At 38.9% G+C, this 72,089-nt stretch overlaps 4 protein-coding genes and 1 pseudogene across 4 annotated transcripts; 4 read left to right on the forward strand and 1 right to left on the reverse strand.

The window, feature by feature from the left end:
- The first annotated feature begins 543 nt into the window (after positions 1-543).
- Positions 544-4,697, forward strand: LOC122047224 (arginyl-tRNA--protein transferase 2-like). Its single transcript, XM_042608371.1, has 4 exons — positions 544-890; positions 1,321-1,356; positions 3,245-3,394; positions 3,542-4,697. Exons 2-4 carry the CDS (start codon positions 1,325-1,327, stop codon positions 3,804-3,806), a joined length of 447 nt encoding a protein of 148 aa, XP_042464305.1. The 5' UTR covers positions 544-890; positions 1,321-1,324; the 3' UTR covers positions 3,807-4,697.
- LOC122039629 lies at positions 4,088-4,678 on the forward strand (annotated as a pseudogene).
- A 1,814-nt stretch (positions 4,698-6,511) lies between the features above and the next one.
- Positions 6,512-34,544, forward strand: LOC122047232. The gene is made up of 3 exons (XM_042608382.1): positions 6,512-7,152; positions 8,125-8,213; positions 34,413-34,544. Exons 1-3 carry the CDS (start codon positions 6,910-6,912, stop codon positions 34,417-34,419), a joined length of 339 nt encoding a protein of 112 aa, XP_042464316.1. The 5' UTR covers positions 6,512-6,909; the 3' UTR covers positions 34,420-34,544.
- Positions 34,545-39,656: 5,112 nt separating this feature from the next.
- On the forward strand, positions 39,657-40,908 carry LOC122041396. Its single transcript, XM_042601418.1, has 3 exons — positions 39,657-39,667; positions 39,938-40,136; positions 40,180-40,908. Exons 1-3 carry the CDS (start codon positions 39,657-39,659, stop codon positions 40,906-40,908), a joined length of 939 nt encoding a protein of 312 aa, XP_042457352.1.
- Positions 40,909-63,638: 22,730 nt separating this feature from the next.
- Positions 63,639-65,252, reverse strand: LOC122042174 (GDSL esterase/lipase At1g28600-like). Its single transcript, XM_042602555.1, has 5 exons — positions 65,003-65,252; positions 64,719-64,898; positions 64,397-64,542; positions 63,966-64,239; positions 63,639-63,832 (listed from the first exon to the last, which is right to left on the reverse strand). The coding sequence occupies exons 1-5, from the start codon at positions 65,250-65,252 to the stop codon at positions 63,639-63,641; spliced, it is 1,044 nt and encodes a 347-aa protein (XP_042458489.1).
- Positions 65,253-72,089: the final 6,837 nt, after the last annotated feature.

Genomic DNA, 72,089 nt, shown 5'->3' on the forward strand with positions numbered 1-72,089 from the left:
CCAATAATAGTTCATCTGGTTTTCATACTCAGATTCTAGACATGATTAATATTATATAATTTCTCTAAAAGAAATATGATAAACTGATTTGTTAGTTAATTTAATCTGTTGATTTAATTTTGAAATATTCTAAATTGATCATTTTAAATTATGCGTTGTAAGAAAATATACCTTGTAGAAGTGTATTCTGATAAAGATCAATTAAGAAGGATAATTGTTTAAAGCAAAATGCTCGATCGATTGGTGTTTCATTGCCACTTCAAAATTCTACAACTCCGTTTCCATCACAAACTCACTGATAATGTGTATTGCGATTAATATGCATTTCGAATACCCATGACACACTCCACTCCAAATCTTTACGCTGGAAAGTAGAGATATACAGAAGAAAAAAACACATTTGAATAAGAAAACTAGTACACTGAAATGATATTTAAAAAATGATTTAACAAAAAAAAATTAAAAGAAGTTAATTCGGGTCGGTTATTGGACCAGTCGGATCGTCCGGTTCGCTGACGATCGAACTGGTACCGTCGTTGGCTTAATTACCGAAGCCCGTCGTCCTCCGAGGGCAACTGGGAAAGCCTCTCGACTCAGTCACCTTCGTCTGCCTGCCTGGCTGCCTCAACCAAATCCCACTCTCCTGCCGCAATCACATTTTCCACCCTCGCCCAATTCTCCATTCTCCTCTGCTGATAAAACTCTTGCCCCCGATCGGCGAGGAGGAGGAATGGGTGACGGAGCGAGCAGCAGCTGAGGCATTCGAGGAGGTGGAAAGGAGATATCGAAAGAAAGAGGAGCGACAGGCGAGACGGTGCTGATCGATGATGGCTGGAGACGGAACTCCTGCGGATACTGCAGATCCACATTCGCTTCTAGCGTCTCCCACGGTATGAACCGGAACCCTCCTTTATCATCCCCTCGCGATATTCATGATCTTGAGCGGGTGCCTGTGTTGACTAGGAAACTAAAGATCGCAATTTCGGTTACTTGCGTTCCTCTATGAAACTCTTCTCGTTGCAGTTGCGCGGTTGGAATACTAAGTGCCACGCCTCTATGTGAAAAAACACTTTGATAAGTTGTGTGTTTGTAGATTGCGCTCTCTCAGTAGAAATAAATTGCGTCAAAGGAGCTGGAGCTGTATATCATGCTAATTTCGACTTCAGTATTTGTTATTTGTTCCCGCATCAACTTTTTAACTGTCATTTTGTCGTAGGCTTGAGGGTTCAAAAGCTGCTTTCGCTTTTCCTTGAACAATATGCTTATTTATGCTCTAGCTTTTAAATGACATTGCATTTAATTTCTAGTGTACCTGTGCAGGTTTATGGGCAAAGAGTTTGACGGCGGACTACCAAGGTTAGAACTTTTATCGATTCTATACTGCGATACTAGGAAATGTAAGCATGTGAATGATAAATCAAAAAGTTAGTACAATATGTGAATTCAGCCTGAACTAGTAATGATATTTCCTTTGCTTATTAAATTCAAGTCAACAAGTGCTCTAGTTAGAAAATTATTTAATGTAATATAGTGTTCAAATAGCCTTTTATATTAATGTAAAGTTCGATCAATCACAATTAAGAACATTCAGTGCATCAAAATCACAATAATCAAGCAGTGTGACTCCCCACTATCTGTGGTCAAATACATTGATCTTATCCCCTCCATTGTACTCCATACGAAGCCTACAACATGTAGTTCCAAAATTCACTAAACATGAAGATTTGCAAATACAAGAATAAACAACAATATTAACATATTTGTGTAGAATGAAAGGTCGTCGCTCTTCATCATCAGTTGGCTATGAATAACCTAAACAAATGCCATAGATTTCTCATCCAATTTACTTGAGGTATATTTGATGTTCAGGATAAAAACATTTACAACCAAAGACCTTAAACTAACAAAATTTAGATATTCTTCTATTTTACTGCTAAGGTGTCTTGTTGAAAACAAACGTAAATAATATCCTATTTAAATATAACAAACTATATTTATGGCTTGTACGTGAAAATGCTAGGAAGATACTCTCACAGAATAGCCATCTCTTGAACATGGATAAGTATGTTTAATTCCTAATTAAATTTTCACATTCTATAAACAATTCTTTTTGAGATTCAGTTCATGTCACTTAACTTTTAAAACCACTCATGTAGAATGAATGGATGATTTTTTTTTTTTTTTTTAACGAATCTTTTGAAAGCATTAAAGGTTTCAGTTTCTTGGTTAGAAAAATAAGTAATAAGTAAATCTAGAAAAATCATCAACAATTGCAAAACTTTTGAATTTTTCTTCTAAACTGGACATATTAAATTAACCAATATGAATTCTAGAGGTCTTGTGGTAGATACTTTATTGATATACCGAAACAATGATTGTACTTCAGTAACCTTTGGCAAACATGACAATCATGCTTTGAATAGTTAATCTTGGGGAGACCTTCCACAATGGTTTTCATTGAAGGCTTTAAAATAAGATCCTTGTTAACATGCTCCAATCTCTATGCCATAGAACTTTAAACTAACTAGACACTGCATGCAAAATCAACAAGTATATTTTACTCCTCTGGAATTAATTATAATTAAATTAGTTGAAGTATTATATTTGATGAAACATTTAGATGATTCAATTCATATGTATAGAATGCATAAGTTTAGTTCCACAAGAAGTATTTAGTCACTAGTTATTATCTTGGAGTCATGAAATATGCATATGAGTGCAATTGTTCGTCATCATTTGAATATAGTTTTATGCCTTCAATTGCACCAAGCCTATGACACACACACACACACACACACATATACATATACAGGTGTTTGACTTGGATAATGATTCAGGAAAACATATCTTCTATGTGAATTTGTTACATTTTGATATTTAAGCTTCCTTTTATACATTTTTGTAAACAAAAGTTATAGTATCATGAGTTCTACAACTGTGTTTGTTATTGTCGAACATCTCTTATAATTACATCAAGAAATTAAAACATCTTAGTACCCTGAAAAATACTAGATTTACTTGTGATCGAGAAAGTAACTTGGTTTGCTTTTATTTATCTTATCAAATTGTAACACTTTTCAGTGAATAAAATTGAATAAATGGAAAAATCTTATTCGTCACTGAATTCTATTTATAATTGTTTCTTTAGTCATCATGTAAATATCTCCATCCAATATTTTATCTTTTTTACACAATTTTGTGGTATTCTGAAATCTACATCTTTCTATTGTTAATATGACTTCAGAGCTCTTGACCATGGTTGGAGGAGATCCGGCTGTTTTCTTTACAAACCTGAGATGGATAGGACGTGTTGCCCATCTTATACTATTCGTCTGAAAGCCAATACCTTCTATCCCTCCAAAGACCAAGATCGTGTATGCAAAAGAATGCAAAGGTATTTCTGCTTGCCTAAGCAGATGATTCTTTTTGGGTTTTTTATATGATATAATTTACTATTTTAGAGGTCTTTGTCCTCTTGGCTAGTATTTAAACACAAATCCATATTAATTTGATTTTAAGAATAAACAATTGCAATATGCAGGTTCTTAGATGGTGCCACATCAATGGATAAATCTGATAATTCAAAACAGAAGGCTAATCCTTGTAAGGGTTCACTCAAGCTGGTCAGCAAAGAATCTACACCAGTATTCACATCAATACCAACAAATGAATCTTCATCTAGTATGTGTGAAAAGCTGTCCAGTGAATCTGCCATTCTTCATTCTTTGTCGGACATTATTGATAAATCCATGAACATACTTTTTGGGGAGTATATCTCTTCCTGTTGCTCAGCTTCTGAAAGCTAATGTGAAGAAGGTTACAGCCCAAGCCAAAAAGAAGCTGATGGATATATCGGAAGATTTGACATACACTAGCAATATTCCATTTAAATAGCTGCCACCATTAGACGTTCTCAAGCTTCAGTTGAAATAAATAAATTCCAGGAGAATTACCAGATATCAACCCGAAGGCTATTGCTGAAAAGATTTCGGGATTAGTTTTGCAGCAAGAGGCCCCTTCTGATCTTTTAACAAAAGCTTGCAACGGCCACCTAAATTTCTATTCAATCACCAAACAGAGTTTGTAATATAGTAATCTGAAACAAAAGGCGCAAGAACCTAGACGCAATCAAGGTAACGCAAAAAGGCTAGCTACCTCTGACAATTGCATAATTGTGCCCCCCAAAATAAGAAAGCTTGAAATCCATTTGAAAATATCTAGTTTTGATCAGGAAGAATATGCCCTATACAGAAAATATCAGATTAAAGTACATGGTGATAACCAGAAAAAGTTACAGTAAGTTCATACAAAAGCTGTCTGGTGGACACTCCTATCATATTTACTCCACCAGTTAGTGGTGACAATACAATTGCATCTTCTGGATTTGGGTCTTTCCATCAACAATATTTGATTGACGGGGAGCTTGTTGCAGTTGGTGTATGGGCATTCTTCCCCGTTGTTTGTCAAGCAAGTATTTATTTTGGGATCCTGATTTTACCTTTTCATCCCTCGGAAAATATTCAGCTTGGCAGAAATAAATTGGGTTAAGGTGACTCGAAACCAGTGCCCTAGCTTCTAGTATTATTATCTTGGATATTACGTTCACTCCTGCAGAAAAATGTGATACAAAGTAGCGTATCGTCCATCTGAACTACTCTGTCCTCTTCACTGCCAGTAAGCTTCTCTTCAAATTTTAGATCACGTTATTAAAAAAACACGCGTAAAGAATTTTGGATATAGGGTTAACTTGACTTGTATCAAGTGCATATGTATTGCAGGTTAGAATTAAAGCTCTCTATATATGCAAATGTATTTCATGATCCATATCTTGTATATGTGCATGTGTATGTGCTCTTACTGTGGGAATTATCTTGTAGTTACTCATGTGGCAAAAAACGATTCGTTCGTCCCAGCGCCCCGCTAATCTGTCTCTAGGCCAACATAGAGGAGGTAAATCACGGGTGACTATTAGCCATTAGTGCAGGTGACAAGGCCGGGGGGGAGGGGGACATGCTCGGACATGCCGAGTTTTAACTCCAAGACCTCATGTGGCAATACCCCATACCTTAACCACCACCCCGAGGGGACATCTTGTAGTTACTCATGCACATATATCATATGCATCATGTTTACTTAATAAATGTGATCCGGTCCAAAAATGAGAGGATGGAAAGCTAGGGATATGACTGCTACGCTGACTGACTGTAGACCGTGTCCTACTCTACAAAACAAACAACGTCAATGCCGAGCCAGGGAAGGGGTCTCCGGCGTTGGCTCTCCGACGCTCAAGTCAGTCACCAGAAGTGTAGAAGAAAGCAATGCAACAGTAACGCAAGTGCAAACAGTAATCACTCGTACCTCCGCCGGTGCTTGGACCCCCTTTATATAGAGCCCTAGTGGGCGACGTGCATGCTCCTCGAGGTATGGACACGTTCTCCAATGTATCCTATGAAAGGACCTGTCAGGAAAGTGGCTCTAACACCATACCTCAATAGGGCATGCATTTCCCTAGCAAGACAGTAGAAGCTTTCGCCATACGATTTACCTGTTAACCATGCCTCGTGTCAGCTGCACTATCTCCCAAAAGGATATCGAGAGATATAACAATGGTCTCGCTTCTTGGCCGAGCGGGGTAGCTGTTCGGTCGAGACTCCTCCGCTCGGTCGGTCTCAGAGAGATAATAATGTTCCCGCTGCTTGGCTGAGCGGGATAGCCGCTTGGTCGAGACTCCTCTACTCTGTCGGCCTCAGTTGCTCTTCCTTGCGGTGACTGGGCATAGTAGCTTGTCCATCCCGCTCGGTCAAGCTCTTCAATCTCCTCAGCGTCTTGCCTCTCCGCACTGAACGTCTGACTATTTTATCGTATTATCCCGGGCTGGATGGTTGGCCCGCTTGGCCACTGATTGACCTGACCGACCGTTGTGAGTTCTTGGTGATCGAACACTGATTGCCCCGACCGCCCGTTGTAGTCGACTTCCGCTCGGCCGCCGTGGGCGAGCTTTTTGATACTCTGGTGTTGACTACCTTGACTTTGATCTCCACTCCGGCATTTGACCTGTGCCGGACGGGCTCCCCTTTATCGCTGCATCAAAATGCATTATTTATTGATAGGTTAGATGCTATACATTTCATATGTTACTATCTATTCTTCCATGGGTTGTGCAACACATTTATATATTCTTTTTCTAATGCGGTGAGCTTACAAATTGGAAGTGTAGGCAATATTTGCTAATTGATATGCAAAAGCTTTATACTAACGAAGAACTCGTCTCAACTTTTTTTGTTCTATCCCAACCTGTGGGTACCCTAGTTAAATCTGTTGTAAGTGGCTATTAGGTCCATGCTTGGGGATTTAGTCAAACTTGAAGGCAATATATGTAAATAGCTGTATGAACCAAGTTTTGTTATTAAGTAAGTACCTGTAGGAAATTAAGTTAGTTGATTAGGTACATAAACCCTACAAAATAGAGACAGGTTATGCAAATCATAAAAATGTAACTGATTTTGATATAAGGAAATGTTGTGGGTATGGAACTTCTACAGTTTGATGAGAGTTGTGTATGCCTTATTGCTGTTGGCAACATTAAGATCCTCATCAATTTCAAGAAATTAGTTCGATAATCTTATTTATTTATTTTAGTCATTTCAAATTGTGTCTATTGCCAAATTACAAACATATAGTTAACATAAACATATAGTTAACATAAAGTTCTTCCCATTATCTAAGGTTGGACACAAATTTTCTCACTTCGTATTTTGTCACATCAGATGCTGTCATTATCTAAGGTTTTGACAGAATGCCACGATATTATAAAACATAACTACTGTTATTTAGATGGGTTCCATTTGAAATTGCAAGACCGCTACTTGAAAGAAATTCTTATGTTGTCCTATGACATTATAATTTGCAATGGTATCCAAGCACACTAGTCCCGTTGAAAGATTTGACACTGATACGCCTGGTTGTGCCCCTAGTGAAGATTCATCTGATGAAGACATTGATGAAGTTAACTTCTGCTATGAAGATACAGATATGGGTGTAGAGGATGAGCCAAGTTTCCTAGCTGGTAGTGCACCAGTAGCTGATGACTCTCAAGACTACGATGTTGGTAACATTGTGCTCGATGTAAAGGGTTTGTGTGTGCAGTTCAAGGTATGTCCAATTTCTTTTGAGCTTTTCTTAAATCTAGCTATTATATGAACGAACCTGTTAAGTTATCTGCAATTTTGGCTTTAGCCCCTCCCATAATTCTGCCTTTGATATCAATTCTGAATTCATATTTCCGTAGCATAAATGAGTAACACATGTTGGTTCTAGTAGACTGAAGAATTACCATTCTTAAATCCCTATGACAGCGTTGACAAAACTTATATGCAAATTTGGCTGGGCCCCTCTTGGAATTCTACCTTTGATATGAAATCTGAATTCTAATAACTTCCATAACATAAGTATCTGTAATTTTTTTTGAGCGACTCTCCTAATTCTACCTTTGATATCAACTTCCATAACAAAAGTGATCTACACGTGTTGGTTCTAGTAGACTGAAGGATTAGCATTCTGAAATCCTTACATGACTGTTGACATTTTTTCATTAGTTTGATACTTTTCCTGTCGTTTAATATTCTCTCTGAATTAATCATCTTACAAATAAGGGTGAGAATCTCTGGTGACTTGCTTTTCAATGTGAAATGAAACATGTAAATAACATAGTTGTGATACATATCGATGCATAAATATAAGGATGGTCTGATGTAGTATTCCCTGTCAAACACTTCCAATACTGTTCCATTCGCTTGACCTGATTTATTATCTTGTTTTTGAGCATAGAACCTTGAGAAAGTTCTCGGCCGTGTTGACAAGAGGGACATTCCAAGACTTGAAAATCTACTGATAAGTAAAAGTTGTCGGAACAGAGCTTGCTGGCCGCATGGCATATTGCCTCAGTTAAATTTATTTTTTGTAACCAATGTCAGACATCGTTGTTACAAGTATTTGATCGAGAAATCTGAAATCACGAATCATATTTATTTGATGCTAGGACTCGTGAATTTTGTCATTTCATGATATGCTTGACATTGCCTTTGGATGTTTAATCTCACTCTTAATATGATGTTCATAACACAGCGACCGACTGCTTCAGGTGGTCTCCGTCAGCTTTCACTTGAAGCCCTTGAGCCTGAACAAATATGTTGCATCGCCAAATTATTCGTCAGGTAACATTTAGCATGCTTCCCATTTATTTTGTCATATAATATTGCTAAGCTAAAAGCATCTATGTCGTAAATAATACATGATCTTGCAATGACTACTCTTCTCATTGTTTTTTCAATCTTATTTCCCTTTAAGTTACTTTGGTCCCATCGTGTTCTTATTGAACAAGGGTAAGTATATTTCTGTTTATAATCCATGTTCTAAGAGCATCTCCAGTGGGAATATTTGGAGGGGATATTAAGAGCATCTCCAGTGGAAGATATTTGGAGGGGATATTTCTCCAAATATCCTCCACCCGCAAATATCCCCCATTGTGGGGGATATTTGATGGGATAATAGAAATCACCGGACACACATCTGTGTCCGGTGATTTCCTCATGTGGGGCCCACAAAAAGTAACATGCTTCCCATTTATTTTGTCATATAATATTGCTAAGCTAAAAGCATCTATGTCGTAAATAATACATGATCTTGCAATGACTACTCTTCTCATTGTTTTATCAATCTTATTTCCCTTTAAGTTACTTTGGTCCCATCGTGTTCTTATTGAACAAGGGTAAGTATATTTCTGTTTATAATCCATGTTCTAAGAGCATCTCCAGTGGGAGATATTTGGAGGGGATATTTCTCCAAATATCCTCCACCCCCAAATATCCCCCATTGTGGGGGATATTTGATGGGATAATAGAAATCACCGGACACACATCTGTGTCCGGTGATTTCCTCATGTGGGGCCCACAAAAAGTAGGCTGCCATTACTGTTTTATTTTATTTTTAATATGATGGGCCCCACCTTATATGAGTGATGCGTGACTTTATATTTGTTTTATTTTTTTTAAAATTTAATTAAATTCAAACTATGCAAACATTAAAAGAGTCCGTTGGATAAATTAATTGTCGAGGAATCAAACGTTCGGAATCAAACGTTCGAAAAATTAACCGTTCGAAAACGTTCGAAAAATTAAACGTTCGATAACGTTCAATTTCTCTCTCTATATACATCATTTCTTTCATCTATTTTCATCATTTTCATACCCATTGCCAACAAAAATTTAAAGAGATGGATAAAAATTCTGATAATTATTTTAGGGATTTGTTCAACTCTCCAAATATCGACGAAAATTCAAGTGAAGAAAGTTCTCAAGCCCGTCCTAATTTCTTCAATCCTCAATTTCCATTTCCCACTCAACATCCACCAAATTTCCAACCTTTTTTATACCCACCATCATATTACCATAATTTCCAAAGTTATCCAAATTCTTTGAGTGGCGACCCTCGAACTCCGTTTTATACATATCCTCCAGAATATTGGCAGAGTAATCAGTATTTCATGCAAGGCCCATCTCATGGAATTAATCATCTTCAATCACCATAGATTCATTCAAATGAATCGAGAAGAGCTAGTATTGATGCAATTGACAGTGATAAAGGTACACCTTATGCAGTCCCCGATTCACAATTTCTTGTATTTTCATCTGAAATAGGGTCTGACGATATTATTCTCAATCAAGCACCAGAGATGGGCAACGAATCAGATGAAGACCATAGCAACAATATGGACGATAGCAGATGATAAGCTCCTTGCAGCGGCCTACACAATTATGAGTGAAGATTCAGTAGTTGGTAATGCCCAGAAGAGTGAATCATTTTGGAAACGAGTTGTGACATACTTCAATACCAATCAAGCTAAAGGAGCTAAAAAGAGAATTGCGGAGAAAGCAAAATCACATTGGGCTTCATTGAAAAAGATCGTAAATAGATACAATGGAATCTACAATAAATGGTAGAATGATTGACCAAGCGGATGGAGTGATGAGGATTTGATGGTGCGAGCTCATGAAGAATACAAGAGTACTTTTAAAATTACTTTTCAATATGAGCATGTGTGGAGAATCGTGAAAGATAGTCATATGTATACTAGATGATTTTGAAGTTGTTCATCAGTCATGCCTCGTGTGTCCATTACGAGGAGTTGATGTGCTTGGATGAGTTGATCAATTTTTTTATTGTTATTATACTCTTCCAACTGCGCCATTGATTGTTGCATAGCCTGATTCAATTCATCAAGTATGCCTACTCTTTCTTTGCCTTTCCTCTTTGCTGTCTTCTGTCCCATTGGACGAAATCGGATTTCTCTATCATCTATATCAGCAGTTGTTTTAGGATTAGAAGAGTCAGTATGTGCACCTGATGATTCTGATGTTCTTGCTTTTTTTGTTGCCCGTCGATCTGAGGATTGAGGAGCATACATAGGACTATCTTTCACGATTCTCCACACATGCTCATATTGGAAAGTAGTTTTAAAAGTACTCTTGTATTCTTCATGAGCTCGCACCATCAAATCCTCATCACTCCATCCGCTTGGTCGATCATTATACTATTTATTGTAGATTCCATTGTATCTATTTACGATCTTTTTCAATGAAGCCCAATGTGATTTTGCTTTCTCCGCAGTTCTCTTTTTAGCTCCTTTAGCTCGATTGGTATTGAAGTATGTCACAACTCGTTTCCAAAATGACTCACTCTTCTGGACATTACCAACTACTGAATCTTCACTCATAATTGTGTAGGCCGCTGCAAGGAGCTTATCATCTGCCACTGTCCATACTGTTCGCTTGTTATGGTCTTCATCTGATTCGTTGCGCATCTCTGGTGCTTGATTGAGAATAATATCGTCGGACCCTATTTCAGATGAAAATGGAGGAAATTGTGAATCGGGGACTGCATAAGGTGTACCTTTATCACTGTCAATTGCATCAACACTAGCTCTTCTCGATTCATTTGAATGAATCTCTGGTGATTGAAGTTGATTAATTCCATGAGATGGGCCTTGCATGAAATACTGATTACTCTGCCAATATTCTGGAGGATATGTATAAAACGGAGTTCGAGGGTCGCCACTCAAAGAATTTGGATAACATTGGAAATTATGGTAATATGGTGGTGGGTATGGAAAAGGTTGAAAATTTGATGGATGTTGAGTGGGAAATGGAAATTGAGGATTGAAGAAATTAGGACGGGCTCGAGAACTTTCTTCACTTGAATTTTCGTCGATATTTGGAGAGTTGAATAAATTCCTAAAATAATGACCAGAATTTTTATCCATCTCTCTAAATTTTTGGTAGGCAATGAGTATGAAAATAGATGAAAGAAAGGATGTATATATAGGGAGAAATTGAACGTTATCGAATGTTTAATTTTTCAAACGATTAATTTTTCGAATATTTGATTCCTCGACAATTAATTTATTCAACGGACTCTTTTAATATTTGCATAGTTTGAATTTAATTAAATTAAAAAAAATTAAAACAAATATAAAGTCACGGCCCACTCATATAAGGTGCGGCTCATCATATTAAAAACAAAAAATAAATAAAATAAAACAGTAGTGGCAGCCCACTTTTTGTGGGCCCCACATGAGGAAATCACCGGACACACATGATTTCTATTACCTATTAATGGGGGATATTTTGGGGTAAGAGATATTTGAAGAAATATCCTCTCCAAATATCCCCAGAGGATGCTCTAAGCAATCACATATCGGTCAAGAGCAACATATTCTTGATCGTTTCCATTCTCGTCAATGCATCTGCCATGGTGATCTGCTCCCGCGGCGACTCCTTAGCGCAGCAAAGACCAACCATGAGCACCGACTCCAAGCACTGCTTTATCCTTCCGCTCGCTTGCTTCCCAATCACGAAGTCCAATGCCACTTCTTCACCCCCTTCCGAGAACATAGCCGGATACGCCATGCCGCCAGTGACGTCAACTCCGGCTGCAAGCTTGTCTCTATGAACTTCTGCAGTGTGCACCCGTCCTTGGACTCCTCGTCTGTCGGCCGCCTCCCGCTGAATAACTCCAGCAGTAGTATCCCGTAGCTGTATACATATGTCTGCGTTGATATCAGCCCGCCCATCCCATATGATCTGGCAAATTGTATACTCTCTGGAGCGTACATCACCTGGAGCCATGTAGCCGATGGAACCTTTAATGGCGGCGGAAGAAGATTGGTAAACGCTGGAGCTTCTCGTGAGGAACTTGGCGATGCCGAACTCCCCCACGCGAGCGGTCATATTGGCGTCGAGCAGCACGTTGCTGGGCTTCAAGTTGCAATGGATAATCGGCGTGTCGCATTGGTCATGGAGATAGTTCAAGGCCGCGCCAACTTCGATCGCGACGTTGAGCCTCTGCACTAGCCCCAACCTCTTGGTATTGTGGAACTTCTTGTCCCTCGTCTCGGGGTGTAACCAGTTCTCCAAGCTCCCGTTCGGCAAGAACTCAAACAGAATGGCTGTGAATTCGTTGCCCATGGAGTCGATGCTGACGCAGGTGGCGAGGATCTTGATGAGGTTCGGATGGCAGATTTTGCGCAGCGCTTCGCACTCCGCGAGGAAGGCCTTGAAGGCGCCGCAGTGATCGAGGTCAAGCACCTTGACCGCGATTTGCTCATCGCCGAGGAAGTCTCTGTACACCGAGCCATACCTTCCGACGCCAATCAAGTTCTCAGGGGAGAAGTCGTCAGTGGTTTCTGTGTGAGTTACCACGTTTCTTTATTTACGAAAAAAACACTTTAATTTTAAAATTAAGTATCAAAAATAATATTATTTCTTTCCCACCTCACCCCCGCCAACCGTTTAAATTTTACTTTATTTTTCAATGCATAAATCTGCTATATTTCATCAGTCCCATGCTGAGATTGATATTGAAGTTCAACATAATTTTTTTTTTTTTTAAACGGCTTGAACCACCGGTTAATCGGCGGTTCGTAGCCGTTGGGAGGATTTTTTGGGTATTTTTTTTCAACGGTTAGGATCATTTGACCGTTTTTTAATCAATGACTATGATTTAGTGTCCGTTACTATCAAAACTCTATAAATAGAGAGCTCATTTCATCATTTTTCACACACATCTTCTCTACTCTTAATCTCATTTTCGTATTCTCTAATCTCTACACGCTTTCGTTTTTAATTTTCAATTACAATGGAAGGAGGCCGCGGAGGTGCATCATCTCGAGCTCGGAAGGGAAAGCAAATAATGATTAATTTATTGAGAACTTAACTCTTCGTATTCCTTGGAGGCTATAAGTAGCCATCTTCAGAAAGATGCAAAGTAGAATTATTCTCTCCGAGTTTTTCTCGTCAACTTTTTCTTCGTTCGAAAGAGATCGTAGTGCTTTCAAGGTTTTGTCGATCTAAAAGGCTAGCACCTAACAGATCGTGTCAAGTTCGTGATCTAGTGCGCGTGGATACCGCTAGAGGAGTCACACGTGGGGCTCTTATCTGTCTTATTTGTCTGTGATATTATTCATACCTATCGAAGACTTGAGATATGTTTTTATATAATTTTGTGTAAAACTATATGTACCACGAAAGATCCATGATTCATTATATGTCTTTCGCTGTGCTCCGAACCCAACATTGGTATCAGAGCTAAGTTCGTGGTTGGATCATATAGTACGAAGCCGATTCTTCAAAATTTATTTGAAGAATCAGTGTTTCAAGAGATTTCAAAGAAATCTTAATTTCTTTATTGCAAATTATATGCCGTAACATTTCATGATAGAAATGAATTTTGTCTAAAACCTGTAAAGTAATACGTGTTGTAATTTATATATAAATTCCTTATGACATAAGTAGATTAACATGTTAACATCTCCGAGACCTATTTTTCTTAAAAGACTAAGAGGATTAATAGAGATAAATCTCGTAATGAGATTGTGTAAATGCACAAGAAGTTAATTATGGTGAGACATTTTTAATAATTATAAAATCCCTTAAATATATTAAAGTCAAGATTTGTTAAAAGCTCTCCACTAATAACTATGATGATAGTTAGAGTTTTTACATAAAGTCGGTACAGCTCAGCTGTCGGCTTGTGTCAAAACATCTATAATTTATCATAATTATTAGTGGGTTGACTTAACTCAAATTCGTTTACTTGTTTAGCTCAGCTAAGGTTAACTGATTTGAGGGGCAAGTGTTGAGAATATAAGACTCAACAAGAATATACGGAAAGTCACATAGATTTGCAATTGGCAAGTTAAGGCCTACTTGATGAATATAGCATGTAGGTACAGCTCAGCTGTGTACATTCTATATGATTCAGGGTTTCGGTCCTGTTAGGAATTGTTACCAACTAATTCCTGATTCTAATAGTGAGGATTGTTGGACTTGAATAAAATAATAGGAGTTATAAAAGATCTTTATTAAATATATTCGACAAATACTAAAATTCTGCTTTAAATTTTAGATGACAACACAAGTCCCTTATCACTGCGAAGCATTCTTGAGAAAGAGAATATCCTCCTCGGTTCCAACTACCTGGATTGGTATAGGAAACTGAAAATCGTCTTGAGACACGAGAGAAAAATTTACGTGCTCAAAGATGAACCACTAAATGAGCCTACACCCAATTAGACTCGACCCCGGGCCGGGTCTGGCCCGGACCCGGCCCAGGCCCGTAACCGGGTCAACGGGCCGGTTGCCCGTTGACCCGGTTCCGGTTCGTTGATTGTAAAACCGGCGAACCGCCGGGTTAACCGGCGGGTTGAACCGGCGGTTCAGCCGCAAAAAAATATATATATATTTTAAACGGCTTGAACCGCCGGTTAACCGGCGGTTCATAGCCGTTGGAACTGCCGGTTAACAGGCGGTTCGTAGCCGTTGGGAGGGTTTTTTGGGTATTTTTTTTTCAACGGTTAGAATCATTTGACCGTTTTTTGATCAATGACTATGATTTAGTGTCCGTTACTATCAAAACTCTATAAATAGAGAGCTCATTTCATCATTTTTCACACCCATCTTCTCTACTCTTAATCTCATTTTCGTATTCTCTAATCTATACACGCTTTCGTTTTCAATTTTCAATTACAATGGAAGGAGGCCGCGGAGGTGTATCATCTCGAGCTCGGAAGGGAAAGCAAATAATGAATTCGCGGGAGGAGGACCCTAACATTCAATCCACCGATGATGAGATCGAGCATCTTCCGAATCCGACACCCGAAACACAAGGAAGTACCGATGTAATTACTTCTAAGGTTCGGGAACTTCCTCCTCTAAATTCTTCTATTTTTACTAAACATTTTGAGAAGGTCACTCTTCCGTCGGGAGAAATGCGTGCAAAATGTAAGCACTGCAATGCTTCCTACAAATTCCAAGCCGGCGGCGGCTATGTGTCGTTGAAACGACATGTAGAAACGAAGCACCCGACGGAATATGGACTCGACCGTTCTCAAACACAATTATCAAGATTTTCTTCAACTAGCGGTAGTACCGATTCTGATTTATTTTTATATTCGGATAATAAATTAAGAGAATCATTAGCTAAATTCATTTCCGTAGAACATCTTTCTTTTAGTTTTGGATCTAAATGCACATTTGAAGATTTTTGTAAAGAGTCTCTTAATCCATGTGCTAAACGTGTTCCTAGGACTACACTTACTCGTACAATTAAGAAATTAGTAAAACAAGGAAAAAAGAATTTAATTGATGAATTTAGTAAATTAGATAATAAAGTTTCTTTATGTTCCGATATTTGGAGTGATCATTGGCAAACACATTCGTATATGGGTGTGACTTGCCATTGGATCGATAACTCTTGGAACCTCCAAAAAAGATTATTAGCTTATAGAGTTTTTGATGAATCACATAATGCTCATAATATCGCACAATTATTATGTTTAATTTTAGAAGAATATGGTTTAACTCATAAAATATTTTCAATATCATTAGATAATGCTAGTTCTAATACCACTTGTATAGATGATCTAAAATTTGTTTGTCAACCTATTATTGGAGGTTTATTTTTCATATTCGTTGTGTATGCCATGTTTTAAATTTATGTGTTCAAGATGGTTTAAAAATTTTAGAAAGTTATATTAAACTAATTAGAATTGCAATTTCTTATTTATGGTCTCATCCATCTATAATGAAACAATGGGGTAGGTTTTGTAAAATTAATGGAATGAGACTTAAAAAATTTCCACGTGATGTACCAACACGTTGGAATTCAACATACCAATTATTACAAGATTCATTTCAATATAAAGAATTATTATGTTCATTTTTTGCACAAAACACTAATACTAATATATATTTATTTTCACAACAATGGAATATTTGTAGTAGTATTTGTGAAATTTTAAAAGTATTTAATGATGCAACCGAATAACTTTCCGGTGTTTATTATCCCACTGCTCAATTAGTTTTAGAAAATTTTTCTAATATAGTATTAGTTTTAAATGAACATATTAATAATGAATCTTTATCTCCTTACATCTTAGCTATGAAAACTAAATGGGGAAAATATTTTTATTTAATTCTTGAAATTTATTTAATTGCATTTGCTTTAGATCCTAGATTTAAATTAGAAGTTTTACAAGAAATGTTAACTTTATATTATGACGCTTTAATTCCAATTAAAGATTCTTCTTCCCCTGATCCAGTTAATATTATATATAATGTTAGAATTTATTTATATGATATTTATAATCAATATTATGCAAAATATGGAACACAAATTAATATTTCTGAAATTCAACAAACTACTAGTAGTAATTTAAAACTATCAAAAGCACAACTCTTATTAAAAGAACGGACAAAACGTCCACGAGGATCCTCAAGTTCCACATAGGAACTTGATAATTATTTTACGATTTCTTTTGATTTTAATGAAGCAGATAGCGAAAACTTCGATATCTTAAAGTGGTGGTCACAGAAGGCTCAAAGCTTTCCCGTTCTCTCCGTGATCGCAAAAGAAATTTTAGCTTGTCCAGTGTCAACTGTTGCTGTGGAGCAGACGTTCAGTGCCGACGGCAACATATTAGATGAACGACGATCAACTTTGTCTCCCGACTCATTGGAAGCCCAAGCATTACTAGATGATTGGACCAGAGCGGAGAAAAGAATCCAAGGAATGCAACTTTCAGATGACGAAATTGAAGATTTTGATACTGAAGGAACAAATACGACAGGAACAGGAAATGGAAGTGAATGAAAATGTAAAAGGATAAAAATGTAAAAGAACTACGTGGGCTTTGATTCCCCTAAAGGGATACGTATGCAACTTAAATAAGTGCAAGCCCTTTTTTCAATAAATTTTAATTTCTAATTTTTAATGTTTAATATTTAATTTTTAAATTTTTTTTAACATATTAATCTTGAACTGTGGCGAACCGTGACGAACCGTGAATCGAACTGTGAACCGGCGGTTCTGAACCGTGAATCGTAACCGTCTTGGGCGGTTAAGGTTAAGGGTCGACCTGCCTGGAACCGTCGAACCGTCGGTTCCGAACCGTGGTTAGGTCTGCACCCAATGATTCAGACGAAGATCAGTCATATTATTCTCAATATATGGAAGATGCACTGGATGTGCAATGCATCATGTTGTCTTCTATGTCTCCCGAGTTGCAGAGACAACATGAGAACATGAGTGCTAGGGAGATTGATCAACACTTGCATGAGCTCTTCCAAGAGAGTGTGAGAGTAGAGAGGTATGAAACCTATCGAGCACTATTTCGTACCATGCGGGAGGAAGGAAACCAAGTTGGGTCTCATGTACTCAAGATGATCGGGTACATAGAGAGGCTTAAGAGCTTAGGTTCCAAGTTAGACCAGGACTTGGCTGTTGACCTAATCCTGTCATCACTACCTCCATCATTTTCTCAGTTTGTGTTGAACTTCAACATGAACAGCATGAACAAGAGTTTGACTGATTTGATGATAATGCTGAAAACTGCTGAGAAGGATATGAAGGTAAATCCTTCACTGCATGTAATGATGGTCAGAAAGACCAACAAGCGCCCAAAGCACCAGGAACTTCAATCCCAAGGCTGATGCAGTGAAGAATCCTAAATATCAAGCTCAGAAGAAGCTTAAGAAATGGATGCAGGTACCCCAATTTGATGAGAAGGAGGCCATGTGCTTCCATTGTGGCAAGAAATGCCACTAGAAGAAAAACTGCTATATTTTCATGAAGAAGAATGCCAGTGGAGCTAATGCTTCAGGTATCTTTATGATAGAGTGCAATCTTTCTATTTCTTCATCATGAGTCATAGATTCTGGAAGTAGTTCTCACATTTGTGCGAACATACAGGGTTTAAGTGACTTCATACGGTTGTCCAAGGGCGAAATGAGCCTACGAGTAGCTAATGGAGCGAGAGTTGCTGCGTTAGCTGTAGGAACCTATTCAATAAATTTGCTTAGCGGACTTGTTTTGAATTTAGAAAACTGTTATTTTGTTCCTAGTTTATCAAAGAATATCATTTCGGTGTCAAGTTTAGACACCAAGGGATTTGTATTTCAATTCAAGGACAAGTTATGTTCCTTTTATTTGAATAATATATTCTATGGGAATGATTCATTGAATAATGATCTTTATGTTCTTAACTTAGATGAACCGATCTATTGTATTGAAAGTAGGAAACAAAAATTACATGACTCAAACTTAATATATCTCTGGCATTGTAGACTTGGTCATATAACCCAGAAGCGCATCGCTAAATTACTCAGTAATGGGTATTTGGACTCTTTTGAATTAGAGTCCATAGATACATGTGAAGCATGTTTACAAGGCAAAATGACCAAGAAACCATTCACCAAGATAGGTGAACAGGCAAAGGAACCACTAGAACTCATCCATAGTGATGTTTGTGGGCTATTGCAAGTTCAGGCTAGAGGAGCGTATACCTACTTCGTGACTTTTACTGATGATTTAAGTAGATATGGATATGTCTACTTAATGAGACATAAGTCTGAAACTCTAGACAAGTTTAAGGAGTTCAAGAATGAGGTAGAAAATCAACATGACAAGAAGATTAAGGCCCTTCGGAGTGATCGAGGTGGCGAGTATCTAAGCCAAGAGTTCATTGATTACCTAAAGGAGTGTGGGATAATTTCCCAACTTACACCTCCTAGAACGCTGGAGTGAAATGGTGTTTCAGAAAGGAGAAATCGTACACTCATGGATATGGTTAGATCAATGATGAGTCATGCAAGTCTTCCAATGTCATTTTGGGGTTATTCCTTAGAAACATCAGCACACACACTTAACCGAGTTTCAACCAAGACTGTAGATAAAACTCCTTATGAATTATGGTTTGGAAAGAAACTAAATTTGCCTTATCTTAAGATATGAGGTTGTGATGGTTATGTGAAGAATGAAAATTCTAATAAGCTTGCAGCAAGATCCATAAAATGTACATTTGTAGGTTATCCCAAAGCTACAATGAGATATTATTTTTACCTCCCAAGTGAGCACAAAGTTATTGTTGCTCGATATACTACTTTCTTGGAAAAGGAATTTATTTCTAAAGAAAATAGTGGGAGTAAAGTATGTCTTGAAGAAATTATAGACCCTACAAACAGGTTGGAAGATGAACAGTTGGATAATGAGACAGTGCCACAAGTACAAGTGTCTCCTTCATCCGAAACTACTCAAGAAACGCGAGATCAACGTAAGTCTACAAAAATACATCGAGAGCCAAACAGATATGGTTGGCTAGTAACCCAAGATGAGGAAGTGTTACTCATCGAAGATGATGAATCGTCGACTTACGAAGAAGCAGTTGCTTCAAATGATTCTGAGAAATGGCTGGAAGCCATGAAATTTGAAATGGACTCCATGTACACCAACCAAGTTTGGGAGTTGGTTGATGTGCCAGTTGGGGTAAAACCCATAGGGTGCAAATGGATCTTCAAGAAAAAGATTGACATGGATGGGAACATCAGTACCTATAAAGCTAGGCTTGTGGTAAAGGGTTTCAATCAACGTCATGGAATTGACTATGATGAAACATTTTCGGCCGTTGCAATGCTTAAGTTCATTAGAATTTTGCTAGCTATAGCGGCTTACAAGGACTACGAGATTTGACAAATAGATGTTAAAACTGATTTCCTAAATGGAAGGTTACAAGAGGAAGTATATATGGTACAACCTCCCGGTTTTATGAAATCTGAGAATGCTAATAACTTATGTAGGCTCAAGAAGTCCATTTATGGACTAAAGCAAGCATCTCGGAGTTGGAATCTGCGATTTGACGAAGCCATTAGAGATTTTTCTTTTGTCAAAAATCCAGAAAAACCTTGCGTTTACAAGAAGGTTAGTGGGAGAAAGATTACGTTCCTAATATTGTATGTTGATATATACTTCTTATAGCAATGACATCCCTAGCCTAGAATCTACCAAGACTTGGTTGGGAGAGTGTTTCTCAATGAAAGATCTTGGAGATGCAACCTATGTCTTAGGTATTAAAATATACCGAGATAGACAAAGCAGGTTACTAGGGTTGAGTCAAGGTGTATACATTGATAAAATACTGAATAGATTCGGTATGCATGACTCCAAAAGAGGATATTTACCAGTGTTACATGGTGTGCATCTTTCCAAGGTTATGTGTCCAGGAACACAAGAGGAAAGAAGTAGAAAGGACAAGATACCTTATGCTTCGGCTATAGGGTCCATAATGTATGCTATGATATGCACTCGACCAGATGTCTCGTATGCATTAAGCATGACGAGTAGATATCAATCAGATCCTGGAGAGGGTCATTAGACTGTGGTAAAGACAATCCTCAAGTATCTTAGAAGAACAAAGAACATGTTCTTAGTTTTTGGAGGAGACGAGGAATTAGTCGTCAGAGGATATACTGACGCAAGTTTTCAGACAGATCGGGATGATCCGAAGTCGCAACAAGGATATGTGTTTTGTCTGAATGGTGCAGTTGTTTGCTGGAGGAGTTCCAAGCAGGAGACAGTTGCAGATTCAACAGCTGAGTCCGAGTACATAGCAGCTTCAGAGGCAGCAAAGGAAGCTGTGTGGATCAATAACTTCATAGCGGAGCTTGAAGTGGTTCCTAGCATTGTTGATCCAGTTGTGTTATACTATAATGCAACCATAACGCAGGTAAAGGAGCCAAGGTCTCACCAACGGTCCAAGCATGTACTAAGGAGTATCACCTCCTTAGGGAGATTGTTCAGAGGGGTGATGCATTGGTTAGCAAAGTAGATACCAGCGAGAATATTGCAGATCCACTCACAAAGGCCTTACCTCTACAGAAACATGAGACCCATGTGAGGAGCCTAGGACTGAGAGTCCGTAGTGTTTGACAATAGTGCAAGTGGGAGATTGTTAGTATGTGCACTTATGTGCCAAGACACTCCTTATGTATTTTTTGGATAATTATTTAATAAAGGTAAGAATTTATCATTAATTATTTAGTTTTTTGTACATATATGATTAATGATAAAGTCTCACAGATTAATCGGTATATTAATATGAAAACAGTTCTTGATCGGATAGATATCTAGAGGGGACATGGATATCTAGATCAACGCTGAGTATGACTAGGTCGAGATAGACCGGAGGGATGGATATCCATGTTGTACTTGGGGGTGCCTTGAGTTTAGAGGTACACTGGACACGACCCGCTCAAGAGGAGACCACATATTAAGCATCATTGGTTATTCCTCTTATGAACGAGTGTAACTGATCTTTTGACTTGAGACCTTCATTTATTCTATGCGTGGAGTTATGTGCTTTGACGCCGTTAAAAGCAGTCTTTAATCAGATTGTGATTAATACGGTAGTTGGGTGTATGACAAAATGTAGAGAGAATAATGTTGAGTCAATAGAGGATTCATCGCTCTCTTGAATTAGGAGTTAACATCCTGGCCGCTTGATAGAGATATTAGTGACTCAAAATCCATGGCCATGGGAGGAATGATTTATCAAAAATTTTGGTCCTAGGAAGATCGTACTGGTTCCACTGTACAAAAATTTTATACAAGTGTCAAACCTTTCCTAAACAACCTATTGTGTTCTTTAGAAGTTAAATTAGGAATCGCAAACGGAACTTAACATTATTGATTTCAAATTTAACTTATCTGTTCTTAATGGTTTAGATCTGGATCGCAAGCGGAACTTAACACTATTGATCCAAATCAACCTATGTTATAAATTCAATTAAATATTAATTTTCAAAATTGGCTTCCAGGTTAAACATGGCGAGGCACTAGGCCTTCTTGGATATGAGAGCAGCCACCACTTCCTAGACAAAGCCTTTTAAGGAAAACTAATATTTAATTTCCTTATATAATTTTAGGTTTAACCAAAAGGAACAATCGAATCACAAATTCGAAAAACAAAAGAAAACAAAAACTCGAATTACAAATCCGAAAAACTAGAATCTATTGCCTCTTATGTTTAGAATTCTTACAAAGAAAAATAACTAGCATGATACAGAAGAAAATTACTGGTTATACCTTTTCTTTGTATGCTAATAACCTCGAGATCTTCTGCCGTATTCCTCGCCTCGTCTTGGACGTCGTGTGGGCGACGATCCTCCAAGATGAACACCACCCAAAAAGCTTCTCCTCCTTCTCTAAGTTTCGGCCACCACCACCACCAAGGAGCAAAAGAGAGCAAAGGAAAAGGGAAGGGAAGAGATCCGGCCACAAGGGAGAGCATAATCAATGGAATAAGAATAGATGCCTATCCTACTTCTCCTCTTTTTCTCCTTCTCTTTGTATCCGGCCACACCAAGCAACCACAAGAGGTGGCCGGCCCTAGCATGAAGAGAAGCAAGAGCCGACCCTTTGAAGAAGACTAGAGAGAAGAGAGAAAATAAAATAGATTGCTCATGAGGCCTCTCCTCCCCTTCTTTTATAATACTTGTCCAAGGTAAATAGGGAAAGACTTTTTACAAAAATTAAAATCTTCCTCTTGTTTTTCCTTTTCTTTCCTCTTGATTGAATCAATCAACAAATCATTGATTTATTGATTTGATGATTTGGCCGGCCCCTTGCTTGGGCACCAAGCAAGGGTGGCCGGCCCGTATAAGGAAGGAAAAAGTAATCTTTGTAAAATTTTACAAGCTCTTATAAAATTTTACAAGCTCTCTTTTAATTTTCTAAAGTTGATGTTAAAAAAGGAAAGTTTTAAAAATTAAAACCATGTTTTAAAATTTAAAACTTCTCTTCTAAAAATTTCCTTTTTTAACATGGTTACAAAAATAGAAAATTTAATTTAAAAACTTCTCTTCCTTTTTTTCTAAAACCATGAGGATGGTTAAAAAAGGAAAGTTTTAAAACTTTTAAAACTCTCTATTAAACCATGTGGCCTAATTCAAATAAGGAAATTTTTTCATTTTAAAATTTCTCTTTTAAAACTTATAGTTTTCTACAAAGAGAAGATTTTAAAAATTCAAAACACCCCTCCTTATTTGAGAAAATGTGTCTGGCACCCTTTAAACTTACTTTGGCCGACCCCCTTTGAGAAGGAAGTGGCCAGCCCTTGACTTGGTCACCAAGCCTTGGGCCGACCCCCTCTTGGACACCAAGAAGTGCTTTTCATGAGTAGATTAGAGGCATTAATGAGGCTACGACAGGGACCTAGAGGAGAAATTGGTTTTGGCCTTCCGATGAGCTTGAGTATCCCGTGTTCGCCCCGAACACACAACTCAAATTCATCAATAATAACTCATTCCACTAGAGAGTTATTATTGCACTACCGCACCAATCCCAAATTACATTATGGGCTCCTTCTTATCATGAGTGTGTAAGTCTCCCTATGTTTAAGATAATGAATGTCCACTAATTAAGTAAGTTACTGACAACTCACTTAATTAATATCTAGCTCCAAGAGTAGTACCACTCAACCTCATTGTCATGTCGGACTTAAGTCCACCTGTAGGGTTTAACATGAAAATACTTATGAGCTCCTCTTGGGGCATTCTCAACTTAGATAACTATGACACAGTTTCCTTCTATAATCAACAACACACACTATAAGTAATATCATTTCCCAACTTATCGGGCCTATTGATTTATCGAGCTAAATCTCACCCTTTGATAAGTTAAAGAAATAAATACTAAATATATGTGCTTGTTATTATATTAGGATTAAGAGCATACACTTCCATAATAACTAAGGTTTCGTTCTTTTATTAAGTCAGTATAAAAAGAACTTACCTAAAATGATCCTATTCAATACACTCAGAGTGTACTAGTGTAATTTATTAATCAAGATAAACTAATACCTAATTACACTACGACTATTCCAATGGTTTGTTCTCTTCTATCTTAGTCGTGAGCTACTGTTTATAATTTATAAGGAATTGATAACATCATTTTCTGTGTATGACACCACACACAATGTTATCTATAATATAAATTAATTGAACAACTACACTTAGCATATAAATGTAGGTTTTTGACCAATGTGATTCTTATTTCTAAAATAAATATTTATACAAAAAGCTAGGCTTTTAGTATACACTCTAACAGACCACATATTAAGCATCATTGGTTATTCCTCTTATGAACGAGTGTAACTGATCTTTTGACTTGAGACATTCATTTATTCTATGTGTGGAGTTATGTGCTTTGACGCAGTTAAAAGCAGTCTTTAATCGGATTGTGATTAATACGGTAGTTGGGTGTATGACAAAACGTAGAGAGAATAGTGTTGAGTCAATAGAGGATTCATCACTCTCTTGAATTAGGAGTTAACATCCTGACCGCTTGATAGAGATATTAGTGACTCAAAATCCATGGCCATGGGAGGAATGATTTATCATTCAAGAGGAGTCTATTATATCTTGGAAATCAAGTAAAACAATTAATTTGGTAATGATGCATAATGTATCGAATTAATTGGGATGTAGGCTTTAGATGAAGAGATTGAATTACACAGTAATCGGTTCATAGTGGTTTATAGTTTATAACTGATATTAATTTTATCGCGTTGGGTGGTTAAAAACTGTTGCTAGATGGTTACCTTAGTCTGTGTATGGATTTACACTGCCTTCGTGTATAAAACCTAGAGGGTCGCACACATAACACGTAGACATGAACAATGGTATCGGAAGCTAGTCGAGATCAAGATCAAATATGGATTTACTTGATACAAAGAAGAGAGAATTTGAATAGCCATAATTATGATAATTAATGGAGAATTCGAAGAGTCATCATAATGATAATTAATGAAGAATTTGAAGAGTTATCATAATAAAAGTTATAAATGAAGAATTTATGGAGCCTATAACTCTTCATCTTCCTAATTAATGAAGATCATAAATGATGAATTTAATGAGAACTTAACTCTTCGTATTCCTTGGAGGCTATAAGTAGCCATCCTCGGAAAGATGCAAAGTAGAATTATTCTCTCCGAGTTTCCCTCGTCAACTTCTTCTTCGTTCGAAAGAGATCGTAGTGATTCCAAGGTTTTGTCGATCTAAGAGGCTAGCATCTAATGGATCGTGTCAAGTTCATGATCTAGTGCGCGTGGATACCGCTAGAGGAGTCACACGTGGGGCTCTTATCTGTCTTATTTGTCTGTGATATTATTCACACCTATCGAGAATTCGAGGTATGTTTTTATATAATTTTGTGTAAAACTATATGTACCACGAAAGATCCATGATTCATTATATGTCTTCCACTGTGCTCCGAACCCAACAGCTCACTGGCGAGTTGGTTCTCTATGAGGTTGAGGTTCTCCAGCTGCCTGCAGTTCACCATGGAGGCGATGAGTTGCTAGCCCGCTCGGCCTAGCAACGGATCCGCAGTGTTCCCTCGATATCATTTTGAGAGTTAGTGCCGTTGACACCTGACATGGTCAACCAGAAGATCATACGACGGAAACTTCCACTGTCACATCAGAGATATGCTCGGCTTGTTAAGGTATTGTGTCAGGGACACTTTGCTGACAAGTCTTTTTAAGGAAAACTTTGGGAAGCATGCTCGCCTTGGGAAGCGTGCACACGCGCTACAGGAGCTTTATATAAGGGGGGATCCAAGCATCGGCGGAGGTACACGATACACTATTTGAGGTACAGTTCATTCTTGTCGCTTCACTTTCTACATCATCGCCGGTGACTGACTTGAGCGTCGGAGGGTCAATGCCGGGGACCCCTTCCCTGGCTTGGTACTGACGTCATCTGTCTTACAGGGTGGAGTGGAATCTATAGGCAGTCAGCGGGAGCGCCACATCCCCAGCTTTCCATCTCATCGACTTTCGGACAAGATTATATTTGGCGTCGTCTGTGGGAATTTGACCTGCATCCGAATCGTGAAGATGGAGGACGCTAGACACTCACTATCATGACACTCACCCTGGAGGAGCTCGAGATGCTTGTGCAAGCCCGAGCGACAAAGATGATCGAGCAGCAGCAGCAACAGGTGTTAGCCGATCGACAAGCACCACAGCCTGCGACGTCGGCAGTCGGAAGACGAGAGGGATTTGAAGACCGATCGGAGCAGGCTTCCATATGGGGCCGACTGGCACGCCTGGGGAAGCGCCACACGTGTCGATCCCCGCGCCCTGTTCCAAACGCAATCCGAGCTAGCTCAGGCGAATCAAGAAAGGGGATCATCTTTGGATGAGGCGCCCGTTCAGGACGCACGAAAGGGCAAGTTACCTAGAAGCCATGCTTCGCCCTAACGGATCAATCGCCAATTCTCTGAGGAGATCTTGCAGGACCCTCTGCCAAGGCAGTATACTCTATTGGCGATCGGAGAATACAACGAGGCGACTGACCCAGACGACCATTTGGATAAATTTGACAATGCGGCTACTCTCCATCAGTACACAGATGGGGTGAAATGCCGAGTCTTCCTCATCACTTTCTCCGGATCGGCGCAACATTGGTTTAGACGACTACCTGACGGATCTATACGCAGCTTCAATGACTTCTGAGCTACTTTCTTACATCATTTTGCCAGCAGTTGACGCTATCAGAAGACGAGCGTCAACCTCTTCTCCCTGGAGCAAGGATCGAAGGAAACACTCCGAGCCTACATCTAGCGCTTCAATCAGGTAGCTATGGACATCCCAGCGGTTTCATCTGAGACGATGATGAACGCCTTCACTCAAGGGCTCGTTGAAGGAGAGTTCTTTCGATCGCTTATCAGGAAGCCGCCCAGGGACTTCGATAACCTGGTCAAGAAGGCCAATGAATATAAAAATGTGGAAGAAGCCCAAGCGGCAAGGAAAAAGGAAATGTCGATCGAACCACCGGCGACATCCGAGTGGCGCCCGTCGAACAACCACCAGCCGCCCAAAGGACCAAGGGTAGAGGGAGTGTGGCCACACCAGGAGACCAGGACACATGCCGTACAACATGTGGCTTCCGGTCGACAAAAGGTTTCAAAGGGCAAGGTATAGACGCTAATGTTATGCTCTTTTCATCAGTCGGCGATGCGCAATTCGCGCGACTGCTATGATCTAACATCGATCGTTAGCCGGCCAGCTCTGAGAGGATACTGGCGCTGATCTCCATCTCTCGATCGACGACATAGGCCTCGATCTACTGGGCGCCGAGAGGATGAAGAAGGGCGCTCGAGCGATAACATCAGCACCATCGGAGGGATATCGCTGATCCCTCCTGAGTCCCGGCTGAACAAAACAGATCCTCCGCTCGTAAAGAAGAAAACAGAAGCAACACTACTCGTGTAGAAATAGGCATGATTGCCAGAGGGCTGACCAGCGACGACTCCAACAGAGCCAGGAAGTCGTATGCTCGGTGACTAGAAATCCACGCCGTAGGATGCAGTAGGGAGAAGGAGGAAGGGCTCGAGATCAGCTTCGACCCCAGAGACTTGGAGGGAGTGGAGGTCCCTCACGATGACGCACTGATCATCCCAGCGGTAATTGCTAATTACACTATTCACCAAACTTTTGTTAATACATGAAGTTCAGTGAACATCATCTTCAAGAAGACGTTAGATCAATTACAAATCGATCGAAATGAATTGTTGCCTATGACAACCCTGCTCTACGGATTCACGGGTAACGAAGTATTGCCGCTTGGACAGGCTCAATTGGCCGTCTTGCTCGGGGAAGAACCATTGAGGAGGACCAAGACCACAAACTTCATAGTGGTGGATGCACCGTCGGCCTACAACGTCATATTAGGCCGACTGACCCTCAACGAATTTCGGGCAGTGGTGTCTACATACTGCTAAAAGATCAAATTTCGATGGGCAACCGGGTGGGCGAAGTCAAAGGCGATCAGCTAGCCGCTCGGCGATGCTACATCGAGATGGTCAAGTCCGAAGCGAGAAGCGCTTAGAAGAACCCGCGCTTGGAGGTAAACGCAATCACTGAAAAGCCTCTTACATTGGTATACGAAAAAAAGGAGGAGGTTCAAATCCACCCCAGTCAAACGGAGGCAACTACATTTATTACCGCCGACTTGGAGGTCGAGAAGAAGGCAGAGTTGGTCGCTGCCTCAGACAAAATCATGATGTGTTCGCATGATCGACACACGAGCTTCCTGGAATCTCACCGAGTGTCGTTTAGCATGAGCTTCATGGTTGACCGAATGCTAGGTCGGTGAAGCAAAGAAAGAGGGACTTCAACGCAGAACAAAATCTGATCATCCGGGTGGAGATGGAAAAGTTGATAGAGGCTGGCCATATCAGGGAAGTCCAATTCTCAAGCTGGCTCACTAACGTCGTGCTAGTCTCTAAGTCGGGCAATAAATGGTGGGTTTGCATCGACTTCTGCAACTTGAACAGGGCGTGTCCAAAGGACTTCTATCCGTTACCTAGGATAGACCAGATGGTGGACTCAATGGCGGATTGCGAGTTGATCTACATGTTTGACGCATACCAAGGGTATCATCAAGTGCCGCTCGCCCGAGAATACCTGGAGAAGGTCAGCTTCATTACGGCCGATGGAACGTACTACTACAATGCTATGCCATTCAGACTCAAGAACCCCGGCGCCACTTACCAGAGGCTGATGAACAAGGTGTTCTGACGACAGATCGACCTTAACATGGAGGTATACGTCGACGACATATTAATAAAATCTCTCCGAGCTGCTAACCTGTGTGCAGATATCGAGGAGACTGTCGAACTCTGAGATCCTATGGAATAAAGCTAAACCCGAGTAAGTGTCTGTTCGGCGCGAAGAGTGACCGCTTCCTGGGTTACATCTGTTGGGGCAATTTTCCTTGGTCAAGTTTGACCAATTTGATTAAGCTTGAGTTGAGTCAAGTTTGAGTTGAGAATTGAGTTTTGATGTTTGACAATATATGGAGATTACTAGGGCAATTATCTCATTGTGGAGATGGTTAAAGGGTTGACTAGGTTGATAAGAAGACAAGTCAACTAAGTCAGGGATGACAGAAGACTTGACTGGGTAAGTCCTAACTGGAGGTTAGGCGTCTGAAAGTCCTAACTGGAGGTTAGGCGTCTGGAAGTCCTAACTGGAGGTTAGGCAGTGGTGAAGTCCTCACTGGAGGTTAGGTAGTGGTGAAGTTCTAACTGGAGTTTAGGCAGTGGTGGAAGTCCTAACTGGAGGTTAGGCAAAGGAGAAAGTCCTAGTGAGGAGCCAGGCAATTGGAAAGTCCAAGTGTGATCTTGGCAAAGGAGAAAGTCCTGGTGAGGAGCCAGGCAATTGGAAAGTCCAAGCATGTGGACTTGACAAGGTAAGTCCAAGCATGTGGTCTTGGCAAGGTAAGTCCTAGTGTGACTTGGTAAGGAGAACTCGATAACTAGGATGAGGTCGAAGGAAGCTCTTGAAGGCAAGGTGTGAAGGATGGGAGATATCCGAGGGATGCACGGCTGATGGAGGAGACTAGAAGGCTAGTTCGAGGTTGGTCGAGTGTGGTGGTATAATCCGACAACTAGGATAAGGCCGAAGGAACCTCCTGAAGGCAATGCGTGAAGGATGGGAGATATCCGAGGGACGCAAGGCTTATGGAGGAGGCTAGAAGGCTAGTTCGAGGTTGGTCGGGTGTGGCCAAGTGCTAGGCATGGAGATCCAACATGTCACGGTTGATCGGAAGTTGGGTTTGAGACTTTGGACTTGAGTTTGAGTCAAGTTCAGAGTGTTCAATCGATCGGGCGATCGATTGAACTAGGGTCCAATCGATCGATCGATTGGAGTGTGCTGCCAAGGAAGGAATGACCCAATCGATTGGTCGATCGATTGGGACCATAATTCACGAACACAGAGGCCTTTCCAATCGATCGGGCAATCGATCGGGAGCTGCCGATCGATCAGCCGATTGATTGGGCAGGGAAGTTCTCGCGCGATCGCGAGAACACAGAAAGCGTCTGAATCGATCCACCGATCGATTCAGACTGTCCCAATCGATTGGGATTCGACCGTTGTGCAGGATGCAGGTGATGGACGGCTGGGATTGTGCAGATGTGACGTGGCAATTGATTGGGGTTGATCTCAATCAATTGGGAGCACTGTATATAGCCTGGGCGGAGCGTTTTCTTCGCCAGATCTTTACGATTTCTCCCTGCGGTTTTCTGCGATCTTCACCAGCGATTTCCTTCGTGTTCCTTGCCAGGTTTTAAGGGTTCTTGGAGTGTATCTCCAAGATTCAAGAGGCAACAACAATACACAGCAAGTAAATAAGAAGAGTGTGTTTTCACTTGCATTTTTGTATTTCTCTTCTTGTGTGAGTTGTATTTGTGTGTTTGGGTTTGTACGAGGCTTCTCCACCTCCGGCTGCGACCGAGAAGGAGTATTTCATAGTGGAGGAGTGAGTCGGTGTGTGGATCCTGTTGGAGTGTATACTGAAAGCCTAAGCTTTGTAAACATTCATTATGAATAAAGAATTACATTTGGTCTACTTATCTACATTTGTTTATAGTTGTTCATTTAATTTATATTGTAGATAACATAGTATGTGGTGTCACATACAGAAGATGATGTTATCAGTACCTTATAAATTATAAACAGTAGCTCACGACCAGAATGGAAAGGAACAAACCATTAGAAGGTCGTAGTGTAATTAGGTATTAGTTTATCTTGACTATATAATTACACTAGTACACTCAGAGTGTATTGAGTAGGACCATTTGAGGTCGTTTCTTTTATACTGACTTTATAAAGGAACAAAGACCTCGGTTATTATGGAAGTGTGTGCTCTTAATCCTAATATAATAACAAGCACATATATTTGATATTTATTTCTTTAATTTATCAATGGGTGAGATTTAGTTCGATGAATCAATAAGCCCGATAAATTGGGAAATGATATCACTTATAGTGTGTGTTGTTGATTATAGAAGGAAACTGTGTCCTAGAGATACTAGGCTGATAATGTCCCCAAGAGGAGCTCATAAGAATTGTCATGTTAAACCCTGCAGGTGGACTTAGTCCGACATGACGATAAGGTTGAGTGGTACTACTCTTGGACTTAGACATTAATTAAATGAGTTGTCAGTAACTCACTTAATTAGTGGACATTCGATATCTTAAACACAGGGAGACTAACACACTCATAATAAGAAGGAGCCCAAAAATGTAATTTGGGATTGGTGCGGTAGTTCAATAATAGTTCTCTAGTGGAATGAATTATCATTGATAAAATTAAGTTGTGTGTTCGGGGCGAACACGGGATGCTTAATTTTATCGGGAGACCAAAACCAATTCCTCCTCTCGGTCCCTATCGTAGCCTCTTATTTATAGAGTACTATACCCACCTATACCCACCTTCTATACCCACCCAAAGGGGGCCGGCCAAGCTAGCTTGGGTTCAAGCTAGGGCCGGCCACCCCAAAATATACCTAGGCCGGCCCTAGCTTGATTCCCAAGCTAGTAGGGCCGGCCAAATAAAATTAAAAAAGAAATTTAATTTTAATTTTTATTATTATGTGGAAGATATATTTTAAAGAGAATTAAAATTAAAATATCTCTCTTGTAAAAGATCTACAAAAGATTAAAGAAAGAGATTAGATCTCTTTCCTTATTTGTAGATTGGAGAGATGTTTTATTTTCTCTTTAAAATTATTCACATGTTAATAAAATTAAAATTATAGATATTTCCTTTTATTAACCATGAAGAGATTTTAAAGAGAAATTTTATTTTTTTAAAATTTCCGGAAACAAATTAGGAAGTTTTAATTATTGATTAAAACTTGTCCTCTTTTGTATTCCAATGATGTGGCCGGCCATCACAAATTAATTGGGGAAATTTTATTTTATTTCTCTCAATTAAATCATGTCAAGGAAATTAAGGAAAATTTATTTCCTAATTTGCCTAGGCCAAGGAATATAAAAGAAGGGGTGAGGGTGCCTTCACAAGACACAACATCTATTATTCCTCTCCCTCTTTTGTTCCTTGGTGTGGCCGGCCATCATCTCCTTCTCTTCCTCTTGTGGTGGCCGAACCTCTCCCTCTCCCTTGGAGTTCTTGTGGTGGCCGGATACTACTCGGAGAAGAAGAAGAAGAAGGAGAGAAAGCTAGCATCTCTTGGAGCTTGGTTAGTATTTTGGTTTTTCTCCTTGGTGAAGCTTTTCTTTTGTGGCCGAACCTTGCTTGGAGGAGAAGAAGGTGGTTGGTGGTTTCTCATCTTGGAAGATCGTTGCCCACACAACGTCCGAGGTCAGAAGAGGAATACGGTAGAAGATCAAGAGGTTTTTCTACAAGGTATAACTAGTAATTTCTATTTCCGCATCATGCTAGTTATTTATGGAAATAATACCAAATACAAGAGGCTTACGTTCTAGTATTTCAAATATGTTTTTCCAAGTTGTGTTCTTTTGTTTCTTTCTTTTCCTTGTGATTTGATTGTTCTCTTTGGTTAACCTAAAGTTATTTTAGGAAATTAAATATTAGCTTTCTATTAAAGGTTTTGTCTAGTCGGTGGTGGTTGCTCCCATATCCAAGAAGGCCATGTGCCTCGCCACGTCAGTACTGGGAACCTTTTATGGAAATTAATATTTAATGGAATTAATAACTTAAAGAGACTTGGGTCGAACGTGTTAAGTTCCGCAGGAGATCCAAGTCAAAATTTAAAAGAACAAATAGATTAAGTTTTGGATCAAACGTGTTAAGTTCCGCAGGAGATCCAAAATTTAATTTAAAAGAACACATGGTAGCTAGGAAAAGGTTCAGACCTTTGTACAAAATTTTTATACAGTGGAACCTATAGGTTTTCCGAGTAGCAACCAACAGATCCTTGGATTAGTCACCTCTTCTTGAGGTGGATACCAAGTAAATCCTACTTGTTAGCATTGTATAGTTTTGCCTTCTAGTTGTATTCCGTTGCAAACCATCAAGACGAAGCAAACGACGCAAGCACACGACGAACCGCTAATCACCCCCTCTAGCGGGCACAAAGGTCCCAACAACATCATCACAGAGCGGGACATTGAAGCTAATCCAAGCAAGGTGAAAGCGCTACAAGACATGTCGCCGCCTCTAAACTTGAAGGAAGCTCAACGGTTGACCGATCGGATTACGGTGCTGTCCAGATTCATATCCAAGTCATCCGACTGGAGGTTGCCATTCTTCAAAGTGCTTCGCCGAGCTAGAAAATTCTAGTGGGACGTTGAGTGTGACCAGGCGTTGGAAGAACTTAAGGAATATCTTAACTCTTTACCTGTATTAGTCAAGCCAATCGTTGGAGAGCCACTCTGGATCTATCTATCATCCAATGAACATGCGGTCAGATCGGCTTTGGTCAGGCAAAACAGCCAAGAACAATAACTTGTATACTTTTTAAGCCATATATTGAAAGATTCAGAGTCTCACTGCACCGGTCTGAAAAAATTAGCCTATGCATTAATACTTGCTGCTCGGAGGCTTTGTCCATATTTTCTGGTGCACTCAATCATCGTGCTGACTAACAGCGTCTTGGGACGGGTCCTTCTCAACCCTGAGGCATCAGGAAGACTGATCAAATGGACGATCGAGCTGAGCGAATTCAACATACAATATCAACCACCAACAGCAATCAAGGCCCAGACCTTGGCAGATTTCATCATAGAAGTCCAGAATATCGAGCCAGAGGCAACATGGAAGATATATGTTGATGGCTCATCCACTCGATAAGGTAGCGGGATAGACATCTTGCTCATTTCACCATGAGAAGACAAGATGCAATTTTCTATTCGGCTTGACTATCGCGCCACCAACAATGAAGCTGAATATGAAGCCCTGATAACCGGCTTACAAGCCGCAGGGCACGTGGGAGCCGCTAAAGTGCTCATTCACTCGTACTCTGAGTTGACCGCTCAACAGTTATCAGGGACGTTCGAGATAAGTAATGACCGACTTAGGCTCTATGCAGAAGCTTTCGAGAAGCTGAAGACCAATTTTCAGGAGGTCATTATACAAAAGATCCCCTGATGTCGTAGTACACTAGATTATGTGCGCTACCTATTACATAACACGGTTCGAAATATGCTGAGTCTCTTGACTCACATATTATCCCTTTATTTTTTTCAGGAAATGAGATGAATGAGGCAGGAGGCAATGACCAGTGAGCCAGCTCAGGACCATGGCAGTACAACCCGAAGACTTACTTTAGTTTACCTTTTCGCATAATCTAGTAGCTGTTTGTTTGTAAATAAATTCAGGAACTCATGTTAAGAATTTAGTATTTTCTTTTATGTCGACAGTGTTGATTTAAGTTTATAGATATATATGTTTGGTTTTCCAAAAAAAAAAAAAAAAAAATAGAGACGTCACATCTTAAATGGGTCTAAACGATTTCGGACATGCTCAATCATATTTATAGGTAAGCATTAAACTGGTTTTGAAGGTTTTTTTAGATTGTTTTTAAAATAATAATTTCTTTTAGTCTCTGATTAATTTCATACAAATAAAAGATAAATAATATATATATATATATATATATATATATATATATATATATATATATATACCCACGTTATTTGACAAATATTCGTTTATTAGTTAATGTGTTTGTCTTTTTAAAAGATAAATTAAAATTGTTAATAATCAGTTTCTGAAAAAAAAAAGAAGACATAGTTGAAATAATTTGTTTCTTTATTTTTGACAATTTTAATAAATAAATTGATTCCGATTTGTTGTCTGAAACGGAAAATTTGGATAAATACGATATTAATTGTAGTTTGATAAATTCTATTTTATCAAAAAAAAATCTATAAAATCATGATTTGGAATTTGAGAAGAAAAAAGAAACAGATCATTAAGAAAATTTTGGAAATAAATCCTTGAGGCAACCCAACAACAAGACTATTAAATCAGGAAGAAGCCGTCACCGCCACATCTATCTCTCGTAGTTTCTCCTCCCATGGCTGGCGGCGGCTGGGCTGATCTCCCACTGGGTTTCTTCTCCCTCATCTTCTCCAAACTCTCCCTTCCTCAATTGCTCCGTTCGGTCGTCGTCTATGTTTCGTGGTCGGCTAACGCCCGCGAGGCTACGATCTGTCCACGCGCAGCAGCTGCTTTAAATTCCGCGGTCATAGCCTTTGGCTCGTGCTTTACGACGATCCCCATGACGACCCATTCGCCATCACCTTCTACGCTCTCAACGAGCGAAGGGAGTTCACCATCCCCATCCCGGACCCTCAACAATCCTATCACAAAGTTTGGTCAAACTTGCCACCTCATCCTTCTATCTTCACAAATTTTATCAACATTAAAATAGAGTTTAATTAATCTCCAACACCCCCTCTTAAACTTTATTTTGTGACTCCAAGTAGATTCCGCATCTTGATGAAATCTTCAAATTTGAGTGGCTTTGTAAAGATGTCAACAACTTGATCTTTGATCTTCACATAGACTAGCTCAACATCTTTGTTTTTCACATGTTCCCGAATAGAATGAAAACGTATATCAATATGTTTACTTCTTTGATGATATACTGGATTCTTCCCCAATGCAATTGTCGATTTGTTGTCAATGCAAATTTGAGTTGCTTCACTTTGTTCAAATTTTATCTCCTTTAGCAAGCTTCTTAGCCATATAGCATGACTAACACATGAGGATGCAGCAATGTACTCTGCTTCACAAGTGGAAAGAGTAACAATAGGTTGTTTCTTTGACATCCAAGAAAATGCCGTATCTCCAACGAAAAATGCAAAGCTGGAAGTGCTTCTCCGGTCATCACAGTCTCCACCCCAATCACTATCTGAATATCCAACAAGCTGAGAATTATTAGAGTGAGAATAAAATAGTCCATGATTTATAGTACCTCGGACATAACGAAGGATTCGCTTGGCTGCCTTCCAATGAGTCTCTTTAGGCTCTTCCATGAACCTGCTCACAAGACCGACTCCATATAATATATCCGGTCGAGTGCAAGTTAGGTACCGCAAGCTTCCCACCAAACTTTTGAAACGTGTGGGATCAATCGTCTTTCCTTCGTCATTCTTGGCTAGCTTTGTTCCGCAGTCCACCGGTGTGTTAACTGGATTGCAATCATCCATTCTAAATCTCTTGAGGACCTCCTTTGCATATTGTTCTTGAGACATAAATATGCCATCAACTCCTTGTTTCACCTCCAAGCCGAGAAAGTAGGACATAAGCCCCATATCAGTCATATCGAATGCTTTTGCCATAGCTTCCTTAAAAGATTTTATCATTTGAGGCGAACTTTCTGTCACAATTAGATCATCTACATATAATGATACCAATAAGATGTTATCATTGTCTGCTCTTACATAAAGAGCATGCTCATATGGGCATTGCATAAAACCATTTTCTTTGAAGTATGCATCAATTCTTGAATTCCATGCTCTCGGTGCTTGCTTCAAGCCATAGAGAGCTTTCTTCAATTTCAACACCTTTCTTTCTTGCCCCCTCTTGATGTAGCCAGCCGGTTGTTCAATATAGACTTCTTCTTCTAAGTAGCCATTAAGAAATGCCGATTTAACATCAAGCTGAAATATTTGCCATTTTAGTTGAGCGACTAAAGAGATTATCAACCTTATAGTCTCCATTCGGGCAACGGGAGCAAACACTTCTTCGTAGTCAATGCCGGCCTTTTGTTTGTAACCTTTTGCCACAAGTCGCGCTTTGTACTTTTCTATTTCTCCTTGAGCATTTTTCTTCACTTTATAAACTCACTTCACACCAATGGGTTTATGACCATCGGGCAAAGTAGTAAGATGCCAAGTTTCATTCTTCTCAATTGCTTTCATCTCTTCATCCATGACTTTCTTCCATTTGCTATCTTTAATAGCTTCTTCAAAAGATACAATTTCTTCATTAGCATAAAGACAAATGAGATTAAGTGGAGTTGCCGCCGCGTGAAATTTCTATGAAGGATGTTTTCCGTTCTGGTGATTCGTCTAAGAAGTTTAAGATTGCTGAGGGTCAGTGGTATCGTTATGCGCCTTCGTATGTTTCTCCTGCTTATCACCTTCTTGAATCATCACCATATTAGTGTTCCAATTCCAAGCACCATCTTCTTGAAATTCAACATCTCTACTTATGATAATCATTTTGTTCACTGGATTATAGAGTCTGTAAGCCTTCGATCTTGCATCGTAGCCAATGAAAATGCAAGGTAAGCTTTTGTCATCAAGCTTCGTTCTTCTTTGATCTGGAATGTGTGCATAGGCAATACATCCGAAAATCTTCAAATGAGATACAGATGGCTTGTATCCGGTCCATGCTTCTTGAGGTGTAATTCCTTCTAAATTTCTTGTAGGAGATCTATTTAGCAAATACACCGCACAGTTTACAGCTTCAGCCCAAAATTCTTTGGGTACTTCTTTCGTTTTGAGCATACTTCGAACCATGTCGAGAATATTTCGGTTCTTCCTTTCAGCAACTCCATTTTGTTGAGGGGAGTAAGGGGCTGTCAAAGGCCTCCAGATGCCATGATTTTTGCAGAATTTTTCAAATTCTTTTGAGGTGAATTCACCACCACGATCTGACCGCATTGCCTTGATAGTATAGCCAGATTGATTTTCTACCAATCCTTTGAATTCCTTGAACTTCTCAAAAACATCGTCTTTATTCATCAAAAGATAGACCCAAGTTTTCCTGCTAAAATCATCAATAAAGGTTAGAAAATATCGACGACCTCCAAAGGAGGTCGGAGTGATTGGCCCACATATATCCGTATGAATGAGTTCAAGAGGCTTCTTAGCTCGATTGTGCGATTCATTCGGAAAACTTGCTCTAGGATGTTTGCCAAGAATACACCCTTCACAGATATCATCTTGAGCATTAATATGAGGAAGACCATTCACCATTCCTTTGCTTGAGAGAAGCTTTAGAGCTCTGAAGTTTACATGCCCGTACCTCATATGCCATAGCCATGTAATATCCTTTATGCATGCATTTAAACATTTTGCAGTAACATGCTTAATATCAAGAGAAAACATCCTATTTTTAGACATAGGAATATGAGCAATAAGTTTGCTTTGCTTTCTCAGACGAAGACTACCATCTTTTAGTTGCATATTAAAACCTTTCTCAAGCAATTGTCCAAGACTAATAATATTTGTTTTCATGTCGGGCACATAATAAACATCAGTGATGTATGTGTGAGATCCATCTTTAAGTTTGATAAGAATCTTACCAACGCCTCTTACTTGGATTTTGGATGCGTCTCCAAATGAAACTTGTCCATTCACCATTTCATCCAACTCGACAAACATATCTTTACGCCCGCACATATGATTGCTTGCCCCGGAGTCTAAATACCATAAATTCTTGTTTGTGGAATCTCCATCCTTTCTTGCTAGTAAAACTACATCATTGTCATTGTCTTCTTTTGAGGCGTAATTAGCATTCCCTTGCACATTGTTAGAGCGGCATTCCGTTGCATAATGACCAAATTTGTTGCAAGTATAACATCTTATATTTCTTTTGTCATACCTTTGGTCTCTACCTTGATTGTTGTCTTTACTTCTTCCTCGGCCTCGAGCAAAGCCCCTGCCACGGCCTCTACCTCGGCCACGTCCACGGAAGTTACCACGACCACCGCCATTTTCTTGCGAACCTTCGGTCTTTGACTCTTCTTTCTGGTCAATAATGGTGAGCTTGGTTTGTAGAGCTTGCTCCATAGGCTCTCTCCTTCTTCTTTGCATTCTTTCTTCATGAGCTTGTAGAGAGCTTAATAATTCTTGCACCTTCATTTCTTTCACATCTTTTGATTCTTCTATAACCGCAACTACATAGTCGTACCTTGGTTCCAACGAGCGTAGAATTTTTTCTACGACACGACTATCTTCAATGTTATCGTCATTTCTTCTCAATTGGTTGACAATAACCAATACCCTTGTAAAGTAGTCTGATATATTTTCGGACTCTTTCATCTCCAACGATTCAAATTCCCCTCTCAGGATTTGAAGGCGAATACTTTTTGCTCTTTCATCACCTTTGTATGCTACTTGTAGGATCTCCCATGCCTTTTTGGAAGTTGTAGCTTCGGCTACTTTCTCAAAAGTAGCTTCATCAAGAGCTTTATAAATAAAGAAAAGAGCTTTTTTATCTTTTCTCTTTTGTTCCGCCATTGCCATCTTTTCTGCCTCCGTTTGGTCGACTCCTTCTTGAGGCGCTTTATAGCCTCTTTCAACAATATCCCACAAGCCTTCGCTCTCCAGTAAGGCACTCATTTGGATACTCCAATTGCCATACTTCAAATCAACAAGACGAGGAATAGGAAGCATCGACATGGCTCTGATACCACTTTGTTGGAAAAAAAAGGAATTATTGGAGAAGAAATAAAAGATTATAGAAGGAAAAATGTGGAAGAGGTGAAGAATCTCTACGTGGAGAGGAGGAGAATAAAACAAAACACACAACTTACTTCATTCATTGAAAAGAGGTACATATTTATAGGCTTAATGGATAAGCACTAATAATTAAGATTTTTTTTTTTTTAAATTCTATCTCTAAGAGACTCTTATCCTATCTTGACAACTCAACAATCCTATCACAAAGTTTGGTCAAACTTACCACCTCATCCTTCTATCTTCACAAATTTTATCAACATTAAAATAGAGTTTAATTAATCTCCAACAAAGAGATCGGCTCTTCCTCGGCTCTGCTCACGGTTGGATCATCACCATCGATGTCCGCCTCTTTGTGCAACTGCTGAACCTGATCATTGGCGCGCAGATTGACCTCCCTCGCGCCCTCCTCTCTGAGTCCGCCCGCCCCATCCACGACATTGGAAGGCACCTAATGGGCTTCATGATGCCGATACCAGGGGAGGAAGTGGAGGTAAAGGATGGAATCCGTTATATCCCTAGCCAATGCTGTCTAGAACAGCATCACCTCAAAGCCGTCCTACACCCGCTCCGGCGACGCAAAATGGTTCGACCTAAGGAACTCCATTTCAGTTGAAAATATAGTCTTCCATAAAGGTAAACTGTATATGAGCACACTTTCGGAAGTGTGTGTTTGTGACTTAGACGAGGCCCAAATTCAACATGGCGAAATGCGAGCTTTATATCGTCAACACCTACACTACTTTCTTGAGACTCCTCAGGGAGATCTTTTCAGTATTTGGTGGGAAAATTTTAGGAATACCATCTCTATCAAGGTTTACAGGGGGATGGATGAGGAAAAGCCAAGTGAAAGATTAGAGACAGCCATAGACTTGGGAGAGTTTATTATCCCCTTAGACGACGATAAGGTGGTGGTGGACAAAAATATGAGATTAGAAGAAGCGAAGGACTTGGGAGACTTCATTGTCTTCTTAGGCGGCCGCAACCAACTTTGCCTTCCTGCTTGTGATTTTCCACTTATGACGCCTAATGCTATATATATTACCGATGACTTTGAACGTCGAATTCTACGTCGAGAGTTTGGCAAAGATTTTCTTCGAATCTTTAACGGAGGATATTGTCACCGGTTTTATTCTTACACACGGCCAATGATTTTGGAACGAATGTGGTTCACAAAAATACTGAATTGTCCGATTTCCTTTAGCATCGACAAGCCTTTCCTCCGATTATACTGGCAGCCTCCCTCGAGCTCCATTAAACAGTAAGTTTATAATTATTTACTTATGTAGGTAGTGCTTGATGTTATAAACATTTGTATGCAGTTTTTCTTTGAAAAAAATTATGGTTTTTGAGACGTATGGTTTTGTATATTTCTTTAATCTCTAAGTTTCTCATAGTTAAAAAAGTCGTTAGCAAATGAACAATTTAATAAAGGAGATAAAAATATTGGTTTGCAATATAAAATTGGTTATTCAATGGAAAGTGGTGATAAAAATGACGGTAGTTAGGCTTTGCGCACACTCAGACAAGCACACGGAACATTAGAAATCAGAAATCAGGGAAAAAGTCCCCGATGCAAGCCCTCTGACGCTCAAGTCAGGTACTTTTCCCCCAGAAGAACAGTGCACGAATGAAAAAAGAACTGTAGAAGACGAGTACAAATGTGCACGTACCTGCTTAAGGGAGAGGACCTCCTTTTTATATAACAATACGTACCTCTGGAGCCTGATCGATGACAGAGAATGCTGGGTGTCAAGGGCTGTCGGGGGATGGAGGAGACGTGGTGCTCTCTTATTGGTTAAAAAAGGTTCCATTCGCAGATGATAACAGACCATTTGAATATTCCCTGACGTATGGCATTTATGTTGGTCCCTTTGGAGGTCGGCAAGAGGGGAGAGATGAATTGCCCTGAAAAAATAAATTAACCCTTTCTCGACTTATAGCTAAATTAAGAATACTTGTAATTAAAAAATAATGAGACTAATTAAACAGGAAGTAGACAAAAAGGAGTTACTTCATTTATAATCAGAAGATTGCTAATCTAAGAAGAATACAGCGCACTATCTAAAGATCTCCTTCGGGCATCACACAAAGAGAAATAGAGCAGACAGAAATGGATTACAAGTTGTTGTTTAGCTTCTTGGATCAAGACTATATTTATAGCCTTGGTCGGAGCGCCTGGAAGGGTTTTAGGCGTCTGGGAGGGGATAACATTTTATCCCTTCTCACATAGATCGTGTTGACCGTGATCTGGATAATCATCCAGGTACAGGCGCCCAGACCAAGAAAGTCAACAGAGTTGACATTTTCGGTCCGGGACCTCTGCTCCGGTTCAGTTTGCCTCGATCCAGGTCTTCCGCTTCGGCTCCACTTGCTTGGGTGATCTCGGCCATCCGAAAAAGGGCTCATCCGAACCCAAGTTCCGGTCTTCTCCTGGAGCAGCCTTCCTTCCCGGGTTCTCGTCCCTCGAACGTCACGCACGTTCTTCTCGTCCACCAATGTACTCTTCTGCGGCACCTCGTCCCTCGGATGCATCGAGCCCCTCGGCTCTCTTCCCGTGCCGTCCTTCTCGCTAGCCACGTCTTCCGCTCGACTTCCTGTGTTCCTAAGCTCTTGCACACTTAGACACAAGGGTTAAACTAAACAGGACTTAACTTAACTTGTTTGATCTCATTAAAACACGTTGGGGTTCAAACAATCTTCCCTTTTTCGATGTGAGCAACCCAAGTTAAGATAGGGTAAACTAATGCAATGTAAAAATAATTAATTTTGCAAATAAGTGCAAAATGATTGATCAATTTAAAAATTAGATTATACCATACTTCCCCCTAGACTTAATATATATCCTTCTCCCCCTTTGATCACAAAAAAATGAGGTTTCTTAACAAGTCTAAGGTTAACTTTAACACTTAAAAAAATTGCAATAAATTAAAAAAATTTAAGTGTTAAAAAAAAATTAAGTAAGAAAATTTTCAGGCAGAAAAAATTTCTAATTAAAAAAATTTCTAGGTAAGAATAATTTAATTTTCTAAGTTAAAAATAAAATTTTTGTGCAACGGAATAAATAACTTAAAAATATTTTTAACAGAAATAATTTAAATATTGAATTTTTCTAAGTGAAATCTTTTGAAGAAATTTCAATAAGTGTTAAACCATTGACAAATATTGAAAGCAATTTACTATTTTATACTTATCAGTTTGTCAATTAAATATTTAATACAGAAATTGGCTTCCAGGCTGTGGCGAGACACTAGGCCTTCTTGGTTATTTGATCATCAACCACTTCTAGACAAAGTCTTTTCATGAATTCAAATATTCAATTTTCTACCTGAAAGCCCTAAGTCTTACTTATTCTTTTAATTTAAATACGTTTTTGGAATCCAATAGAGATTCCTTCCTACAGGGTTAATCAGGTATTTTCTAGGTATATAAGTCTTTGGTATTTTTCTGATATGACTTTTGTGAAACCTATAGTACCAGTTTAATTCTCTATAGTTTCTAAAAGCAGAAATATTTGAATAATCAGAATTTTTTAAGTTCTCTATTTCTTCTTTTAATTTATCATTTTTAAGTTTTACTTTATTAAAATCTTCTATCAGACATGATTTTACTAAAATTCTTTTTATTTCTAAATTTTTATTTTTTAATTTATTATTTTTACTTTTTAATTTGTATATAGACTTTGCCATATATATAATACCTAATAAAGCTGATTAGGAGGTAAGAGGCATACCTCACTTACCATATCAGACTTGAAGCCTGACTCTCCCTCTGCTTCGTTGTATTCATTAGAAGTCGCTCCCCCTTCATCGATGTTGGCTTCTGATGTACTTTGTCCTTCATAGCTCGCCATCAGTGCTAGTCCAACATATTCTTGTATTTCGGACTTAGATGATGAACTGTCATCCCAAGTAGCTTTCAGATTCTTGTGCTTCTTGGGTATCTTGATTTTATCCTTCTTGAGTTCTGGGCAACCCTCTTTTAAGTGTCTTTCCTTTTGACACTGGTAGTAACGAACATTTTGTTACGCTCCGCAAGTGTACGGAAATGTCGCAAGTAATATAAAAGATTATCGTATCCACAGGGACTGGAATACACATTAGAAATGTCTCAATGCGAATTAGCTAAACAACTATCCAATTGTTTCAAATGCAAAGTGAAGGTAAACAAATCTAATATTAAAGATTAACAAACAAGAGTTTAGTGTTTTGGGTTATGATAAATGGAGATTCTAGGAGTTTCGGTTTCTTTGTAAGATTTCTTGAATGTAAATGGTTCACCAATTCTTATCCCTCAATTGCCAAACACTAGTAGAAAGTTGCCGGTTCTCTCTTGCAATAGATAACCGGCTAAGCACTGAGAAATGTATCTAAATATGATCAATTAGACGTGAACCTACGTTGTCCTTACACAGAAGCGCACCTATTACTATGCCTTCCTCGGATATCAACATAGAAGCCCACAACTTATTAATCTATCAAGATACAAGAAACTAATCACAAGATCCATCCTACTCTCTTGAATATTCCTATTTCCTCTTCAAGATTATCTCTCAAACGTCCTTACACGGGCTTGCACCATCACGTGGATCCCTCGGATGATCGAGTGAGAGTTTATCTTTACAAAGTCCACAAGAAATCCAAACAATCAATCAAGAATGAGAATTAAGCACAAATCACCATTAATCATTCAAGATCTAATTGATACAAGCAAGACAATGTCATTGAAACAAGAAATTGGCAAATCCACAAGAGATTACATCAATCCATCATACAAATACTCCCTTAATCCTAGAATACAAGATCTACTCCATGAATCGAGGAAGAATACCCGAAGAAATAAAGATTACAAGCATTTCTTAAATCCCCAATCCAAGAAACCAAGAAAAGGGGAAAAGAGAAAACTTATCTACGAAGAAGCCTCGTCTTCGGATCCAATCCTCGCTCCGGAGTCGAAATCGTCAAGAACTCCCCTCGAATCGCCCAGAAATCCTCCCAAGAATGGGAGGAAACCACCAAATCTTGCCTTCTCCCAAAGGGGGAGAGATCCCCTTTCAATTCATGAAGGAGGGTTTAAATAGAGGAGGAAATCGGGCGCCACACGGCCCCATGACACGGCCGTGTGAGATTCACACGACCATGTCCAGTTCCTTCTCTGCTAAAGCTGCACGGCCGTGTAACTCACACAGCCATGACCCTTCTGTTATCTGGAAATGCTACACGGCCGTGTGGTGCACACGACCACCACCTGCTTGGCCTCTGGAAACCTCACACGGCCATGTAGATCTACACGGCCATGTAAGACATCTGCTCTAATTTCTTCAAATCAAGACACGGCCGTGTGAGATTCACACGGCCATGTCCTAACGTTACACCGTGTGTGGTACACGGCCTGATGCTCTCTCCCTTCAATTCCTTCCAAGCTTGTCCGAGGACGCATAATCTTCACCAATTTTGACTCCTGTGTACAGAAAATGCACAAAAATCAGATCTCCGAACCAAAAGAGTAAATATGCTAAAAGGAAAGCTGGAAGTATAAAAATGCATAGATCAAGCATGCTCAAAGTATGTAAATGTGCGTAAAAATATGCATAAAAGAGTATATAATCTACGCACATCATACCCCCAGACTTAAACCTTTGCTTGTCCTTAAGCAAAATGCTACAGTCTAAATTCATATGTTCTACAACACATTCATAAAACCTAGTGCACTTTCCTAACTCTATCAAAAAGTTTCATTAACAAGCGTGATCATGGAAACAAGTAAAGTATGATTCAAGCATAAGAATCTTGTGCACAGTGTAAAAGTAACTCAACACCCTTCAAGTTTCAATCCATGTCATAGTCAAGTCGTCATCAAATTTGAATTCCTAGTGTTTCCAGTGAAAGACAAGTAACCAGTGATAGACACTTACTCACCATTCACTTGGTTCATATTTCTCAACTAACCCGAGGTCTCAAAGGTGTGCTCAATCTCAAGGGAAGTTAAGCAGTCATTTCCCCAGTAACCTAACTCGGTCTCAAAGGGGTGACTTGCTAGATTCCACTCATGACAACTGTTTTTTATATCACTTATTTTTTTATTTTTTTTATAAGTGTTTGCATTGTGCAAAACTTATTCACAAATGTACTTTTAGCACACATGTTGGGATATTTTGATTTTTCCAAATGAGCTTTAATGATTTGAGCCTCATCCAGTAACCAAAATGGAAGTTGAGAAATCACCATGGAAACCAAGTACTAAGCAAATAAGATGAATCATGACTATTTCAATGACATCAACTATTCAAGCATCAAGCACAAGTGTAGTGAAGATAAACTCCTTAAGGTTGAACCAAAATTAAAACTCATCACCATAAGATTCTTAGCTTATTAATGCTTCCCAAGATAGAAAAAAAGAACTACACAAAGTTTACTACTAGCATCATTCGAACATCATGAATCAAGACAATAATCGTGCTAACATTTCACTTGAATCCAAGAAAGCATATAAGTGAAGATTTGATGTTCTCAAAGATTTTTTTTTTTTGCCATGATTATTTCAAAAACAAGCAAAATAAAGCAACAAGCAATGAAAATATGAACCAACATGAAAAACTAACAAAAACTAAAAACTGAAAACCAAACTAAACAGTACATGACACCCCCCCAGACTTAAACTTTTCATCGTCCCGATGAAATCAATATGGTGGAGGAGGTGGACGAGGGAAAGGAGGTCTACGACGTGGTTGGCCAATAGGAAAACTAGGAAAACCTGGAATCTCACCCAAGGATCTATGATACTCATATAAAGCATCTACTTGTTGGCTAGTAAGCATCATGCTCTGCATAAAATCTCTCATCCTAGCCTGATCAGTATCATAATCCTGCACAAACTCAGCCACTTGACCTTGAAAATTCCTCGTAAACTGAAAATGATTTTGTACCTCCCTAAACTGATCATCAGATAAAGAGAAGCGCCCCTCCAACATTTTTCGTTGGGAATCTTGCTTCTCATGAAGTGATTCTAGAGACGTACGAAAATATGAAAAATCAAACCTAGAAGATCCCGTGCCATATGCAAAAGAATGCCTAGCGGACTCCATAAAACTAGAAGGCTGCGGGTGTCCATATGACGAGGGCTCATGATGTGGCTCAGTGTCTCCAGGTATAGAAGGGTTATCCTTAAAATCTAACTCAGAAATTACCCAAGTAGTCGGGTTATGAATAGTAGTTCGTTCAGGAAAAGGAAGGGGTAAAGGAGAACCACTCCTCCTAGGAAACGCGAAACCATTCTCATCCCGAACGATCATTTTCATAGCAAGACATGCATCAATGTCAATCATGTCATTACCATGAATTATTTCTAACCCATCAACATCAAGATTTAAATTATAAGCTATTCGGGTAATCAAACCACCAAAAACAATTGATCCCGATGATGCCCTAGCAGATCTTAATAAGGTTTGAACAAAATGAAAACCAGAATCAAATTCAACCTTATAAAGCATAACCCATAAAGCATAAAGCTCTATCTTTTTAACTACCCCATCACTCTCTCCCCTACCAAAAATAGTTTTACCCATGACTCTATGTAGATACCTAAAGATGGGGTTTTACATATGGGAGGCCTTAGCTCTTGAAGGCTCATAAGATTGATCTAACCCAGTTATTGCATTCCAAAAATGATTCCAATTAAACCTTGGATCAAACCTACGAGGGCTACCGGTGGTTAATCCAAAACAAGAATTAAAGTCACTAAATGCCCATAGAAATTCTTGATTCATTAGTCTAAATGAGATTTTTCCAAAATAATCATCTTCATTAGTAAAATGGACATCCAATGAACTTAAAAATTCCAAAACAAGACGAGGATATGTAGGCAAATGTGTGTACATAATATCACTCCAATCCAAAAACCCAATCATCAAATCTACATCTTCCCTAATTCCAAGCATATCAAGAACAGTTGGGTCCATATATCTAGTACACACTATCTTTCTATTGACAAGAATTGCAAATCTAGTTACTTGATCATCATTTCTAGACACAATATTGAATTCATTGTCATTACCTTCGTTGCGTGAAGTCCTTTTGCCTTTGCCCTTCACTGGTTGTTTTCCTTTGTCCCTTGATGGCTCCTTCTCTTTGTCTCCACTGGATCCACCACCTCCTTTGCGAAGTTTCTTCAAAATATTGGACATCTTGATGAGTTTAGATAGGGGAAGAATTATCTAGGGTTGGAAAAATGGAACTCAAAGAACAAAACTTCAAAGAGCAAAGATCTTAGGTTAGGAGAACAAAAAGTCCAAGTCTTAGAGAGGAGGAGAATCCGGATCTAAGAGATCTTGAGAGATTAGAGAGGAGTTTTTAAGAGATTGGGAGAGAAAGATATGTTTTGGAGAGTTGGGGGGTGTGCGGAACACGACCAAGATCTGGCCGTGTAAGGTAGAAAGAAGACTTTAATAACTCTCCTACACGGGCCGTGCAGATCCACACGGCCTCCCCCTCTTCCTTCTCTGGATTCTTCGCACGGCCGTGTCTGGGACACGACCTCTCCATCTTTCTTCTCTGGATTCTTTACACGGCCGTGTTTGAGACACGACCTCTCCATCTTTCTTCTCTGGATTCTTTACACGACCGTGTTTGAGACACGGCCTAGACCTTTTTCTCCTCGGGAGATCCTACACGGCCGTGTCTGGATGACATGGCCCAAGCACTTCCCTTCTCTGCAACCTTTGCCTGGCCGTGTATAGCACACGGCCGGGCTCTGTTTTGCACCTAACCTAAAAACAAAATCAAAAGAATGCATCAAACTAAAAGAAATTAAAATACAAATCAAAACTAACTAAAAGAACCCTTGGGTTGCCTCCCAAGAAGCGCTTGTTTAAGGTCTTTAGCTCGACCAAACTTGATCATTCACTTCTTTTCCTCGCCCTTGGAGGACAGATATACTTTTCGTTTTTGTTGGGAGATCTTCTCCCAACATCTTCCACCACATTGTCTCCTTCGTTTGGTGGCCTTCCATGAGGATGGAAATTCCATTCCTCAAGTTTATAAATGCTTGTCCTGCTACAAGCATTTAAAAGAGACGAGACATGGTTAGAGATATTAGATAAATCATATTCCAACCTTTCCTTACCAATTACCAAAGAAAGCTTATGATTTTTGACATCAATTATAGCTCCAGCTGTAGCAAGGAAAGGTCTTCCTAATATGATAGGAATCCTGGGGTCCTCTTCCATGTCCAACACGACAAAATCTGTGGGAATAACATTCCCATCCACCTCTACTGGCACATCTTCTATAATACCCAAAGGGTACCTGCAGGAATGATCGGCAAGTTGAAGTGCCATAGTAGTAAGTTTAATATTTTTGAGACCTAATTTATTACAAATTGAATAGGGAATGAGGCTAACACTTGCCCCCAAATCACAAAAAGCTTTTTCAAAAAATTCTTTTCCTATGTTGCAAGGAATATAAAAGCTCCCTGGGTCCTTTAGTTTTGGGGAAGTGTTCTTCTCCAAAATAGCACTACATTCCTCACTAAGCGCAATGGTCTCAACCTCTCCTCTTCTTCTCTTGTTTGACATGAGATCCTTCAGGAATTTGGCAAATCTAGGCATTTGAAGAATAGCATCAATAAGAGGTACCTCTACACAAATTTCCTTAACTTTTTCTAAAAACTTGCCAAATTCTTCATCTTTCTTGAGCATTGTAAGTCTCTGAGGAAAAGGGACAGCTTTGCTCTGATGGTTCAGTGGAAGAGTCTCTTCAACCTCAATGGTACTCTCCTCATTAGCTTGAATCTGATTTGGTATAAGAGGAGAGAGCTCTTCTTCTTTTTGTATCCCTTTTGAAGCGGTCACTTGGGAGTCTCCCAAGGTCCGTCCGCTCCTAAGCTCAATTCTATTGCAATGCTCCATAGGATTCACATCAGGTTTTCCTGGAAGTTGTCCTGGTGCTCTGGATGATGAGGAAGCTAGTTGGGCAATTTGACTATCCTGGATCTTTTGATGCTTTTCAGAATTATCCATTCTCTGAATGAGCTTTGCTAAATCTTGCTTCATTTCATTCTGACTTGAGATAATTTCTTCAAGCATCTTTTCAATATTTGACTTTGGTAAGCCTTGAGAAGATAGATGTTGAACATTTTGTTGCCCAGCTTGAAAATTTGGTCTTGCCCCCATAGATGGTCCTTGATCTTGATTATTTCTATAAGAAAAATTGGGATGGCTCTTCCATCCAGGGTTATAAGTATTTGAGTATGGGTTGTTCTGCCTTTGATTGTAACTCATGATTGCATCACATTGTTCCAGTTGATTGATTTATGCAGTGATAGCTCCCAATGGGCATGAGTCATTTGAGTGCTCTGAACTCCCACATACTTCACAAGATGTACTAATAGCATTGACCATATTAGCACTAGTCCCCATATTCTCAAATTTCTTTGTAAGAGCGTCTAATTTTGCTGACAAAAGAGTGACTGCATCTACATCAAACTTCCCTGATGCTTTAATTGCTGGGTTTATAGAAGAATAGTCACCACTTCTTTCATTTGCCCATTGATGATGATTTTGTGCTACACTGTCAATAATTTCTTCAGCTTCATCTAAACTTTTATTCATAAGTGCCCCTCCAGCAGCTGAATCAAGGGACACTTTGGTATGATAGTTGATACCATTATAAAAAGTGTGCAACACTAACCATCTTTCCAACCCATGATGTGGGCATTGTCTGAGCATACTATTATATCTATCCCATGCTTCAAAAAGAGATTCTGAGTCAGTTTACTTGAAGCTTGCAATTAAATTCCTCATATGAGCTGTTTTGCTTGGTGGATAGAATTTATCAAGAAACTGTTGCTCACACTGCTCCCAAGTGGTGATGCTATTAGGGGCCAAAGAATTCAGCCATTGCTTTGCCCTATCTCTTAAAGAAAACCCAAATAATAATAATCTAACTGCTTCTGAAGGAACTCCATTCATTTTCATGGTACCACATATTTCATAAAAGACCTCTAAGTGTTGATTGGGGTCTTCATGAGGTCCTCCACCAAATTGGTTCTGCTGCACCATAGATATAATTGCGGGTTTGATCTCAAAGTTATTAGCTTCCACTGAAGGTCTTGAAATACTAGATCAAAAACCTCTTGAATAAGGTGCTGCATAATCCTTGAGTGGTCTATTCGCCATGTTCAAATGTTCCTGTTCTTCAATTTGCCTTTACAGAATTCTTCTTTTATGGAAAGTTCTGTCAATCTCAGGGTCAAAAGGAACGAATTCCCCTGCAAAGTTAGATCTTCGCATACACAAGAACAAGATAGCAAATGACAATTCAACAGAAAAAGAAAAAAAAAGAATAAAAAATGCAGAATTGAATTTGTACCAAAAGAATTAACAAGAAGTAAAAGTTATACAAGAAAGTAAAAATAGAAATCTAATGATTAGTTACAACTATGCAATATGAAAGGAAAACAAATGTTATGTTTAGTCTAACTCAATTGATAATTCCTAATGTTATAGCGCAGTCCCCGGCAACGGCGCCAAAAACTTGTTACGCTCCGCAAGTAATATAAAAGATTATCGTATCCACAGGGACTGGAATAAGCACTAGAAATGTCTCAATGCGAATTAGCTAAACAACTATCCAATTGTTTCAAATGCAAAGTGAAGGTAAACAAATCTAATATTAAAGATCAACAAACAAGAGTTTAGTGTTTTGGGTTATGATAAAGGGAGATTCTAGGAGTTTCGGTTTCTTTGTAAGATTTCTTGAATGTAAATGGTTCACCAATTCTTATCCCTCAATTGCCAAACACTAGTAGAAAGTTGCTGGTTCTCTCTTGCAATAGATAACCGGCTAAGGACTGAGAAATGTATCTAAATATGATCAATTAGACGTGAACCTACGTTGTCCTTACACAGAAGCGCACCTATTACTATGCCTTCCTCGGATATCAACATAGAAGCCCACAACTTATTAATCTATCAAGATACAAGAAACTAATCACAAGATCCATCCTACTCTCTTGAATATTCCTATTTCCTCTTCAAGATTATCTCTCAAACTTCCTTACACGGGCTTGCACCTGTCACGTGGATCCCTCGGATGATCGAGTGAGAGTTTATCTTTACAAAGTCCACAAGAAATCCAAACAATCAATCAAGAATGAGAATTAAGCACAAATCACCATTAATCATTCAAGATCTAATTGATACAAGCAAGACAATGTCATTGAAACAAGAAATTGGCAAATCCACAAGAGATTACATCAATCCATCATACAGATACTCCCTTAATCCTAGAATACAAGATCTACTCCATGAATCGAGGAAGAATACCCGAAGAAATAAAGATTACAAGCATTTCTTAAATCCCCAATCCAAGAAACCAAGAAAAAGGGGAAAAGAGAAAACTTATCTACGAAGAAGCCTCGTCTTCGGATCCAATCCTCGCTCCGGAGTCGAAATCGTCAAGAACTCCCCTCGAATCGCCTAGAAATCCTCCCAAGAATGGGAGGAAACCACCAAATCTTGCCTTCTCCCAAAGGGGGAGAGATCCCCTTTCAATTCATGAAGGAGGGTTTAAATAGAGGAGGAAATCGGGCGCCACACGGCCGTGTGAGATTCACACGGCCATGTCCTCTTCCTTCTCTGCCAAAGCTGCACGTCCGTGTGACTCACACGGCCAGGACCCTTCTGTTCTCTGGAAATGCTACACGACTGTGTGGTGCACACGACCACCACCTGCTTGGCCTCTGGAAACCTCACACGGCCATGTAGATCTACACGGCCATGTAAGACATCTGCTCTAATTTCTTCAAATCAAGACACGGCCGTGTGAGATTCACACGGCCATGTCCTCTTCCCTTCCTGTTAAAACTACACGGTCGTGTGTGGTACACGACCTGATGCTCTCTCCCTTCAATTCCTTCCAAGCTTGTCCGAGGACGCATAATCTTCACCAATTTCGACTCCTGTGTACAGAAAATGCACAAAAAGCAGATCTCCGAACCAAAAGAGTAAATATGCTAAAAGGAATACTTGAAGTATAAAAATGCATAGATCAAGCATGCTCAAAGTATGTAAATGTGCGTAAAAACATGCATAAAAGAGTATATAATCTACGCACATCACATTTCTTCTATTTCTTGTATTTTTTTATTCTACATTTCTTTAAATTTATTAGATCTAAATAATTTTTTGAAATTTCTTACCATATAAGCTTCTTGATCTTCTTCTGAATCTGACTTAGGTTCATCCTTCTTGGTTGCAGTTAGCGCCATAATCTGGCTTGAGTCTTTTGATGCCCCTGCACATATGGTTTCATGTAATTCAAGAGTAGAAAAAAGTTCCTCTAGGGTACTTACCTTCAGGTCTTTTGAGATGTAGTAGACGTCGATTATTGAGGTCCAATCTGGAGTTCTGGGAAATACATTGAGTGCGTAGCGTATCGTGTCCTGGTTGGTTACCGTTTCTCCGAGGTTTTCGAGTTCGACGATTAGTTCTTTTATTTTTGCGTGTAGATCGACTACCTTCTCACCGTTTTCTAGATGGATATTTATCAGTTTGTTCTGAAGTATATCTCTCCTTGCAAGTTTGGCTTCAGATGTGCCTTCATGGAGTTCCAGGAATTTTTTCCAGAGTTCTTTGGTTGACGAGTAGCTTCCGATGTGGTTGGCTTCTTGAGGCGACAACACGCTCAGCAAGTGATATTCCGCCCGATTGTTTTCTACGGAATCATTTTGTTCTTTCTTCGTCTGAAGACTTTCTTCTTTTTCCTCTCCATTTTGATTCGTAGGAGCTACAAAATCATATTTTATTATTAAATAAATTTCAAAATATGTTTTCAGAAATACCTCCATACGACGTTTCCAGTGTGTGAAGTCTCTCTCGAATTTTGGTGGAACAATTCTTGGTCCGACCATTAGTTGCTTTGCTTCGGTCGACGGTTAATCTTTCTGAAGTGTCCTTGCTCTGATACTACTTGTTGGTCCCGTTAGAGGCCGACAAGAGGAGAGGGGTAAATTGTCTTGAAAAAATAAATTAATCGTTTCTCGACTTATAGCTAAATTAAGAATACTTGTAATTAAAAAATAACGAGACTAATTAAACTGGAAATAGATATAAAGGAGTTACTTGGTTTGCAATCAAAAGATTGCTAATCCAAGGAGAATGAAGCGCACTATATGAAGATCTCATTCGGACGGAGTAGCCTCTTACAGCGTTAACAACACACAAAGAGAAATAGAGCAAACAGAAATGGATTATAAGTTTCAGCTTCTTGGACCAAGGCTATATTTATAGCCTTGGTCGGGCTTCCAGCCGCTTGAGAGGGGATAAAATTTTATCCCTTCTCGCATAGATCGCGTTGACCGTGATCTGGATAATCATCTAGGTCCAGGCACCTGGAGGGGTTCCGGACGCCTGGACCAAGAAAGTCAACAGAGTTGACTTTTTTGATCTGGGACCTCTGCTCCGGTTCAGCTCGTCTCGATTCAGGTCTTCCACTTCGGCTCCACTTGCTTGGGTGATCTCGACCATCCGAAAAAGGGTTCACCCGAATCCAAGTTCCGGCCTTCTCCTCGAGCAACATTCATTCCCAATTTCTCATTCCTCGAACGTCGCATACGTTCTTCTCGTCCGTCGGTGTACTCTTCCACGGCACCTCGTCCCTTGGACGCACCAAGCCTGTCGGTTCTCTCCCCGTGCCGTCCTTCTCGCTAGCCGCATCTTCCGCTCGACTTCCTGTGCTCCTAAGCTCTTGCACACTTAGACACAATGGTTAAACCAAACAAGACCTAACTCAACTTGTTTGATCACATGAAAACACCTTGGGGTTCCAACAAGTTATTCCCTGATAGGAGGTTATGATTCCCTAACATTGTCTTCGCCTAGTGCTTTCTGTCCCGCTCGGGTTGATCTAAGGATAGCTCAGGATGACCGTTCGGGTGTGCCACATGGCTCAAATCTTGATGAGGGAGGCGAGCTGTGGCGAGAGCCCCATCTTTCACGCTTGGATCACTAAAGGTCCGACCTAGAGCTGTCTTACTGAAAGTACCAGGCTTGACTATGCGGTCCGAGTTGAGGAAACTCGACCAATCCGGATAGGTCAGACATTACTCTAGACTGCATCTTGTGTCTCAGATTTAGGAACTTGATCTGTCTGTATCTGATCGGGAATTATGTAGCCGATGGCGTCAGACGGTCTAACTCCTTCTTCCTCCTAACTGCTGATTGCCACTTTCATTTGACTTCTGACCGCCACGTCTCCTTGACCTTGAACTATCCTTGATTGCCACATACCCTTGACTTCTGACTGCCAAGTCCCCTTGACCTTGGACTGTCTGGCCTATCGGACCTCACCTTTATGCACCGTATCACAAGCCTCCCCTCCAAGTCTAGTCGAAGGAGACTCAAGTTCGACTGACTAGATCCCAACTCAAGTATCATTTACTTCACCATTATGACTATAAATGTTGTTTCTTTTCCTAGACCATCAGTATTGTAACCTCTTTAATTGCTCAATCAACCTTGGGGGAAGGGCCACTTTAATCTCTATAGAAGTTGACTTCCCCCCTCTTCCTCTTTAAAAGGGGCTGACCTCCACCCACAGAGATTCCTTTAACTAATGCCCCTTAATCATGGATTTGGACTCCGAGTTGGATGAACTGCAACACCTTCGCCAACAATTGACTCATATGCCCCAATTGATTGCCTAGAAGGATACGACCTTAGCCGAGCTAATACAAGAGAGGGATCTTCAGTCTTCCCTTCATAGGGAAATTGAAGAAATCTAGCTAGCTGCTAAATCTCAGGCCTGTGCTGAGGTAGCGCTGAAACAGAAAGCATATTTAGACCTGGAGAGCCAAGCTCAATTGATGATCTATTTGAAAGAGAAATACACCTCTTTCATGTCCCTTCTGCAGGTAGAAGCGAAGATTAAAGATGAAACCATCACTCAACAACTGCGCACTCTTCAGTTGACTCAGGCTGAGTTAGAACAAGCTCGAATCCATCTTGGACAAGCAGGTCAAGCAGAACGCTATTGCCCAAGGTGTTGACTTACGACTGGCACTAGAAAAGAGCTCTGAGCACTTAGATGATCAAGAAATTAAACATTTAATTTTCTTTCTATAAATTTTAACCTAAAAAAAATAATTTATTCTAAGTAGGATTTTGGAACTCAATATATGTTTCTTCTTATTGGATTGATCAAGTATCTTTTAGGAACATATTTTGGTGATAACTTTCTAATTTGACCCTTATGGTATCTAATATACCAATTTAGTCCTTGATAATATCTAGAATATGAGCATGCAGAATTTTTTTATTTGTTCCTTTAAATTAGCATTTTTCAATTTTTAACTTATCTAGATCCTCTATTAAGTATGATTTTGCTAAGGTCCTTTTTATCTCTAAATTTTCATTTTTTAATTTGTCATTTTTAGTTTTCAATTTACACATTGATTTTTCCATTGATTTAATGCCAAAATATAGTTGATCAGGTGATAAGAGGCATACCTCACTTACCTTATCTGATCTAAAACTTGATTCTCTCCCTGCTTCACTGCATTCGTCTGTAGTCTCTCCCCTTTCGTCGATGGTAACTTCTGAGATGCTTGGTTCTTCATGGTTAGCCATCAGTGCTAGACCAACATATGCTTCTATTTATGACTTGGATGATAAGTTTTCATCTCGGGTGGCCTTGATATTCTTGTGCTTATTTTGCTTGGGCCTCTTGTTTTTTTTTTAGTTTCAGGCAGTCCTCCCTTATGTGTCCTTTCTTTTGACACTGGTAGCATCAAACCTTTCTTCTATTTCTTAGATTATTTCTGTTTTGCATTTCTTTAAATTTGTTAGATCTAAATTTTTCCTAAATTTCCTTACCATGTAAGCTTCTTGGTCTCCTTCCGGATCTGAGTCTGATTCGAGTTTGTCCTTCTTTGTAGCTCTGAGTGCCAAGTTCTAGCTTAACTCTCTAATTGATCCGGCACATCTGGATTCATTTAATTCGAAAGTCAAAAATAATTCTTCTATTGTACTTATCTCTAATTCCTTTGATATGTAGTTGGTGTCAATTATTGAAGTCCATTCTGGAGTCCTGGAAAAAGTCCTAGTTTGTTACCATTTCATCGAGGTTGACCAGTCTAGTGATTAGCACATTGATCTTCGTGTGTAGCTGGGCTACCTTCTCACCTTTTTCCAGACGTACGTTTATTAGTTGATTTCAAAGAAGGTATCGTCCTGCGAGGTTCGCTTCGGATGTGCCTTGGTGGAGTTCTAGAAATTTCTCCAAGAGGTCTTTAGCTGACGAGTAGCTTTGGATGCGGTTGACTTCTTGAGGCAGTAACACACTTAGTAGGTGATATTCTGCTCTGCTGTTAGCGATGAAATCACTTTGTTCCTTCTTTGTCCAGACGTACTCTTCTTTCCCTATGCCTTGTTGATCTTTTGGAACTATAAAATCATATTTAATAATTAAAAGAATTTCAAAGTCGATTTTTAGGAATGCCTCCATTCGATATTTCCATTGTGTGACCTCCCCCTCGAACTTTGCGGAATAAGGCTTGGTCTGGCCATTGATTTCTTGGCTTCGGTCGGTGGTTAGTCCTTCTAAAGCGTACTAGATCTGATACCAATTGTTGGTTCCCTGGAGGCTGGCTAGAGGGGGTGAAGAGCCCTGAAAGATACAAAAACCTTTCTCAACATATAGATTATTAGAGCAAACACTTGTATAAAAAGAATAAAAAATCATACAAATAAAAGATAGAGGCACAAAAAGAATTACTTGGTAGCAATCAGAGGATTGCTAATCCAAGGCAAGTGAATCACACTATGCAGATCTCCCTTGGGTGGAGTATTCTCTTACAAAGTTAATGGTTCACAAATAGTAGAAGAACAAAAAGAGAATGATTTACAAGTGTTGTTCTAGGTTACTAGATCAGGGATGTATTTATAGCCCTGATTGAGGCGCCTGGAAGGGTTCCAGGCGCCTAGACGTGGATAGAATTTTATCCTCATTGCATCAGATCGCGCCACAGTGTGTTTTGATATAATTTCTGGTCCGGGTGCTCGAAAGGGTTCTGGGTGCCCGGACTGTTAGGCACCTAGTTGATCTGGGCGCCTTGACCAAGTCAACTAGTAGGTTGAGTTTTCGGTCTGGGTTCTCGCTCCAACTCAGCTCGTTTGGGTGATTTTGGCCATCCAAAATAGGGCTCACCCAAACTTATTTCTCGGCCTTCTTGAGCAGTTTTCTGCTCCGACTTCTCGTCCTTCAAAAATGCCACGCGTCTCCTTCTCATCCGCCAGCATACTCTTTCGTAGTACCACATCCCTCGAACACACCGAGCTCGTTAGATCTCTCCCATGTTGTCCTTCTCACTAACTACGCCTTTCACTCGACCTCTTATGCTCCTAAGTTCCTATACACTTAGACACAAGACATCAAACAACAACAAGACCTAACTTGACTTAATTGATCACATCAAAATCATCACGGGGTACTTACAGATATTTCATCTATATTGGAATGATCAACTGCATTCATCGCATCGTGAATCATTGATTATATTGCATTCTCATTAGACGATGATTCTGTTAGATCAGTTATGTCAAATGAAGAAGCAATGACAAATAAGACTCTTTGTGACAGTACCAGTTGTAGAAATTTGGAATAAAACTATGTGTGTGTGTGTATTTTAATGGTATCCTCATTATGGAAAGCTTTATTTCTACATTCGTAATGATTACATGGATAATATAAATTAACACCATTCATATATTTTGGATGATTCTTAATAAAGTTCACAAACTCTTTAACTTTAGAAAAATATTCATTTCGAATAAATCTATTTTTTAATTTATTGTACATCCAAGTTTTGTTCATGTATATTGTAATTTAATCAGAATAAAATTTCTAACATTACCGACATAAGTACAAAATTTAGTAATTTTGTAATAATTTCTGTAACAATTATCATAAATGATCATGACCTAACTTATCTAATGTATCATCTATAAGAATTATGTAATAATTTCTATAACTTCAGGACAAAAATATCATATCAACATATCAAATAAATAATAAGAATAATCTCAAATGATAAATGACCAAGATAAGCATATTCTTAAGCATTAATTCATCAATATACGAGAGGTACTACAAATATGCATCCATATTTTAACTAAGCATGCCATGAACAGACAAAGAATAAGTACACAAGAAGTTGTTTAATCAAAAGAATCAAAAAATTCTAAATTGCCTTCGTCGAGTTAGAATTCGACTATAAAACCTACTATAAGTATATCATGGTAGTTTTTGTTGGGACCATGACGTCCATTAGAGGGGGGTGAATAGCGTCTCACCCAAATCGTTCGCTTCCTATAATGTTAGTGCACAGTGGAATACAAAATAAACTAACAAATAGAAAGCTACATTAAAACAAGAAGAATGAAGACAAGAAAACCACATAGACACGCACGTTTACATGGTTTGGAAATAAAGCTCCGACTCCATGGTCGTCCGTCAGGTGGATGATCCCGATCCATCTGTGGATGATTCCCCGGATAACTTTAGGCTAGCTCATGTAGCTCCTTGTGGGTGAGAAACCTCAACACAACTCGTACAAGACTACACTAGATCACTTCAGTACTTGCAGACTCTAATTAGGGTTAACCACCACTAATTTTGTCAACCATGCCTAAGCATCCCGAGCTCTATTAAATAGAGCTTGGAAAGAAAATACCAAGCTATTTTCTCGCCATCAGTCACTGGTAAAAACACCAGTCGACTAGTCCTAAGTGGAATTCGACCGTTACAGACCAATGACTCGATACCAGTCAACTAATGAAAACACCAGTCGACTGATCCACAGGGGTTTAATTAACAAAGACATTCTATTCGCTACCAGTCAACTATTACAGTAACTGCAACAGTAATTGTTAAAGTACCACAACAATAAAATCGCAGACATAGGATTTTTCCCTGAGAACAATCTCTCACATACTCGTCCTTCCTTGCATAACCTAAACCTAGCCTTCTAGCCTCTTCCATCGGCCTTACGCCCCTCGGATGCCTTCATATCCTTTACACTTTGCCTTTTGGAGCTTCCATCGACCTTGCCATTGTTGTTGGGTATTTCTTTGTTAAGAGGTCGCACCTCTGGGACTTTATCCATGGCCAAGTCACACTAGGACTTAATTTGCCAATACTACATGCTTGGACTTACATCGCCAAGACTCACCCTTGGACTTTCTTCCTTTGCCAAGATCACAATTGGAATTTCCTTGTTGTACCTGTATCCTGCATACTTACAATACATATCAAATACAATAATCTAACTTAAACCTTTGCCCAAATATCAAAACTTAGGGCACCTAGATTGCTCCAACAATCTTCCCCTTTTTGATATTTGGTAACCTGTTTAAGTTAGGCAAATAATGTAGCAATACATATGAAAATAAATATGCAAATCAACTCATGCATAAACATGGAACATAACCCTTGGCTCCCCCTTCACCTAAGCTTCCCCTTAAGCTAGGATTTATTGCAAAAGTGTATAGGTTTCCCACTTAAATTCAACACTTCTCCCCCTTTGTCATACATCAAAAAGAGCTACAATAATATCCCGATTATATGACTCTTTAACCTATAATGACCATAAACATCATGTATTAATCCCCCATAAGATTACATACATGTTCAACACTCTTTTGGTCATTTTTTAATGTTTAAAAATATTTTCAATCTGTATAAGTCGACTACCATAAGTCCCAGTTGATTGCCATCATTAAAATGAGCTTACAGAGACATTCTGTTCTCATGATAAATGTTACCAATCGATTGGTATAGTTACCAGTCGATTGGTACACTATTTCAGCCAAAAATAATATTTCTAACTCAACTTTAGAAATGCACTAAAAATTTCACAGACCTCCAAATTTTTTTAAATTTTATGGATCGGTCTATTTTATCAATGTCTATTTGAAAAAAATATATACAAAAATATATTTATCACAGATCCTAAGATTCATATAAAACTCTAAACTAGCTAAATGGTTTAATTTAACATTGACCTAAAGTTCTAGTTTTGACTTCCTCTTGAAGTTTCTGTCCATACTAAACCATAATACATCTCTAGCATTAGTTTATATGACATCTATACATCAAAAACTAATTTTCATGCAATATGAACCTAATTTATATTTCCATGCATGATATCATCCCAATTGTACCAATCAACTAGGTTAGAGACTTTAGTCCGTCTCCTAACCACTTGGTACTATACATTTGATGGTCCATCTACCATGGGTTCCAAAGGCTCTTTGAGCTCCTAACCTTAGGGCTCTTAATCTTAGTCACCTCCCTAGATGACTCATCCAATATGGCTATACTCACATGGTGCATCATAGGTGTCTTCTTCTTCTTGACCTTGGACACCTTGTCCTTAGTTAACTTCTTCTTGTCTTTAATCTTGGACACCTCATCCTTGCCATAAATATATGCAACTCTAGAATATTTCTTCTTATTATCCTTGGATGATTCTACCTTCTCCTTGGTCTCTCCTTCCATACTAATGTTATGTACCACCTTAGCACTTGACCTCCTTTTGATTTTAGAGGGACCCAATTTGACATTTTTGGGTCTTTAACCACCCAAATACATGTCAAGTCCTCTAGGTCCAATAATGAACATATCTAAGACTTTCTCTAACCTATCAAGCTTTTCCTTTAAATCTTGATTTTCCAATTCTAGGTTTTTAGCCCTAGAATCAACATGTCCATCATGGACATTCCTAGACCTACCTTTCCTAGGCATATGTCTCCCCTTCTTGGGATTAATACCTAGGTTATCAACCACCTTCCACCCCTTAGGCAAGGTAGATTGTTTCTTGTTAGGTCCAACCTTACATGATTTTCTTGAGTTATCTACCATGATAAACCTATTCCTATCATTTTATCTAAATCCATAATTATGCATGGGTACATAATTTTCAATATTCCAAACAAGCATGAAGGAATTTGAACTCGGATTAAACTTCAAAATAGGGATTACCTTCCCTTTTACCTTTGAAACTCCTACTTGACTTGAGCTTCTTTTCTTTTCCCATTTCTTTAAGTGCGTCAATTTCTTGAGTTCTCCTCTCCTTGGGTACTTCATGTGGTAGTGCCCCCACTCACCATATGTGAAACACCTAATTTGCTTCTTCTCCTTGACTGCATCCCTACAACCCACGTTAGTTCTTAAAGCAACTTTACCGGATTTAGGGATTCCTCCTTTACCTTTTTGAGTGAAGGACACCTACTCTTGTAGTGCCCCATCTTACCACACTCAAAATAATTTGATGTGGTCCTTTATTGTCTTCTCGGTAGTTGAGGTAGAGGGTTGAGCTTCTAAGATCTCCTCTTCCTTAGATTGCTCTTCTTCCTCTTCACTTGAAGATGTAGACGGTTCCACTTCTTCCTCCCTTGAAGATGTGGATGATACCTCCTCATTTTCTTTCTCCTCCTCGAATGTTGAGCACGTGTTAACATCCGATTGGTCCTTCCCTTGGACCAATGAACCCTTCTCCTTGGGTTCCTCCACTCTTTGGAGTTGTGTAGTATCTTTATGGAGCGTAATCACCTTGCTATAAAGTTCATGAGCACTCTTGTACTCACCTACATTCAATACAACATTAGGAGATAATAAATTTATTAAAATTCTAGTTACCTCCTTGTCCGCCTCTGATCTTTGCTCCTCGGTCCAATACCAAGCCCGAAGGCATTTTTCCTTCTTATCGATTAGAGTCTTGAATGGCTCTTCTAGTACCATTCAATGGTTCCACTCCATTTGGAACCATATCTCCAAGAACAACGCCCAATAGCCGAAGTCTTCACTCTTATAAGGAGGTGGGATCCGGATGTCTCATTCTAGCGGACCTTCTGACTCCATCTTCTTCTTCCTCTAACAGCTCTCTTGGTGATTAGTCTAGCAAGAGCTAATCTAACTCTGATACTACTTGTAGGGACCTTGACATCCACTAGAGGGGGGGGGGGGTGAATAATGTCTCGCCCAAATTGTTCACTTCCTATAATGTTAGTGCACAGTGGAATACAAAACAAACTACCAAATAGAAAGCTAAATTAAAACAAGAAGAATGAAGACAAGCAAACCACAAAGACATGCTCGTTTACATGGTTTAGAGATAAAGCTCCTACTCCACGATTGCCCGTAAAGTGTATGATCTCGATCTATTGGTAGATGATTCCTCAGAGAACTTCCTGCTAGCTCGCATAGCTCCTTGTGGGTGGAGAAACCTCACCACAACTCGCACAAGACCACACTAGATCAGTTGAGCACTTGGAGACTCTAATTAGGGTTAACCACCACTAATTTTGTCAACCATGTCCAAGCACCCCGAGTTCTATTAAATAGAGCTCGGAGGAAAACACCAAGTTATTTCCTGCCACTAGTCGACTGGTAACTATTACAGGCCAACGGCTAGATATCAGTCGACTAATGAAAACACCAGTCGAATAATCCACATGGGTTGAGCAAACAGAGGCATTCTGTTCGCTATTGGTTGACCGATAAAAATACCAATTGTTCGCTATTGGACGTAGCAGAGGAGAATAATGGTACGAGAAGTAAGTCGACAGGTTGAGTATATCCAAGAGACGAGAAGCTGGATCTTTTTCCTTCCATGTTCAATTCTAGGAGAGCAATGGAGCAAAATGATAGAGTAAGGTTACTCATTTCGATTCTTGAGGAATGTGTCAATCATTTGTTATCGTCCATTTTAATTACCTTGATACCGAAACCTAAGTGGAAAGTTATAAAAGTACATGATCAATTAAGTGGATGACAAAAACACATCGATCCTTCGATTAATTCAGCTGTTTACAATCTCATCCCTTCAATTACATATATGAAGGAATTTAACTGACGACATTTATTTTATTAATGACAATGAAAGTACGTGACCGAACATTCAATTATTATTATAAATTATAATTAAGAAGGTAGACGAGTTAGCATTTTTGCGACAAGAAAGGGATGGCGTATGGTCCTCTGATGATGCCATCCGAAATGGCATGGTATGTCGCCTCCGTCGGGTGAAATCCCTCCCAAGAGGCATGGTTTAGTGGATTAGGACACACGGGTCCAGTCGCGTTGCACGGATACCCATTTCCTCCACAGCAAGCAATAAATGGCACAGTGATACCTACACCAACGCCACAATATTACAAACACGATCATTCATTAAATTGATATTTTAAATTTACTTAAAAAGTAATTAAAATTCAAGGAATTAATTAACAAGTCTAATGCATAATGTGTGTGTATAGTATATATACCGAATTGGGCTTGGTTGGAGAACATCCTGATGCCAGAGTTGAGGTAATCTGCATAGGCGATGTTGACATTGGGAAATTGTCCTTTAAGTCTGTCTAGCTCGGTTTGCAAGTGGTTGTTATGGTACTCGGAGAAATTGTTCATCCATATAAGGCAGCCATTCCTGTCGTAGTCGCTTGGCTTGTCACTGCGATACTGCCCTAGCCATGCGGGGATGCAACCGATCGGTAGGTTACCAGGGACGACAAAGGTTTTCGCGCCTAGTCCAATCAAAGTCTATATATATATGTATATGCAAGGAAGAAACAGTAATTAATTAATTAATTAATAGAATGAAAGACGCAAGCAACGAATCAGTCTATATATATATATATATATATATATATATATATATATACCATTTAATTAATTTGTGATGTGCATATGAACTTACAGTGATGGCAGAGCCTATGGCTTGAACAACTGAGGGCACAATTTGAATGAGTTGATTATAAGGCAGTCCCTTGCCGAGTCCTGCGTTGTAGTCGTTGCCACCGATCTCCCCCATCATGATCAACGAATTGGCCAAGAAGTTGGGGTCTAACATTTATTTATGATTATCAAACAAAGATTAAGAATGGAAAATAATAATAATAATAATAACAATTGAAACTATAGCGATCATATTAATATCCAGTGAGACGGGTTTATTAAATCCTCAAAGCACGAGTTTAATTAATTGATCACAGTTTATATAGATATATATATATGTATACCTCTGAATAATGGATCTGTTTGGACAAATTTTTGGAACCATTGAATTTGATCGGGCAAAGTATTGTTCCAGTTCGGGTTACTTTTCACTGCGACCGCCCCTCCAAAGGCAAAGTTGGCTCCCTTGGAGAAGTCTCCTCCGACAAGGAAGGGCGGCACGAACGGCAACCCAAGACTTTCCGCTATAACGAATATCAATAAATATTAATTAATTAATTAATTAATTAATTAATTAATATATAAGATTCATGTGATCCAAATCGCGCTGCATCATTAATTGACCAACCGATGAAATCTAGGATGATTCTGCCGTCGCAGTAGCGACCTGTGGCCTTGTGGAAGTAGGTGGTTCCATACGGCGGATTGGAGAGGGCACTGTTGACGAACATGTGCGCGGCGTTGCCAGTGTCCTGCAGCGAGTCGCCGAAGCTAAATATGGCGGAGAAGCAGCTGCTTGCCTGGTGGGCTTCCAGCAACAAAAGAAGGGTGGTGGTTGCTGACAAGATCTGAAAAAACGAGAACGAAGAAGAAGCCATTTTTATTTGTACGTATCTTGCTTAGCTTCCACTGAGAATGCATGTTACGTTCTTCAGCCCTTATATACATACTATACACTTAATTTCTTGTCATATAAATAAACACTAGTAATTTGGAAACAAAATCTAGCACTAAATTCAATATTAATTGGGGAAAATATTCTCTCCTTATAATTTTCTTTTGGAAAACTTTATAAATTTGGGACACGAATCACTATTTTACATTTTAGTTGTGGTTGGTAATCGGGATTATAATGTCATTAGGATTATATTATCAAATTAATTAGTATAATTTTAAACCTATAATGTAATGTAATGTAATTTAGATTATAAAAAATAATAAATTTTTATAATTTAAATTACAAGACTAATGGTATGCAAAAAATTATATTCTTTATAAAAAAATAATATACAAAAGTATAATCACTCCTGTAATCAAGATTATATGCATAATATATAATTCTTTTATTTAATGTAATACTAATTATATTACATTATAAATTTTATTATATTACAAATTTAATTACATTATCCCTAACTAAATCAGGGGTGTGTTTATGGATATTCTGTCTTTATATCATTTTCCATAATATTTTTAATGATTTTATGATAATTAATTAAAAAAAAAAGAAAGAAAGACTGCGTTATAAGTAAATTAATAAAGATACCCATTATAACTTTAAAATTAGGATATAAAATCCAAAATCATTATAAGGAGAGGGTGTTTAATAATGGAACCTTTTCCTTCTTAAAATACCGTTTAGTTTGATCCAAATTTAATGGATGCCAAAATAGAGTCTTTTTTTAAAAAAGGCTAGATTAGCTTTTGATATATCTTATTATTATTTAAAACTCTTGATAATTTTCTAAATTTATATAAAAATGTTTTAATGCTCAACTGGCTGAAAAATCAAACACAAACTCTTCTAAAATGGTAATATGAGTGAAATGTTTATATTTCTATATACCGTTGAATTTTTTTTAATCATTTAACCCTATTTTAGTTCTAAAACTTATTAGAGTGCTGAAAATATGAATGATTAAATTATCTATTTTACTAACTCATTTTTAATATGAGATCTTGATGTATGTTCTTATATGTAGTCGATAAAGATGGATATCTGATGAGATAACTCATCTGTTGACCGTAAGAAGATCTTGGGAGGGAGTTCAATGCTGCGAGCGGTCTGCCACATCAAAGAGAACAAAGGAAGAGGAAAACATCGGTAGACAGGCCAGGGAGGTGTCCCTAGCGCAGTCACTCCAAGTCAAATGGGGAGGCTCGACAATGGTATTATAGGAACAGTGATGACAAATAGTAGGGAGCAATGGGAGAGCTTACCCACGTGGGAAGAAGGAATCCCAAATATATATAATGTTGTCTCTCTCAACACAAATAACGAGATATATTAATAAAATAAAGCCAACCCTAATAACAATTTGTTGTCTTTTTCCAATTGTACCAACTAATTCTACGTATGGATCTATGGAAGCTTCCACTCTGTTGAGTATTTGTGGTCAGTTAGAAGGAGAGTTGAATAACGAGTCACCCAAAATTGAACTTTCTTTCTACAAGATGATTAGTGCGTAGCGAAAATACAAACACTTAAAAGCTAAGAAAGGAAATGCAAACTCTACTCGTCGATCTACGTGGTTCAAAGATATATAACTTGCTCCTACTCTACGCCATGTCCTTGAGGTGGACGATCCCTCAATCCACCAGTAGATTAGTCCTTAGCAATCTCCAGCTAGAGCTTACTCCTCGGTGGAGTACAACCTCTTACAAAAGCTCTCTTCCTCTTTACAAGATGAAACTTAGGTTTCGGAGGAAGAGAAATACTTGGAAGCTTGAGGGATAACTTAGGAGTTTTTCAACATGTATCAGTAACCTCCTTCATCCTCAAAGCTCCTTTAAATAGAGTCGAAAGTGTTTATCCTGAATTAACTCATTTCCTACACCAGTCGACTAGTCCATACATCATTTGGCTGGTGTAGCCATTAGATATAGCCAACGACACTCCGTAAAATTTGAGATTCTGCCAATGACTTTCTATCAGTCGACTGGTGTCATTACTAGTCGAATGGTCTTCACAACCGTTGGGCACAGAATCATTCTATGCTCTCGTGAATTTGGACCAATTGACTGGCCTCAGTACCAATCGACTGATACCTTACATTCACTCACACTGATCCTATAACGACTCAAATTTCCTCATTCCGAGTCCTAATAGCACTTAAAAATATTTAGAAATGCTTTAGAAATATTCTAGAGATTTTTAGAAATTTTTAGAGTATTTTTATGTAATTTTTGGAGTTCGTTTGGTATTTTTACCAAAAGAAACAAATTGCAAAAAATAAAGAAATTAAGCCGAGGTTCGAACCGAAGACCTCCGATCAAGCAAAGCCTTAAGTTATCTTGCTGACCAAGTGCCCAAGCGGGCCGTGCTGATTAAAGAAGGAGCGAAATTTATTTAAGCAGTAATAGAAAATAGAAAATATTTAGGTATAAAAGAGATTCGGTCGAGTTTCGAACCCGCGACCTTCGACCCGGTTCAAGACTTAAGCGAACCGCGCTAGCCAAACGTTCACCAGGTGTTTTGTGAACAAATTAATAACGAATTGGTCTTAAACCATAACAGAATCAGAAAATACCGAAGTTATAAAAGGGATAAGAGTTGTTATGTTTCCGTGACCTAGCCTAATTTCCTCTCCTCTTCCTTCTCGCTTGCGACGACATTTCTATTGGGCGGAAATCAAAGAGAGGTTAGGGCTTCTCTCCGGCGACCGGTGAAGGGTGATCTCCGAGGGGTTTCTCCACCACTACAATCGCCTTGTCGAGGAGAACAAGTGGGTGTGAAGAAGTTGCCGAGAGCTTAAGTTTTCCCAAAGCCCTAGTTGTCTTTCGTTCAGCTGTAGTCCAAGAAACCAAGGTAAGTTGCTTCTCACCTGCAGTAATAGTAGTTTTGGAGTTTTGTTTCACTCCTTACCATCCACAACATGCTCTTTTGTTTCGGATCATGTTGTGCAGAATTTAGGGTGCTAGAGGGTTAAGAGTAGTTCCGAGATTTGCTTGCTGCTTTGTAGTTCTGTTGTAGCATGCTTAAAGAAGATTTGATTGCTCCTTTGTGTTCTGTTGTAGCATGCTTAAAGAAGATTTGATTGCTCCTTTGTGTTCTGTTGTAGCATGCTTAAAGAGGATTTGATTGTTCCTTTTAGTTCTGTTGTAGCAAGATTTAAGATCCTGTTGCTCAATAAAAGTATAAGTACTGCAGTTTATTTTAGCATTGCAGATTTAGATTCTTTTGCAATTAATCGGATTTCATTTAGCCTTGTAGTTGTAAGTTTTGTTACTGGGCAGTGAACAATGAGCATGAGGTGAGTTGAATTTTGAGCTTGGGTGCTGTTTTCGTGGATTATTGCTGTTAACAGTATTGATCTATATGCATGTAACATCGTAGTATTGGTGTTTCATCTTGCTGCCATGTGTAAGAATGAGCTTTTAAATGAGTAATGCAGTAAGGTTGTTGGTGCCTATTAGACTTTTATTTAAAGGACTTATAGGAATGAATAATTCGGTTCTGTGAAGTTTAGTTTGGGATAGAGCTTGCTGTACAGTTCAGTGGTCTTGGAAATTTCTGTGAAGCTTAATTTGATTGAAGCTTGCTGCCATTAGATCAGACATGTAGTTTTTTTTTTCTACAGCCCTTATGATTAGCACTGCATTCGGTAGTCCTTATAATTAACATCTCAGATTTGAAAGTTTCTTTGTGACCTTAAACGGATTTAGTTTTTGTGTCGAATTATTGAACATGAACAGAATAGAAAACCACAGTATTACCTTAAGCATTGCAGTTTTGATGGTTTAGCATGGGAAGATACAATTAGATCTCTAGTAGCTTAATTAGATTTGCAGATTTTTGATTGTCAGCATAGCAGATTTTGAATTATAGCATTGAGGAAAGAGTTATTCATAACATTAAGGTTACAGAAGCTTTTAGGAGTGTAAGTATTGAAGTTATCACTATTACTTTTTGAACTGTTCAAAATATATGTACGATTTGGATAACTAAGGTATTCAAGAGAAGTTAACAATTTTCTTCCAACAATTGGAATAAGAGATTTTAGTATTTATTCATACTAATAAATTGGAATAAATATTCTTCTAATTATAAATGGATCATGTTGATGATGAAACAGAAAGTTTAGAAAGCAGTTGTTGATACTAGATGAGTGGGGAAATTGAAATAATTGAAATCAATTTGGAAGTTTTAATGTAATTTAGATCTCCTTGTAGTGCAGAATTTTAGTGCAGTTTAGATCTCCTTGTAGTGCAGAATTTTAGTGCAGTATAGATCTCCTTGTAGTGCAGAATTTTAGTGCAGTTTCTTTAAGTAACTCGTGCTTTAGCATTAGTGCAGATTTTTGTTAAGCTTTAGTGCAGATTTCTGTGCAGATTTCTGTTAAGCTTTAGTGCAGATTTCTGTTAAGCATTAGTGCAGATTCCTGTTAAGCATCAGTGCAGATTTTTAATATGTATTGAAGTGCAGATTTTTCATTAAGCATTTCAGTTCCAGATTTTGAGTTCTCTATCAGTATTTTGAGTTTTATAAGAAAGATAAAGGAAAGAAAGAAAAATGCCAAGGCCTTAAGTAGATCCCAAAGTCAAGACTTTAGAGATTTTGGCACACAAGGTACTTGTTAAAATGCCAAGGCATTTAAAGAAGAAGTAATTAAGATATTTTACTTTGAAAGGCTAGTACCCAACTTTCGAGGTTGTCGTTAAACAAATCCAGGTGACCAATTCCGAGGTCTTGGCCCTGGTAAGACCGAGGTCTTTACCCTCGTAGGACTGATGGCTCGCTACCTCAGTTTCTATTAGGGAGCGCGCAATGGTACTACACCTGGGCCCAAGAAGAGATTGATTATTATTTTGAAGTATTAAAGTATAAGTTTTTAAACAAGTAAAATAAGCTTCATATAAGTTTAAAATTCAGCAAGTTTAGTTTTCTTGTATGCTGGCATGTTATTTAGATTTGCTTACATGTTTAGTATTTCAGTATGCTATGTTTCTTTTGCTGTTAGATGAGCATGAGTAGTATCTTCTTTTGAGCATTCAGTTGTTTTTAGATTTCAGTATATTCACATGCATATTAGAGTTTTTGTGAGTTAGATAGCGCTTACTAAGCAATTTTGCTTATAGATGCATTTTCCTCATACTGTAGATAAAGGAAGGAAAAGCTATAGCAAAGGAAGGCGGCAAGGAGGTGCGGATGGATGTGTGATGTCTAGACTATAGAAGCCTTGGGATTTAGCATAAGAATTTATTAAGATTGTCATGTATTTAGAATTCTTTATTTTAAATTGTTTTGCACATTAGACCTATTATCTGAGTTGTATAATGGTTGCATATATGTTCAGATTAATAACTATATTATTTCAGCATGATTAGATTGATGTATAGTTTTAGTTGTGTTCACATGCTGGAGTAGAATGTAGAGATAAGTTGTTTATGTTTTCCGCTGCTATCAATTGCATGTTTAAAGAGTTTAGGTATTGATAATTACATGTGTGCAATGTTAGTTAAGAAAAATTAGTAGTCGAGTAGCGCCCCATCCTCACAGACTAGTGGTGAGGAGGGTTGGGTGTTACAAGTTGGTATCAGAGCAGTTCCTATTCTCCAGTATCACACATCAGCACCAGCCTTGCCGTCTTCAAGTAAGAAAGTATTTAAAAAAAATCTTTTATTTAGTATGCTTTTCCTTATTATTTGTGGTATAGAGAGATCCTTAGAAATATTTGTTTATAAGTGCTAAAGTGAGATAAAATTTCTTGTTTAGTTTCTCCATGTTTTTATATATATGTCTAGGAAGAACATAGAGGATTTCAAGTTTTCTCTCTCTACAAAAAAAATGTGGAACCGCCACATCAGCGGCCCCCCTAGAGCCAGTCCCACGGATATGGAGGGAGGTAAATGCAGGTACACAGGTGGAAAGTGCATGGCGGAGACGTTAACCCCAGGCAGTGACACCCACGTTTTCTCTCTCTACAAGATTAGATGGCAAGAAGAGGGCGTCCCCGTACCGCTTGTACTAAGGACCGAGCTCAGGAGAACGAAAATTCAAGCCAGAGGATGTTCGGGTAGTTTGTGAGTACCCAGAGGTATTCCCAGAAGAGCTACCTGGACTACCTCTCAACAGAGAAGTGTAGTTTGAAATTTAATTGGTTCCTGGTACCGGTTCAATTTCAAAAGCTCCGTACCGGATGCCTCCAGTAGAGCTGAGAGAGTTACAAGGACGAATTCAGGAGCTACTTGACAAGGGCTTCATCCACCCTAGTCATTCACCCCGGGGAGCTCCAGAGTCGTTCGTTAAGAAGAAAGACGGATCTATGTGGATGAGCATAGATTTTAGAGTGTTGAGCAAAGTAACAGTTAAGGACAAGTACCCTCTTCTCAGAATAGATGATCTATTTGATCAGCTAAAGAGGGCAACAGTGTTATCTAAAATAGACCTGCGTTCTGGAAACCATCAGTTGAAAGTGAAAGGAAGTGAAGCACCCAGAACAGTTCCCAGGACTAGATATGGACACTACAAATTTGTAGTCATGCCATTTGGTGTGACTAATGCACCTACGGTCTCCAGGGACTTTATAGCAGGTCTTTCAAGGACCACTAATGGGTACGATACGATATGGGTAATAGTGGACAGAGAAGGTAAGAGACTAAGGAACAAAGAAGTACCACTAGTGAAGGTCATTTAGCATCGGAAGCGCGAGGAAACTACTTGGGAGCGTGAAGACAGTATGAGACAGAGAGACCTAGAATTATTCTAAGTTCGA

Source organism: Zingiber officinale, chromosome 1B (genome assembly GCF_018446385.1).
Source record: "Zingiber officinale cultivar Zhangliang chromosome 1B, Zo_v1.1, whole genome shotgun sequence".
Taxonomy (NCBI): domain Eukaryota; kingdom Viridiplantae; phylum Streptophyta; class Magnoliopsida; order Zingiberales; family Zingiberaceae; genus Zingiber; species Zingiber officinale.

Bases quoted from the DNA above. Each gene is read 5' to 3' on its own strand.
- LOC122047224 (XM_042608371.1), top strand. From the start codon at position 1,325: ATGGGCAAAGAGTTTGACGGCGGACTACCAAG. The intron at 1,357-3,244 runs GTTAGAACTTTT...ATATGACTTCAG, and splicing joins TTTGACGGCGGACTACCAAG to AGCTCTTGACCATGGTTGGA. The intron at 3,395-3,541 runs GTATTTCTGCTT...TGCAATATGCAG, and splicing joins GTATGCAAAAGAATGCAAAG to GTTCTTAGATGGTGCCACAT.
- LOC122047232 (XM_042608382.1), top strand. From the start codon at position 6,910: ATGGTATCCAAGCACACTAGTCCCGTTGAAAGATTTGACACTGATACG. The intron at 7,153-8,124 runs GTATGTCCAATT...TTCATAACACAG, and splicing joins GTTTGTGTGTGCAGTTCAAG to CGACCGACTGCTTCAGGTGG.
- LOC122041396 (XM_042601418.1), top strand. The intron at 40,137-40,179 runs GTAAAGGATGGA...AATGCTGTCTAG, and splicing joins TACCAGGGGAGGAAGTGGAG to AACAGCATCACCTCAAAGCC.
- LOC122042174 (XM_042602555.1), bottom strand. From the start codon at position 65,252: ATGGCTTCTTCTTCGTTCTCGTTTTTTCAGATCTTGTCAGCAACCACC. The intron at 64,899-65,002 runs GTTGGTCAATTA...TATTCGTTATAG, and splicing joins AATCATCCTAGATTTCATCG to CGGAAAGTCTTGGGTTGCCG. The intron at 64,543-64,718 runs GTATACATATAT...AATAAATGTTAG, and splicing joins AACAGATCCATTATTCAGAG to ACCCCAACTTCTTGGCCAAT.